This window comes from Moschus berezovskii, chromosome 9 (genome assembly GCF_049115385.1).
Source record: "Moschus berezovskii isolate FMDL1 chromosome 9, NW_MosBer_1.0, whole genome shotgun sequence".
Taxonomy (NCBI): Eukaryota; Metazoa; Chordata; class Mammalia; order Artiodactyla; family Moschidae; genus Moschus; species Moschus berezovskii.
The window spans coordinates 51,967,694-52,039,782 of NC_142468.1; the positions used below are offsets into that span (position 1 = coordinate 51,967,694).

The 72,089-nt window shown below is 41.4% G+C and overlaps 1 protein-coding gene across 1 annotated transcript; it reads left to right on the forward strand.

Annotated features, from left to right (window-relative positions):
- The first annotated feature begins 7,650 nt into the window (after positions 1–7,650).
- On the forward strand, positions 7,651–58,386 carry AQP9 (aquaporin 9). Its single transcript, XM_055436062.2, has 6 exons — positions 7,651–8,036; positions 40,532–40,658; positions 47,510–47,647; positions 49,241–49,359; positions 51,477–51,694; positions 57,123–58,386. The coding sequence occupies exons 1-6, from the start codon at positions 7,926–7,928 to the stop codon at positions 57,295–57,297; spliced, it is 888 nt and encodes a 295-aa protein (XP_055292037.1). The 5' UTR covers positions 7,651–7,925; the 3' UTR covers positions 57,298–58,386.
- Positions 58,387–72,089: the final 13,703 nt, after the last annotated feature.

A 72,089-nucleotide genomic window follows, 5' to 3' on the forward strand; every position in this document is an offset into this window, starting at 1 on the left:
CAAGTTTCTTAAGAGACAGGTCAGGTGGTCTGGTATTCCTATCTCTTGAAGAATTTTCCACAGTTTGTTGTGATCCACACAGTCAAAGGCTTTGGCATAGTCAATAAAGCAGAAATAGATGTTTTTCTGCAACTCTCTTGCTTTTTCGATGATCCAATGGATGTTGGCAATTGGACATCTATTTCTTCTGCCTTTTCTAAATCTAGCTTGAACATCTGGAAGTTCGCGGTTTACATACTGTTGAAGCCCAGCTTGGAGAATTTTGAGCATTACTTTACTAGCATGTGAGATGAGTACAACTGGTGGTAGTCTGAGCATTCTTTGGCATTGCCTGAACTTTTTCAGTCCTGTGGCCACTGCTGAGTTTTCTAAATTTGCTGGCATATTGAGTGCAGCACTTTAACAGCATCATCTTTTAGGATTTGAAATAGCTCAACTGGAATTCCATCATCTCCGCTGGCTTTGTTCGTAGTGATGCTTCCTAAGGCCCACTAGACTTCACATTCCAGGATGTCTGGCTCTAGGTCAGTGATCACACCATCGTGATTATCTGGGTCATGAAGATGGTTTTTGTATAGTTCTTCTGTTTATTCTTGCCACCTCTTCTTAATATCTTCTGCTTCTGTTAGGTCCATACCATTTCTGTCCTTTATTGTGCCCATCTTTGCATGAAATATTCCCTTGGTATCTCTAATTTTCTTGAAGATAGTCTTTCCCATTCTATGTTTTCCTCTATTTCTTTGCACTGATCACTGAGGAAGCTTTTCTTATCTATCTCTCCTTGCTATTCTTTGGAACCCTACATTCAGATGGGTATATCTTTCCTGTTCTACTTTGCTTTTTGCTTCTCTTCTTTCCACAGCTATTGGTAAGGCCTCCTCAGTCAGCCATTTTGCTTTTTTCATTTCTTTTTCTTAGGGATGGTCTTGATCCCTGCCTCCTGTAAAATGTCATGAACCTCTGTCCATAGTTCTTCAGGCACTCTTTCTAACAGATATAAACCCTTGAATCTATTTGTCACTTCCACTGTATAATCATAAAGGATTTGATTTAGGTCATACCTGAATGGTCTAGTGGTTTTCTCCACTTTCTTCAATTTCAGTCTGAATTTGGCAATAAGGAGTTCGTGATCTGAGCCACAGTCAACTCCCAGTATTGTTTTTGCTGACTGTATAGAGCTTCTCCATCTTTGGCTGCAAAGAATATAATCAATCTTATTTTGGTATTGACCATCTGGTGATGTCCATGTGTAGAGTCTTCTCTTGTGTTGTTGGAAGAGGGTGTTTGCTATGACCAGTGCGTTCTCTTGGCAAAACTCTATTAGCCTTTGCCCTGCTTCATTCTGTACTCCAAGGCCAAATTTGCCTGTTATTCCAGGTGTTTCTTGACTTCCTACTTTTGCATTCCAGTCTCCAAAAATGAAAAGGACATCTTTTTTGGGTGTTAGTTCTAGCACTTTTTGGGTGTTAGTTCCATCCAACCTTACAGTTAACCAAATAAATGCATATGAAAACAATTTTATTTTTTAACTGCTATAGTGGGAGCATTAGAAAGAATTTATATTCAGTTCAGTTCAGTCGCTCAGTCATGTCCAACTCTTTGCGACCCCATGAATCACAGCATGCCAGGCCTTTCTGTCCATCACCAACTCCCGGAGTTCACTCAAACCCATGTCCATCGAGTCGGTGATGCCATCCAGCCATCTCATTCTCTGTCGTCCCCTTCTCCTCCTGCCCCCAATCCCTCCCAGCATCAGAGTATTTTCCAGTGAGTCAACTCTTCACATGATATTAAAGAGAATGAAAGAAATAAATACATTTTCCCCCTTGGCTTCACTGTGAGGCATGTAGGATCCTACCTGACCAGAGATTGAACCCATGCCCCTGCACAGCAAGTGCAGGGTCTTAACCACTGGGCCACCAGGTTAAGTCCTGCAGAAGCAGGTACTTTTAAAAAACTTTATATATGCATATTCTTGGACCAGTAATTCAACGTCTAGACAGTTCTTCTAAGAGACAGACAGATAAGTATATATATATAAGGATATTCATTTAATGTGTGTGGGGGGAGGTGGCAACAACTAATTGTCTATTGAAAGGAAGTTGTTTAAATTATCACACATTTGTATAATTGAATATTATACAGTCATTAAAAAGATGAGTTATATATTGGCATAGAAAATGACAGAAAAATTTAAAACACATTAATCTAGTATGTATAATATAATCCCACTTTTAGGGGAAAAGGGGGAAATATTTATGTAGATCTACTGAAAAATTCTAGGGGGGAATATTTCAACCTGTTAATAGTGATAAACTACAAGGGCTGGGATTATGAGAGATTTTCATTTTAATTTAAGTACTTCTGAATTTTTTTCAATTTAGTATGATTTATTTTGCTCAAGGTAGAGTGGTTATTTTTTCCCACTAGAAATGAAAAAAGGCAGAGGATACAGATGAAATGGTTGGTATGAATTGAATGTTTGTGTCATCCCCAAATTCCTAGGTTGAGGCCCTAATTCCCAAATATGGTGTTTTGATTGCGGGGACTTTGAGAGGAAATTGGTTTTGAATGAAGTTAAGGGAGTGGAGTCTCCATGGTGGGACTGGTAGCTTTAAAAGAGGATCAAGACTTGAGCTCTCTTTCAGCCATGTGAGAATGCAACAAGAAGGTAGCTGTCCACACCAGGAAAGAAGCCCTCACCCTCTCCCAACCTTACTGGCATCCTAATCTCAGACTTCTAGCCTCCATAACTGTGAGAAAGAAATGACTGTTGCTTAAAACACCTACTCTATGGGATCTTGTTATAGTAGCCCAAGTGGATTAAGACTGTGAAATTTAAGGTGAAACACTTCTGAAGGAACATTTTGCAGGAGAATTAAGACCTGAACTTCTTTTTAAGACCCAGGAAAGAAGCCAATGGGGGAAAGAGATTGAGACAGTGAGGAAAATGTTAATTGGAAGGTTTCAGAGGGGCTGGAACAGTACACCAGCATCAGAGCTAACTTTAGAAAGAAAGGAAAGGAAAGGAGGACATTATAAATAAAATTAGGGCAACTTTTTGAAGAGAAGAGGTACAAAAGTATTATAGCTAATGAACCTGTTTGTTTTCTCAGTGGATTGGGATAAAAGATCATCAGCTGAGTAAGAGGACTGGAACAGGAAACTGGAGGAGCATGGCAGAGATATATTGCTGCCGCATAGAATGAAATAGTGTGTGGGATCTGAACTACCAGGAATACATGCAAGATTCCTGGGCTCCATCCCAGATCTACCAAATCATAGTTTCTGAAGTTGGGTGATATGAAAGCATCCTAAAGTCTGGAACCTTTGAAATAAAGGTTAACTAAAGATATGGGGCCATTGCTGATGCTAGATTACAGCTATCTTTAGGGTCAATCAGTACCTTTATATAATTTTTCAGCATTATTCAACATTGTGGGAGGAAAGTATTTGAGAGAAATCGATGGTTGAATTTACTCAGAGTTGGGCTTTGGCAACGTGGGTATGGAAGAAAGTCAAGGGGTCAATGGAACCAGAGACACTGGTAAGTGCATCATTAACTTGGGTGATAGTGAGGTAAGAGCTAGGTGGAGAGGGAGGAGTTGACAGACTGTAATCTATGAAGAGGATGTGAAGCAGAGTGGTGAAAGAGAGTGGGTGAAAGGTGGGAACTGGAAATTTTAGTCAGTGGGATGTAGTCTGGTATGAAAGATTTTGAGAGAGGAGATGGTGACACAATCCCAACAGTGACCATCAAAGGGGCTTCTGAACTAGAGTGGGGATTAAGTTGGCCAAAGTAGAAGAGGTTGGGGAAGTCAGGTCGGAGTAAGAGATGGTTCTCCTTAAGAACAACAGACTTGTTGAATCCCGTGATGGTGGCAAAAATGGTTTCTCTTCTTCAGGAAATAGCAGAGAAGACAATGTTGAGGTTAGGGAGGGACAGAGAAGGAAGGGGGGAAATAGAAGAGCTGGGTACAAAATTGTAAATCAACTATAATAAAATTTTTTAAAAATAAAAGATGAGGAAACTGAGGTAAATAAATAAATAAAAGGGCTAGGTAGGCTAGCTCCAAAGATTTAGCCTGGCACTGTGTCTAGGTATACACAATTTTAGGACTGTTGGTGGCAGAATGAGTCATTGTGTTGGCACTGCACAGTAGCCTCTAGGATGTCTATGTGGTGATAAGTGGAGTTTTGGTTTAGTATTTTGCACATGCTTCTGTCTTACCATATGATGTGTTACTTTGGAGACATTTGTCACTCGGACTGTATAAATTCTTAGAAGTAGAGATCTGTCTACCTTATTTTTGAATCCCTATTGCTTAATGCTGTGCGTGATGTATGATAAATAATAAAAAGTTTTTCTGGATGAGTAAATGAAAGAAATTAAGTAGCCCCATTAACCAACAGGACCTTTGGCATGAGGGTGCTTTGCAAAGGGGAGTGTGAGTGAATTAGGTTTGAGGATAAATTCATGGTGATGGAGATGAAAAGGGTAACTGTCCTCTGAAGGTAGAATGAAAGAAATTATAAAGATTTGAAATGTTTAGTACCACAAGCTCAACTTCTGCTTTCTATAAATGCTCCCCTAAGGTAACCTTATCTTTTTAAAAAATTTGATTCAATTTTATTTTAGGTATGGCATGCATGTTCAGTTGTGTCTGGTTCTTTGCGACCCTGTGGACTATAGCCTACTTACCAGGCTCCTCTGTCCATGAGATTCTCCAGGCAAGAGTACTGGAGTGAGTAGCCATTTCCTTCTCCAGGGAATCTTTCCCATTCAGAGACCGAACCTGTATTAGCAGGGAATTCTTTACCACTGTGACACCTGGGAAGCCTGTAACCTCATCTTTATTCAAGGCTTCAGTTATCACCTCAATCAGCACATAGACCTTTCTTCTGAATACAGATCATTTCCCACTTGACATCTCCTCTCAAAAGCACTACAGAGTCCCTGAAGCTCAACCTGCACAAGCAGAATTCACGACCTTCCCTTGCAGCCCTGGTCCTCTTCTAACGTTTCCTCTCTGGGTGCTTAGCCCCTCTTTCCCCAACAAGCCAGGAATATAGCCATTAAACTTGAGTTCCTTTTCCTCATCCTTCATATCCAATCCATAAAGCCTTTGCAATTTTAAGATATAAAGAACTTTTTCCATTTCTCTCCATTGTGAAAGCTACCACCTAGTCCTGGCATTCTGTAATATCCCCCAATGTCTACATATATCCACTTTAGGCCCTCTCCAATACCCCCTCCACCTCACAGCTAAGATGATCTTTTTAAAACTCAAATTTGGGGGCTTCCCTGGTGGTTCAGTGGTTAAGAATCCGCCTGCCAATGCAGGAGACATGGGTTTGATCCCTGGCCCAGGAAGATTCCACATGCCGTGAAGCAAATAAGTCCATGCACCACAACTATTAAGCCTGCATTCTAGAACCCACAAGCTGCAACTACTGAGCCCACATGCCTAGAGCCTGTGCTCCACAGAAAGAAAAGACCCCACACCTCAACAAAGAGTAGTCCCCATTTGCCACAACTAGAGAAAGCCCAAACGTAGCAGTGAAACCCAGTGCCGCCAAAAATAACAAATAATATTTTTTAAATACTCAAATCTAATGGTGTCCTGTTCCTACTTAAACCACTTCAGTGACTTATTATTGTTCTTATCTTGAACATGATTTACAAGGCTCAGTATGGTCTGTCCCCTGAATTAGGCTCATTTTGCTCTGTACTCCTTTGCTGCCTCTGAGAGCCAGTCATTTCTCTCATTCTTGGATAGGCATTATACTGTTCCCATCCATACCCCACAAGACATTCCCCACTTCATATGATTAAACTCTATCCTTCCTTCTGAGCTCAGACATGATATCCTTAGAGAAACTATCAGAGATCTCCAGCAAGGTGAAATTCCCTGCTTACATTTGCTCTAGAAATAAGTCCTCTACCTCCATAGCATACATCTCTGTTGTGATTTCATATTTCTGTGTGTACGATTATTTCACTCATGCTTGCTTCCCTCATGAGACTCTGAGCTCTGTAAGGGGCAAGAACCCCATGTGCTTGAGTTAAGGACAGTGCTTGGCACAGCACACAATGAGTACACCATAAATACTTGTTAGGTGAGGGAGTGGACAGACCAAAGAACACCCTTGTGTGGTATTAGTTGTAAACACAACAATAAAGTCCTGTTTCTCTGGTCTATCCACTGGTACTTGGGAATAGTGCGGTCATAAATAACTCTTCTAAACAATAGTACCCATAACTTAACCAGGAGTTAGTCAAATACTTCATTACTGTTTTGGCAACGGCATATTCTCGGGCAAGTTATAATGTCTTTAGACCTAAACTCTTGATTTCAATTATACACGAGCTATGTCTTCTGTCCTTGAAGTATCTGCAGCTCTTTTCTCCAGGCCCTTCCTTCTCTTCCAGTCTGCCTCCTTAACTGGGAATAACTGTGGGCCTCCTGCAAAGACAGGGGAGGGCCTGAAACAGAGCTGGCTTCTCTGTGGGAGAGTTGGGAAGAAGCACACTGCATGGGTACTAATTCCATGGGACTGTTTTGGGATTCAGAAACAACCACTGGATTCTACTTCAAACTAGTTTTGAAAAACAAGACTTGACTGTTTGATGTGATGAGAAGCTAGTCTTGAACACAGTTTGCTGTCTGTAGGGGTGTTATTCATCAAACTTAAAAAATATAACCCAGGAGCCTTGTTTAGGTATCTTTGCTCCCTTTCTTGTTTAATTGGGGTGACATATACTCAGGTTGAGCTCTTTCTGACTCAGTGATCTCTAAGCAGTATAGATTTTCAAGCTACTGTTGTTTACTTACTATGATATTGCCTAAGTATTTCATGGTAAATGAAGGAGAGCAACTTGGTTTTCAAACTAGAATGCTTCTTAAGAAGTTGGTTTCTCCGTCATTTTGATTCTTGATTCCAGGCTATCTTGGGTAGATGAATGCCAGCTACAGGATCCGACCAGGACATCCCATTCTGTTCTACAGACTTGCCATAATTGTCTCTCTGTATATTAATTTCTTCGGGTCTTCCCAGGTGTCTCAGTGGTAAAGAATCTGCCTGCTAATGTAGGAGATGCAGGTTGGATCCCTGGATCAAGAAGAGTCCCTGGAGAAGGAAATGGCAACCCACTCTGGTGTTCTTCCTGGGATAATCCCATGGACAGAGGAGCCTGGTGGGTTACAGTCCATGGGGTCACGAAGAGTGACTGACACTGAACACACCCATGGTAATCTCTTCATCTCTAGAACAAACACAGTGGGTCTCAACATTATCAGAGAGCCATAATTAAATCACCGAAATGTTACTGGAAGAAAAAAAGAGTTATTAATTTTGCAGAATAACACATCTATATTTTATTCATGTTCTATAATGTGCATGAAAGTGCCTTCAGAGAAGAATGTTTACACTGGATGTATATGTACCTGATTTGACAATTCCAAGTTACACTCCAACCAACCATTTCTGAATAGAAAAAATAAAAAGTCAGAAGCTTGCAATTGTGCAACATGTAAATCTCTCCTGGACTGGAGCCCATCGCTGTGGTTTGGCAACGACGCAACCAATACATCTCTTTTCTCATCTCTTGAAAAAAAAAAAAAAAACCAACAGAGAAAAAAAGTACCATGAAAATAAAGGTAATGATTAATCCATCAGGCACAAAAAGGGTTGTTTTCAGGATTTCAGGTTCTACCTCGCCATTTCAAATAAACAGCAGCAACCACGGAATGACAACTTCACCACCAGAGGAGTAAACCACAGGTTCTAATTGGGACGGGATAACCTAATCAGGCATTGCCAGGAAACTGTGAGCAGTTGTTAAAAACTTTTATGTGCCAGTGAAGTAGGGATCAGAAGAAGCAGGTGTTGGTGAAACGAGTTGTCTTTGAAGAAGCCCCAAGATGCAGCCTGAGATGGAACAAAAGAAAAAAAGCTTGAAGCAGAGATTGGTCTTGAAGAACACTTTAGCCAAGGAAACGCTCTCTGAGTTCTTGGGTACATTTATAATGATTGTGAGTATTTTCTGATTTCCTGAATTTTGATCCAAGGATGCCTCCCTTGTAACTTAGCTGATGACAAAAATTTTTCTTTGTTTTGAGTTCGTCATTAGACTCACTTCTTTCAGCAATCAACAAGTTACTTCGAGGCTGTTTGGCTACTCAGTGGCCAGCGTTTTAGGTTTCTGCTTACTCACTCCATTTAGCCACAAAAGTGGATGAGAGAGGAAGAGGGGCATGAAGTACTTTCTTCATTTTACAGATTTACTCAGGCTCTAAAATGACTTTGTGACTAAACTCAGCTGTTAGAAAATTTTTTCCTTTGCCTAACTGATTTATACCCTGCTTATTCCCCCAAAAATGTTAAGCTGATTTATCAATAATCAATAAATATGGATGCCAAGAGACAGCTTGTTATCACAAATGCTTGGCAAAGATTGTATTGTCAGGTCACTTGATTTTTACTAAGTTAAAAATGCACTAATTTATTAGATAGAAATAGTGTACTGTGCAATAGTCCAGCTGTAGTTTTATATTATTTCCCCCTCTATTTAACTCAAACTAATCTCTAAAGAGTTTCAATTAGACAGTTATAAAAAAATGTCAGATATAAAGGAAGGATGTATTCTAAGAACCTTTTGAGGATTTTGCCTAAAGATTTGCACAGCTATTAATAAAAGTTTGGAAAGTTTACTTAAGTGGCATGGGCTCTAGGTTTTCATCCTGTTGCACGTTCCATCATTCTCTGTATCCCGAATTTTTAGCTAGGCTCAAACCATTAGTGAGCAAAAGTTAAATGTGTGATTATTTTCATGAGTAGCTGCTACTGATTTTAACTTGCTTTAAAACAACAACAAAAATCTGCTCGAAGATTCCCTACTCCAATTACAAATAATTTCATTTTTAAGATTATAGAGGATTATCCATAAACTTTGTACATTAAAAGTTCTTGAGTGATATGCAGCATGGTGACTACAGTTAATAGTATTATATTACATATATGAAAACTGCTAAGATTATATCTTAAAAGTTCTTATCACAAGAAAAAAATGTATAACTATGTATAGAGATAGACATTAGTTAGATCTTAAAAGTTCTTATCACAAGAAAAAAATGTATAACTATGTATAGATGTAGACATTAGTTAGATTTATTGTGATGCTCATTTTACTATATAAACAAATATTGAATTAGTATATTGTAAACCTGAACTAACATATTGCTATATGCTAATTATACCTCATTTCTTTAAGTTCTTTGATTTGTGTAAATACATAATATTTCAGGAGACTAATCCAAGACTAAGAAATGAATATGGACTCAAAAAATCAAACTAGTGTAAAATGAGACAGAGCGATATGTTTTCTGGTTTCTGAAAACCTCTTTGTACATGATTCATTCAAGTATCTTCAAGGTATTAGGACAATTTCTTACACTCCTTCTTGACCATCCTCCCCTCTCATCTACGTGACTTAGACAGGGGCAGTGTTGGGGAGAAGGGCGTTGGAAGGAAAAGAGAGAGAAAATAAAAGTCCAAGATTCTTCTGATTCTAGTCACTCTTTACTGAAAAATTGCCCTCAGGGAGTCAGAAATCCTGTGGTTATGTTCCTTGACAATTTGGTCCCAAAGGGAAGAGTGGTGATTATCCCAGCCTAACTTCATCCTCAGGGTGATCTGTGATACAGAGAAGTGAATTCAGTAATAATTCTAAGTGCTCTGCGAATAAAATAGAGGAGGAAGTGAGCTAAACATCTGTGTATTTTATAACCAAAAAATGTTAAAACACTCTTTATTTCTTCATAAGAATCTATTTCATAATTTCATCCTGTCTAACTGAGTAAATGAAAGTGGCTTTTAACCATTCACTATTCTGCTTATCGGAGAAGGCAATGGCAAGCCACTCCAGTACTCTTGCCTAGAAAATCCCATGGACAGAGGAGCCTGGTGGGCTACAGTCCATGGGGTCGCTACTAGTTGGACACGACTGAGCAACTTCACTTTCACTTTTCACTTTCACGTATTGGAGAAGGAAATGGCAACCCACTCCAGTGTTCTTGCCTGGAGAATCCCAGGGACGGGGAAGCCTGGTGGGCTGCCATCTATGGGGTCACACAGAGTTGGACACGACTGAAGTGACTTAGTAGCAGCAGCAGCAGCATTCTGCTTATGCAAATAGTAATGTGTCTTCCCCTACAATTCAAGGTGGGAGCTACAGAAATAATATCTTGACACTGTATGCTTAAAAATTAAATTTTGTATCTTCTGGCTAAAGCCAATCATTTCCTGAAATGTTTGATTTCTATTTATACTGTTCTAAAATGAACCCTGATGAAATCTTTCTGATTATAATATTCAATCTTGTTGAGGCTTGTGGGGATGTATAAACAAGAAAATTCTGCAAACATGTATTTTTTCAATATATATGTAAATTAAAATTTTAGTTTTTAATAAATCTACATGGTCTTGCTCAAAGGTTATCCAAAGTAATTATTTCTGCTTTATTAGAAAATGTGCATTTTGCCTTACTTTCTCTAGTAAAAAGTTTACATGTTGATAAGGCATGGAGCAAAGGGAGCACTAAAAAATGGCAAAGTGTATATGTAGGATTCATTTCATTTGTAAAGATAATTTTCACCCAGACACTGGGAGTCTGATGCCATTTTCACCCCAATCTTGAAAAGTGTACTTAAGGGAAGCATCTCAAGCCCATTCACACTGTGGTATAAATGACTGATAAGGGCAACTGGTAGCATTAAAGGAAGAGAAGTTCCATGAAAAATTCTCTGTATATTAAAATAATTAAGTCATAAGCTAAAAGATTAGCTCTAATTTGGCCTTTTAGACATTGGGATGGATGGTGGTGGAGGTTTAGTCGCTAAGTAGTGTCTGACTCTTGTGACCCCATGGACTGTAGCCCACCAAGCTCCTCTGTCCATGGGATTTTTTCCCAGAAAGAATACTGGAGTAAGTTGCCATTTCCTTCTCCAGGGGGTCTTCCCAACCCAGGGATCAAACCCGCATCGTCTACATTACAGGCGGATTCTTTACTTCTGAGTCACCAGGGAAGTCCAGACATTGGGATAGACAAGCCTTTTTGCCTTTACTGGTGTGAGGAAGACAGGCTGCAATGCATCTTTCCTATCACAGAGAAGAGGTTTAGAAGCACTGAGCTGCAAATATAGGGAGTAAGTAATAAGTGTCTACTGTTTGTTAGCTTCTTTACCTACATTTATCATTCATAAACAGTTGGAGAAATGAGGGCACAAAGAGATGAAGTAACTGCCCAAAACCAGTGGGTTTTGCATTGAACTGGGGTTCTTTCTAATTATAGAGCCTATGCTTTCCGCATACTTCCACCCATTGCTGGAATTCCTTTGGTAGTGTCCTTGATAGATAGTGAATCAGACTCTGCTTTAATATTTCCATAGACTGGAGCCTTGAGTTAACACTGTGTGCATATGTGTTTAATTAATGAGCACCTGATGAGACCAGATTGTTAGTTGGGCCACCAAGAAGAAAAAACTACTCAATTCAGGTTCCGGTTATAAAGGTGAAGGCAGAGAACAGACTTCTCAGCCCCCTGCATGTGGGCCCATGACATATGGGTTTCAGGTTGCACATTAAATATACACTACATATAAAATTCCTGACATAGGAAGCTCATTACATGTTAGCTCCCTTTCCCCTTGATCCTTCTGCTTTTTTACTTGAGAGTCTTTGTAGTATTTAAAAAGAGCTGCTTTGTCCCCTCCTGGGCATCGTGCCCATACCTTTCCCTAGAATTGACTACAGAACTCTGCCTATACATAAAAGAAGCCCATCAATGTGTGTTGAATTAATAATTCCTTTAGGAGGCTGAACTTCCCAAGATCTCTCATCATTTCTCACAGGATCTATGTTCACTCCTCACTATTCTGTGTACCCTCCTCTCTCTCCAAACATTCCAGGATTCTTTGATACAGAGCCCATCCTATTGGAGAGGCCAAGGTGAACAGCCCAGCCAGCAGCCATATTTCCCCTTATGGTGGAAGGACATCCTTCCAGGGCTGGACTTAGGAGTGGATGGCATCTACTTGTATATTGGGAAAGACCCTACATTTTTTTCCTCACCCTGTCAAGCCTGTACATTAGACATCTACCTTTTGGCCTATCTAAGAATGAAATAATGCAAGTACTTTTGCTAAAAGTAATACCTTTGATCTATGCCCTAAAGGGAAATGGAAAGGGCAGAGGCTTGTTACAGAAATTATAGGGCTCTCAAATGATTATTCAAAGTGTGCTCAGATCTTGGAATAGGTCTGGTGTATATTAGGAAACTGTTGAAACTAAAGAATATAGGGATAGCGTTCAGTGTAAAATAGGAAAGTTCTTAAAATTAGCCAGTTCTTAAACTAAGGTTAAAGTCGCTCAGTCGTGTCAGACTCTTTGCGACCCCATGGACTGTAGCCTACCAGGCTCCTCCGTCCGAGGGATTCTCCAGGCAAGAGTACTGGAGTGGGTTGCCATTTTGCTTTGCAGAGTGTAATTTAGGGAAATCCTGGCCTACTACATTATCTGGAGTTCCTAGAGACTGGTAGGACAACTGAGAGGTAAGAGTGAGGTGGATGTCCTTTGCACAGGCTGATGCAATTATAGGTCCTAGGAATCAGCATGGAGCCCAGTTGTCCTGTCTTATACACATACCAGGCCTTGGGTTGCCACTCTGCTTTTCCTCTAAGAGGCATGGAGTGTTTTTTCATCTGGGCTGTTGCTTAGAGGGAGAGAAAGAGAAACATGAAGAACTCCATTTTGCCAGATGGGAAAACAGATGTAACACAATCAAGAGGTTCACCCAAGGTCATCCAGCCCATGAACATAAGAGCTAAGCTTAATATCTTGATTTCAGTCATTCCTAATATATTTGGTTGGCCAAAAATTTCATCTGGGTTTTTCTATTGCATCTCACAAAAACTTAAATGAAATTTTTGGCCAATCCAATACCAGTATTCAGTAAGAATTAACACCTTTCATGTGGAAGTCCAAGAGAACTTTGTTAATTTTATAGCCTAAAAATACATTAGACAGTAGACTGTCGAAAGATTATTATATAGGACAGACATGACCATGACATGAACATTTCATAGAAGATCTATTAGCATGAAGTTTTTAGACTTCTTAAATGGCAGCCCACTCCAGTATTCTTGCCTGAGAAATCCCATGGACAGAGGAGCCTGGTGGGCTACAGTCCATGGGGTTACAAAGAGTCAGATATGACTGAGCAACTGAGCACCCAGGACGACTACCTACAAACACATTCAAAACCCCTGTAACATCAGAACTCTAAGGTGGTTCAGCCATCTCTTCATGGCTCTAATAAACATGTTGGCCATGCATGGCACTCTGTTCTTCCCCTTATATTTCTATTTTCTAGATCCTCATCTGTGAGACTAATCTGTGGCTTAGAACAAAGGAACTAAAAGGAAGGGGACCTTAAGAGACTTCATAAATCTTTTGTCTTACCCTCTGGTTGGAAATTCCCCTGTCCTGTCTTCTCTCTGCTTGGTTCGCGTTTGGAGCTTTGCAAAGCTGTGCCGTACTCCAGGCCTACAACCTCCAGGACTGTGGATCCCACAGAGCTAGAGTTGTCAATGTGCTGGCCAATAATAGGCCAGGAGCCTCTGTTGATCTTGGATGGCTTGTTTCCCAGAGCCGTGGAAGGATCCTCATCCATAGTCCCTTACACTGGGATGAAGTTGTCTCTGTTGTCTGATCCCTGTGTCTTTCCAATGAGAAAACAGAGACCCATAGGCTCGCTCACAGAATTCTGTCATATGCTCTTTCTACCACAGCAGAACATGGGGAAGAACATCCACTGCCAACGCTATCTGCTTCTTTTATTTATTTACAGTGTATGTCTAGTACTCTGCCTTTCCTGGATCTGTACTTCTGCATGTGGGTGCTCTGTCACTTTAAGAAAGCCCAAGGTTCTAAATGTAAAGTGCGGAAGAGCCAGCCATGAGGTCTTATGTGGGTTCTTGCCCTGTGCCTTCAATGCGGGTGCAGAGGGGCCTGAAGTGGAAGATTCTCTCACTCCAGATACAGTTATGCAATGAAGTCAAAGGATAGCGAAGGGCATTAACACTCACTTTAATCCTGGAAAAATCTAGTGAGATAAGGAAACTGTTCTTATTTTACAGGTGGGAAAATGAAGGTTTAGTATATGGAACACCTTGCTCACAGGCAAATGTGTGGTGGAGCTGGATTTAGAATCAGACCTCTCTGGGTTCTCTTCATTCTTGCACGTGCTTTTGCACTTTACTATTGCCTCCCATGACAATCTATGTTACTATTTTGGATGTTTCATAAACTTATATGTGTGGCTTCATAGTTTTTATACCTTCTACCATTTGAGATTTTTTTCCCTCGAAGACATTTTTTGAGATTTATCTATTTGGCACCATGTTGACGTGGGTAATTCATTTTAACTGTTGTGCTGGACAGCGAATGTGTATATCCTTTCACGTCATGAACTGTTAACGTTGTTGGCTGCATGTCACTGTTACCAACTCTGCTGTTAAAGACATCCTGTTCAGGCCTCCTGGTACATGAGTTTCTCTTTTAGAAATGGGTTTTTTGGCCTTGGGTGTGTCGATCTTCACCTTTATGTGTATTTTAACATTTCTCTCCAAAGTGATTTCAAATTTATTCTATAGGTAGTAATATAAGAATTCCCATTTCCATACACTCCTCAACTCTTGATATGCTTCAACTTTCTATTTTTGTCCATTTGATATACAGGAAATAAAAGTTCACTAGAAATTTTAATGAATTTCTAGTGCAGTTGATTTCATGTTTACTGAACTTTGAGATTTTTCTCCTCTGGAAATTGCTTTATATCCTCTGCATATTTTTTCTTTGTTTTGTTTTTCTACTTTTTCTTACTGGCTATAGGATACTGATAATTAAAACCAGACATGAAAAATATTTTGTGTTTTTTAATTACAGCTTAATATTTTGCCTTTCACATTTAGGTGCTTAAATTATTAGAATTTTTTTAAAAAATTTATTGAAGTATAGTTGACTTACAATGTTGTGCTAGTTTCAGCACAGTGATTCAGTTATATACATATATATATATATATAATTTTTCAGATTCTTTTCCATTACAGGTTTTTATAAAATACTGAGTATAGTTCCCTGTATAGAATTTATTTTGGGGTAGAATGTAGGTGTCTCTTTATTTGGAAGGATCACCAGTTGTTCCAGGACCATTTTGACTAGTCTGTCCTATCTCTACTGGTTGTAATGCCATCTCTGTTATATACCAGTTCCCATATAAATGTGGTGTATATCTAGACTTTATTTAGTTCCATTGATCTCTCTGTCCAAACCCATACCACTGCCACATATTTTTGTTATAATTGCTTTCTAAGTAATTTTTGTTATCTGGTGTTTTTCTTCCTTGTTATTTTTTCAATATTGTCTTAGTTATTTTTAGCCTTTTAGTCTTCCACATGAATTTTAGGATCTGTTTATCAAGTTCCATGCATATCCTGTAGAGATTTTGACTAGAATTGCACTGAATTTACAGTATTCTGGACAGAACTGTCATTTTTGAAATAGTGAATCTGCTCACCCATAAATAATTCTTCATTCATAGGTCTGCTTTAATATTTCTTTCCAAAGTTTTATAATTTATTTGGTATTAGTCATACTTTTATTTTTGTTTGATATAGTTCTAGCTATCTTATGGTTATGATCACTACTGTGAATAGTACCTTTTAAATGATATTTACTAATCGGTTATTACCATGGATGGAGAAAACTGGGAGGCTACAGTCCATGGGGTCGCTAAGAGTCGGACACGACTGAGCGACTTCACTTTTTTACTTTCATGCATTGGAGAAGGAAACGGCAACCCACTCCAGTGTTCTTGCCTGGAGAAACCCAGGGACAGAGAAGCCTGGTAGGCTGCCGTCTATGCGGTCCACAGAGTCAGACACAATTGATGCAACTTAGCAGCAGCAGCAGTGTTTAGAAACAATACTGAGTGGTATATATTGATTTTGCATTCAGCAAACTTGGTCATTCTCTTATTAATTCAAATAAGTCTAAGATTGTCTTAGATATTCTGTATAGTTCAAGGCTGTCAAATTTGAGTGCCACTACCCATATGTGGCTACTTAAATTAAAATTAATCTTAAATAAAGTAAGAAATTTAGTTTCCACCCTTCCTAGTTCTATTTTCTGTGCTCAAGAACCATATATGACTATTGACTACCATATCGGACAGCAGGGATACAATAATAGAACTTTTCACTCATTGAAAAATGTTCTATTGGACTGTACTGACATAGATAATACCTTTTTCTCTAAGAATATTGGAGTTTTTAATTTTCTTTTTAGTCCTTAAATATTTAATTTCTTCTTATTATTGTAATCAAAACCTCTTGTTCTATGTTACTAGAAGTTATAATTTTGTCATTCTTGTTCTATCCCCAACTTTTAAAACTCTGCTTCTTATATTTTACCATTAACCAATAGTTTCTGTTGGTTTTGGGTAGACATTCTTGATTTGAGAAAGGAAATTCCTATCTCTTTCTCATTTACTAAAACTCCAGTTAGGAACAATTGTTGAATTTAAAAAAATATATATTTCTACATATATCGAGATAACCACATGGGTTTCTGTTCTTATCTGTTGATAAAGAAAATTACATTGATAAATATTTTTAGTGTTAAATCATCTTTACATTCCTGAGATTAATTCCCACTGAATCACAGCATTTAGTTTGCAATGTTTTATTAAGGATCTGGACTATAATTTCAATTATTATATTGTCCTGTCTACTTTTATTACCAGCAGCATATTCACTTCATGAAATATATTGTAATTTTTTCCCATTTTTTGTTTTCTGGAACACTTTGTATAAAATGAGTATTATCAGTTCATTAAAGATTACTTAGCATGTGAAATGAAAAAGAGAGATGTTTGAAAGTAGATCTCTCTAAAGCTATGTTTCATTTAGATTTTCTGTTATTAATTCTATTTTGGCAATTTATTTTTGTCCAGAGAACTGTGCTTCATTTCTGTTTTCAAATGTAGTTTTTAAAATTTTTTAATACTTTCAAAATTAATATAGTGAAAGCAGTAATTTTGAAATGATGATTCATAGTATTGGCTTCCAGCTTTTAAAAATCTCTGCTGTACCTATGGTGATGCCCTTTAATTTTTATTTATTTTTTATTGAAGTATTTTGATTTATAATGCACTAATCTCTGCTATACAGCAAAATTACTCAATTATACACATATATGCATTTTGTTCTTTAATTCTTAATGTGGTTTCTATATTTTCCACTTAGCTTCTGCTTTGACATTGCTTACATTCTCCCAATTCAATTTCTCCCATTGAGTTTCCCATCAGCTTTCTTCATTCCTCCCTTTTCTCCTCTGCTTACTCTTTCTATTCTTTAAGTATTTATCCTTATATTGAAAAAGAATGCATTATTGCACTAACAAACTTTAAAATGAATTAACAACTCTTTCCTTCTGAACAACACAAAAATGTTTTAAAAGCCTAATTGTAATCAACTACTCCAAATAGAGAAAAACAACAGAATAGGAAAGACAAGAGATCTCTTCAAGAAAATTAGAGATACCAAGGGAACATTTCATGCAAAGATGGGCTCAATAAAGGATAGAAATGGTAAGGACCTAATAGAAGCAGAAGATATTAAGAAGAGGTGGCAAGAATACACAGAAAAACTGTACAAAAAAGATCTTCATGACCAAGATAATCACGATGGTGTGATCACTGACCTAGAGCCAGACATCTTGGAATGTGAAGTCAAGTGGGCCTTAGAAAGCATCACTACGAACAAAGCTAGTGTAGGTGATGGAATTTCAGTTGAGCTATTTCAAATCCAAAAAATGATGCTGTGAAAGTGCTGCACTCAATATGCCAGCAAATGTGGAAAACTCAGCAGTGGCCACAGGACTGGAAAAGGTCAGTCTTCATTCCAATCCCAAAGAAAGGCAGTGCCAAAGAATGCTCAAACTACCACACAGCTGTACTCATCTCACACGCTAGGAAAGTCATGCTCTAAATTCTCCAAGTCAGGCTTTAGCAATACGTGAACCGTGAACTTCCAGATGTTCAAGCTGGTTTTAGAAAAGGCAGAGGAACCAGAGATCAAATTGCCAACATCCGCTGGATCATGGAGAAAGCAAGAGAGTTCCAGAAAAACATCTATTTCTGCTTCATTGACTATGCTAAAGCCTTTGACTGTGTGGATCACAAGAAACTGTGGAAGATTCTGAAAGAGATGGGAATACCAGACCACCTGACCTGCCTCTTGAGAAACCTATATGCAGGTCAGGAAGCAACAGTTAGAACTGGACATGGAACAACAGACTAGTTGCAAATAGGAAAAGGAGTACGTCAAGGTTGTATATTGTCACCCTGCTTATTTAACTTATATGCAGAGTACATCATGAGGAACGCTGGGCTAAAAGAAGCACAAGCTGGAATCAAGATTGCTGGGAGAAAATCAATAACCTCAGATATGCAGATGACACCATCTTTATGGCAGAAAGTGAAGAGGAACTAAAAAGCCTCTTGATGAAAGTGAAAGAGGAGAGTGAAAAAGTTGGCCTAAAGCTCAACATTCAGAAAACAAAGATCATGGCATCTGGTCCCATCACTTCATGGGAAATAGATGGGGAAACAGTGGAAACAGAGTCAGACTTTGTTTTTTTGGGCTCCAAAATCACTGCAGATGCTGATTGCAGCCAGGAAATTAAAAGACACTTACTCCTTGGAAGGAAAGTTATGACCAACCTAGACAGCATATTAAAAAGCAGAGACATTACTTTGCCAACCAAGGTCTGTCTAGTCAAGGCTATGGTTTTTCCCATGGTCATGTATGGATGTGAGAGTTGGACTGTGAAGAAAGCTGATCGCTGAAGAATTGATGCTTTTGAACTGTGGTGTTGAAGAAGACTCTTGAGAGTCCCTTGGACTGCAAGGAGATCCAACCAGTCCATCCTAAAGGAGATCAGTCCTGGGTGTTCATTGGAAGGACTGATGCTAAAGCTGAAACTCCAATACTTTGGCCACCTCATGCGACAAGTTGACTCTCTGGAAAAGAGTCTGATGCTTGGAGGGATTAGGGGTGAGAGGAGAAGTGGACGACGGAGAATGAGATGGCTGGATGGCATCACTGACTCGATGGACATGAGTTTGAGTGTACTCCGGGAGTTGGTGATGGACAGGGAGGCCTGGCGTGCTGTGATTCATGGGGTCGCAAAGAGTCGGACACGACTGAGTGACTGAACTGAACTCCATCTTATGGCATTATTATCTAATATTATATTCATTGTGCTTAATATTAGTGTTTTGAATAGTGCTTCTTTGTGCAGTAAAAAAAGAAATAAAAAAGCTTTCTTAAGGAAAATTTTCAGGAAGATTAATCTTTGTCTGACTATGTCTTTATTTCACTCTCAAGCTTCAATGATAAATTAGCTGATAAGTTTTAGGTTGATGATTGGTTTTGTTTAGCAATTTACAGGTATCATCTCAGGATCTTTATTATTGCTATTGACAAGTCTATTATTGGTCTAATTTTTGTCCTTAATAATCAGCATTTCTCTGACTACTATTACAAATTTCCCCTTTTCTCCTGAAACTTTACTATAATATGACTAGGAATGAATCTATTTTTTTTTGTAGTGCCCAGGATTCATTGTTAATCCTCAATTTAAAGATTTGCAGTGTTCACCAATTCTGGAAAATTCTCAGCTTTATCATCTTTTCTCTACCCCAGACTCTATTTTTTCTTTCAGAATTCCTATGCTTGATGCTCTCACCTTTTTCATTACCTCTCCCAAGCACTTTGACAAATCCATCTAAACCTCTCCATGATGAATTTTGTGTAGTGCTCTCAAATCTGTCTGCTGATTCACTAATTCCCTATTCAGTTATATATAGGCTTCTGTTTAATATGTTTATTAAGTCTTCAGTTTCCTTAATATATTTTCATTTCTAGAAATTCTATTTGGTTCTTGTACTTAATTGCTTTTATTTTCTCTCCTTATGTGTTTATATTTTTAATCTGTTTAATTGAAGTCTAACATATTTACAGTATTTTATGGTATTTTATTTCCATCATCTCAAGTATTAGAGTGGTAATCATCCTGCTTATTTTATCAATTGCTTCATTCACAAAGGATCATTTCCTTTAGTGTTTTGTGAATTTATATTGTAAGCCCTTTCAGTTCAGTTCAGTCACTCAGTAATGTCCGACGCTCCGCGACCCCATGAATCACAGCACGCCAGGCCTCCCTGTCCATCACCAACTCCCGGAGTACACTCAAACTCATGTCCACAGAGTCGGTGATGCCATCCAGCCAGCTCATTCTCTGTTGTCCCCGTCTCCTCCCACCCCCAATCCCTCCCAGCATCAGACTCTTTTCCAGTGAGTCAACTCGTCGCATGAGGTGGCCAAAGTATTGGAGTTTCAGCTTTAGCATCAGTCCTTCCAATGAACACCCAGGACTGATCTCCTTTAGAATGGACTGGTTGGATCTCCTTGCAGTCCAAGGGACTCTCAAGAGTCTTCTCCAGCACCACAGTTCAAAAGCATCAATACTTCAGCGATCAGCTTTCTTCACAGTCCAACTCTCACATCCATACATGACCACGGGAAAAACCATAGCCTTGACTAGACGGACCTTGGTTGGCAAAGTAATGTCTCTGCTTTTTAATATGCTATCTAGGTTGGTCATAACTTTCCTTCCAAGGAGTAAGCGTCTTTTAATTTCATGGCTACAATCAGCATCTGCAGTGATTTCGGAGCCCCAAAAAATAAAGTCTGACACTGTTTCCACTGTTTCCCCCTCTATTTCCCATGAAGTGATGGGACCAGATGCCATGATCTTTGTTTTCTGAATGTTGAGCTTCAAGTCAACCTTTTCACTCTCCTCTTTCACGTTCATCAAGAGGCTTTTTAGTTCCTCTTCACTTTCTGCCATAAGGGTGGTGTCATATGCATATCTGAGGTTATTGATACTTCTGCCGGCAATCTTGATTCCAGCTTGTGCTTCTTTTAGCCCAGCGTTCCTCATGATGTACTCTGCATATAAGTTAAATAAGCAGGGTGACAATATACAACCTTGACGTACTCCTTTTCCTATTTGGAACCAGTCTGTTGTTCCATGACCACTTCTGACTGTTGCTTCCTGACCTGCATACAGGTTTCTCAAGAGGCAGGTCAAGTGGTCTGGTATTCCCATCTCTTTCAGAATGTTCCACAGTTTCTTGTGATCCACACAGTCAAAGGCTTTAGCATAGTCAATGAAGCAGAAATAGATGTTTTTCTGGAACTCTCTTGCTTTTTCCATGATCCAGCAGATGTTGGCTATTTGATTTCTGGTTCCTCTGCCTTTTCTAAAACCTGCTTGAACATCTGGAAGTTCACGGTTCACATATTGCTGAAGCCTGGCTTGGAGAATTTTGAGCATGACTTTACTCTTGTGTGAGATGAGTGCAATTGTGCGGTAGTTTGAGCATTCTTTGGCATTGCCTTTCTTTGGGATTGGAATGAAGACTGATATTTTCCAGTCCTGTGGCCACTGCTGAGTTTTCCACATTTGCTGGCATATTGAGTGCAGCACTTTCACAGCATCATCTTTCAGGATTTGAAATAGCTCTATTGGAATTCCATTATCTCCACTAGCTTTGTTCGTAGTGATGCTCTCTAAGGCCAACTTGACTTCACATTCCAAGATGTCTGGTGGCAGGTCACGCCATCGTGATTATCTTCATTGTGAGGTTCTTTTTTGTACAGTTTTTCTGTGTATTCTTGCCACCTCTTCTTAATATCTTCTGCTTCTGTTAGGTCCATACCATTTCTGTCCTTTATCGAGCCATCTTTGCATGAAATGTTCCCTTGGTATCTCTAATTTTCTTAAAAAGATCTCTTGTTTTTCCTATTCTGTTGTTTTCCTCTATTTCTTTGCATTGATCGCTGAGGAAGGCTTTCTTATCTCTCCTTGCTATTCTTTGGAACTCTGCATTCAGATGCTTATATCTTTCCTTTTCTCCTTTGCTTTTCGCCTCTCTTCTTTTCACAGCTATTTGTAAGGCCTCCTCAGACAGCCATTTCGCTCTTTTGCATTTCTTTTCCATGGGGATGGTCTTGGTCCCTGTCTCCTGTACAATGTCACGAACCTCCGTCCAGAGTTCATCAGGCACTCTATCCAATCTAGGCCCTTAAATCTATTTCTCACTTCCACTGTATAATCATAAGGGATTTGATTTAGATCATATCTGAATGGTCTAGTGGTTTTCCCTACTTTCTTCAATTTAAGTCTGAATTTGGCAATAAGGAGTTCATGATCTGAGTCACAGTCAGCTCCTGGTCTTGTTTTTGCTAACTGTATAGAGCTTCTCCATCTTTGGCTGCAAAGAATATAATCAATCTGATTTCGGTGTTGACCATCTGGTGATGTCCATGTGTAGTGTCTTTTCTTGTGTTGTTGGAAGAGGGTGTTTGCTATGACCAGTGCGTTCTCTTGGCAAAACTCTATTAGTCTTTGCCCTGCTTCATTCCGTGCTCCAAGGCCAAATCTGCCTGTTACTCCAGGTGTTTCTTGACTTCCTACTTTTGCATTCCAGTCCCCTATAATGAAAAGGACATCATTTTTGGGTGTTAGTTCTAAAAGGTCTTGTAGGTCTTCATAGAACTGTTCAACTCCGGCTTCTTTAGCACTACTGGTTGGGGCACAGACTTGGATTACTGTAATATTGAATGGTTTGCCTTGGAAACGAACAGAGATCATTCTGTCGTTTCTGAGATTGCATCCAAGTACTGCATTTCAGTATGTACGGATGTGAGCGTTGGACTGTGAGGAAAGCTGATCGCCGAAGAATTGATGCTTTTGAACTGTGGTGCTGGAGAAGACTCTTGAGAGTCCCTTGGACTGCAAGGAGATCCAACCAGTCCATTCTAAAGGAGATCAATCCTGGGTGTTCATTGGAAGGACTGATGCTAAAGCTGAAACTCCAATACTTTGGCCACCTCATGCAACGAGTTGACTCACTGGAAAAGACTCTGATGCTGGGAAAGGTTGGGGGCGGGAGGAGAAGGGGACGACCGAGAATGAGATGGCTGGATGGCATCACCAACTCTGTGGACATGAGTTTGAGTGTACTCCGGGAGTTGGTGATGGACAGGGAGGCCTGGCGTGCTGTGATTCATGGGCTCGCGGAGAGTCGGACATGACTGAGCGACTGAACTGAACTGAACTGAACTGCATTTCAGACTCTTTTTTTGACCATGATGGCTACTCCATTTCTTCTAAGGCTTGTTCTTCAGTGTGGGAAATCTTTAGGGCCCAAATTGTGGTGTTCCTCTTCCAGAACAGGCATGCATTTGCTTCTGCTAGGTTGCCTAGGTATATCACCAACCAGAAATGATTACCATAAGATGGAAAACTGAAAAGGAGAAGGCTGATGAGTGTGGGTGCAGTGGTGAAGAGCTCTCTGCTCCCTTTTTCACACCTGTTATATGTGACCATGAGTGACTAGGAAACCCTATCAGTTCAGTTCAATTAATTCAGTCACTCAGTCATGTCTGACTCTTTGCAACCCCATGGACTGCAGCACATCAGATCTCCCTGTCCATCACCGTCTCCCGGAGTTTACTCAAACTCATGTCCATTGAGTCGGTGATGCCATCCATCCACCTCATTCTCTGTCGTCCCCTTCACCTCCTGTCTTCAATCTTGCCCAGAATGAGGGTCTTTTCAAATTAATCAGTTCTTCGCATCAGGTGGCCAAAGTATTGGAGTTTCAGCTTCAGCATCAGTCCTTCCAATGAATATTCAGGACTGATCTCCTTTAGGATGGACTAGTTGGATCTCCTTGCAGTCCAAGGGACTCTCAAGAGTCTTCTCCAACACCACTGTTCAAAAGCATCAATTCTTCAGCGCTCAGCTTTCTTTACAGTCCAACTCTCACATCCATACATGACTACGGGAAAAACCATAGTTTTGACTAGATGGACCTTTGTTGACAAAGTAATGTCTCTGATTTTTAATATGCTGTCTAGGTTGGTCATAGCTTTTCTTCCAAGAAGTAAGCGTCTTTTAATTTCATGGCTGCAGTCACCATCTGCAGTGATTTTGAAGCCCCCCAAAAATAAAGTCTGTCACTGTTTCCATTGTTTCCTCATCTATTTCCCATGAAGTGATAGGACCAGATGCCATGATCTTAGTTTTCTGAATGTTGAGTTTGAAGCCAAGTTTTTCATTCTCCTCTTTGACTTTCATCAAGAGGCTCCTTAGTTCTTCGCTTTCTGCCGTAAGGGTGGTGTCATCTACATATTCGAGGTTATTGATATTTCTCCCAGCAATCTTGACTACAGCTTGTGCTTCATCCAACCCAACATTTCTCATGATGTACTTGGCATATAAATTAAATAAGCAGGGTGACAATATATAGCCTTGACATACTCCTTTCCCTGTTTGGAACCAGTCTGTTGTTCCATGTCCAGTTCTAACTGTTTCTTCCTGAACTGCATACAGATATCTCAAGAGGCAGGTCAGGGGGAAACCCTATGCTTTCTCCAAATGAGGCTGAATCTCTTCAAATCCTGAGACTCTGAGTCAGTATCAGCTGAAGAAGGACTTCCCTTCAGTCTTCCCCTTATCAGCAGTGAACATGAAGGGCCAGACTAACTTGGGAAATTTCAGAGTTCCAAAGAACCTGGGGAGAAAAGTCTGTTCTGAGTCACTGATCTAAGGGCTGCAGACTCATTAAAACCACATTTGATTCTGCCAAAAATAAACTCTGTGATCCCTCAGTTTTAATTTTGTCCCAGAAAACTTGCTATTTTCATTACTTTTGAAAGGGAAGTATTTTCGTTTTTTTATTTTCCAGAAGTGTAGCTGCTCAGTTTTTAGTCACAAAGTTTGTTGCAACATGTTCTCATTACTTGACAAGAAAGGAAAATGTGGGATGAGAGCAGAAGCTGGCTCCTCCTTATTTATCAGCCTTGTTATGCAGAGGACTCATAATGTGAGGACTATGAGGGAGGGAAGCCTCATAGAAATGAGATCACAATCCATAGAATCAATCAAGATGTAAAAGCACCCAGCAGTGACTTTATGCATCTAGTGGGTACATTATTTCATGTCTGAGGTAGGATTGCTATGTTCACTGACTCTGCAAAGGAAAGCAAATGCTTTAAAAGTAAATATGCCAGCAAAGTGTGCACCCCACCCCCCTAGCCATCTTGATAGATGGGCTGATACACTCTAAGCTACACGACCGAGATAGTCAATCAAGACCAAAAAGGACCTAAGGGCTTAGTCCTCATCCTAGAATAAGTCTACATGGCTTAATCTCTTTCTTTGCAGGAAAACTCCCCCTAAATCCTATGCCTCTATCAACAGGTAGTTTAAAGAAATTGGAGTGTATTGCTGTAATGGACTCTTATGCAGCTGTTAAAGATAATGAGGCCAATATTCATATGCTGATATAGAAAGACTCACTAAGCTTTTAAAATGAAAAAGCAGGTAGAAAACATTCCCATTTGTCTAAAATGTACACACGTTTAACAGGATACACCAGAAAATATTGTTATTAGTTACCTGTAGAGAATAAAATATGAAATCTGGAGTAAAAAAGACACAAATTCTCATATTTTTATCATATGCCCTTTATAACTGAAAATTTTCTACATGTTTACGAATATTTTCTTCACTTCTCTACTCCCCATAAAAGAGCTCACTCAGCAGAATTTATCTCTTCCAAGTGATTTAGGGAGTTGCTCAAACTGTGTTCTGAAGAATACTAGTTCTGTAAAATGCACGCAAAAACTACGTGAAAGAAAATGCTGTCCTTCCCAAATACACTTTGGAAACACTGGCATAAACCAAGCTAAGCAGTTTTCTCAACTGTAGGAATTATCAGAGCCTTTAACCTTCACTGTAAATCTCTAAGAGGGGACTAGAATATACAGCTGTCCCCAGACTAACCTGGGGACAACCCCCATTTTGTGAGGAGCATCTCATGGAACTGATGATCCCTGGAACATATTTTAGGAACTGCAAGCTCTGGAATGAACCTAAGAAACAAATCAGGGCTCTAAACCCTTTCGTCTTCAAGGATCTTCCAGATTGAGAGTGACCTGAAATATACTCGACATTGTTGGACCACTCTGAATGAAGTGAGAATTGTCCTCAGCAACTTCCCATCCATACCCAGCACACTCAGCCCCATAGTTATCAGGATATGAACACACACACCCCTTAACAAATTATTCATTAGTTTCTTATTCTGACCCCTATTCTGGCATTATTTGGGGTGAGCTGAGGGAATGATGTGAGAGTTGGACTGTGAAGAAAGCTGATCGCCGAAGAATTGATGCTTTTGAACTGTGGTGCTGGAGAAGACTCTTGGGAGTCCCTTGGACTGCAAGGAGATCCAACCAGTCCATTCTAGAGGAGATCAATCCTGGGTATTCTTTGGAAGGACTGATGCTAAAGCTGAAACTCCAATACTTTGGCCACCTCATGCAACGAGTTGACTCACTGGAAAAGACTCTGATGCTGAGAGGGATTGGGGGTGGGAGGAGACGGGGACGACAGAGGATGAGATGGCTGGATGGCATCACCGACTCGATGGACATGAGTTTGAGTGAACCCCGGGAGTTGGTAATGGACAGGGAGGCCTGGCACGCTGTGATTCATGGGGTCGCAAAGAGTAGGACACGACTGAGTAACTGAAATGAACTGAACTGAGGGAATGAGTGACTGGGTGCAGATCAGAAAAGGAGCTCACTATTCTGTTCAGCTTAGTGAAAATAGTGGAGTTTAGCCACCTCTCATTTCTGAGATCTGTGTTGGTTCTGGGTACTCTTCTACTCAGAGAGCTTTAAGATTGGCCATTTGCCCATTTACTTGGTTCTCAAATCTCAGATTCCTCTCTTTTTATGAGCCTGCCTTAATATCATCTCTTTTGAAGTACAGCTGGTTCTTAGAGGTGATTGATCATGTTCTGATATTATCTCAGGTTACATGCCACCCAATACTTTATTTTTAACCAGTATGTCCATATTTCAGTCTAAGTTCTTTGTGACTATTTTTGTTATGAGTGAGAAAGTTTTATTTTCCAGTTGGGAATCTAATCAACTGGAAAGCCATGCATAAGGAGGCATTCTGTCCTAATAAAGAAACCAAGTAACCCCAACGAGATAGCAGCAGTTGTCACAGGAGAAACACAGGACTGGGAATCAGAGAAGTTGTCTCCAGATTCAGATTCTGCCACTTATTAGCAATAGGAATTTTTGTTAAGCCATCCAGTTTTTCACTTTTTAAATGGGGATATAATGTTGGGGAAAGTTATGACCAACCTAGATAGCATATTAAAAAGCAGAGACATTACTTTGCCAACCAAGGTCCGTCTAGTCAAGGCTATGGTTTTTCCCATGGTCATGTATGGATGTGAGAGCTGGACTGTGAAGAAAGCTGATCGCTGAAGAATTGATGCTTTTGAACTGTGGTGTTGGAGAAGACTCTTGAGAGTCCCTTGGACTGCAAGGAGATCCAACCAGTCCATTCTAAAGGAGATCAATCCTGGGTGTTCATTGGAAGGACTGATGCTAAAGCTGAAACTCCAATACTTTGGCCACCTCATGCGACGAGTTGACTCACTGGAAAAGAGTCTGATGCTGGGAGGGATTGGGGGTGGGAGGAGACGGGGACGACAGAGAATGAGCTAGCTGGATGGCATCACCGACTCGATGGACATGAGTTTGAGTGAACTCCGGGAGTTGGTGATGGACAGGGAGGCCTGGCGTGCTGTGATTCATGGGGTCGCAAAGAGTCAGACACGACTGAGCGACTGAACTGAACTGATAATGTTGGGAAGAATGTTGTTCAGTCACTAAGTTATGTCCAACTCTTTGCAACCCCATGGACTGTAGCATGCCAGGCTTCCCTGTCCTTCACTATCTCCCAGAGTTTGCTTAAACTCATGTCCATTGAGTCAGTGATGCTATCTAACCATCTCATCCTCTGCTGTTCCCTTCTCCTTTGACCTTCAATCTTTCCTGGCATCGGGATCTTTGCCAATGAATCAGTTCTTTGCATCAGGTGGCCAAAATATTGGAGCTTCTATTACAGAAGTAATAGAAGTGAGACACTTTGTCCATTGTATACATGCTGTAAATGCTTGCTCATTCACCCATCCAGTGGCCAAAATTAAGTACAATCAAACCTGGACCTTATCACTTGCTGCCTCTGTGAATGTGAGACATTCTCTTGACCTCTTAACCTCTCTAATCTTTGTTTCCTTGTATGTAAAGCGGAGACAATAAAAGGAGTTGGACTCATTGGGTCCTTGCGAGAATTAGTGGGCTAATATATGCCACTGCTGCTGCTAAGTCACTTCAGTCATGTCCGACTCTGTGTGACCCCATAGACGGAAGCCCACCAGGCTCCCCCATCCCTGGGATTCTCCAGGCAAGAACACTGGAGTGGGTTGTCATTTCCTTCTCCACTAATATATGTTATTATACTCAATAAGCAGTTATACTCAATAAGCAGTATTTGTTTCTGTTGTTGTTACTATTATTATTATATGTTCCAATAGACAAAGTCACATAAAATAAATAGGTATATTAATATATAGACAGATGGAGTAGGATGTGGGACTTCTGGTAACAGACACCTACAGCACACACTGGAGCACCAAGGTTTGCCGAGACCAGGGTCCTGACAGGTGGGGATTTATTCTTCTTCCTCTCCAGGGACAAAAGACAGAATGCTTACAGGGAGAGGAGACACTCTGGCAAGCCCTCAAAATGACTTTCTTCTCAAGAATGGGACTGTGTTTTTTGGTCTTTCTATTACTTAACCTACTTAGATAAAGTTTTACCCATAGTTAGTCCTTCATTTCGGAGAAGGCAATGGCAAGCCACTCCAGTACTCTTGCCTAGAAAATCCCATAGATGGAGGAGCCTGGTAGGCTGCAGTCTGTGGGGTCACTAAGGGTCGGACACGACTGAGCGACTTCACTTTCACTTTTCACTTTCACACATTGGAGAAGGAAATGGCAACCCACTCCAGTGTTCTTGCCTGGAGAATCCCAGGGACGGGGGAGCCTGGTGGGCTTCCGTCTATGGGGTCACACAGAGTCGGAAACGACTGAAGTGACTTAGCAGCAGCAGCAGTCCTTCATTTGAAGGTAGCCACAGATCCTTCCTCCAGGAAATGGGAGGCTGTCTTGCGTCTCAGGTCAGGTTTGCTAACACCATAGTGTCTGTGGGGTCAGAAAGTTACAAGCCCCCAAATGTAAGTGGGTTTATCTTCCTAGGATTTAAGATGGTACTCAATAGCCCCAGAGGTTTTTGAAACCAGACAGGTAAGATATCTGAATGAAGTGGGCCTGGTGGAGTTAGAGAGGAAGTGGGCAGTGTACTCCATGTCTTAGGGGGCATCTCGTTTGCCAATCAGACCATCTCCACTGTGTCTAAGCAGGAATGAGGTAAAGCTTCATCAAATATTAGAGTTTTGCAAGAATGATCAGAAATCCAGAGTTCTATGTGTAATTTTTCTATTTTTAAATACTGGCAGCAATTTCTAAAAATCACCATGTGGGCCAAACAAAACACATCTTTTGAGTCAATCCTACTTAAAGGCAGTCTTCATCCATGGCCCACTAGTTTGTGACTCTGCTCTGAAGGTGTCCTGAACCACATTCTACAAAGACAAAATATTCTTACCAGGAAAGCACAGATGGAGAGATTGTTGAGGGTCTAAGCCTGCTGTCTGATATTACCAGTTTATAAGAGGATTGGCTAATAGAGATCTAAGTCCTACATGCAAGACTGTGTTCCTTTTCTCTTCCACATCCTACCCCCTGGCAAAATTGGTTGAGGCAATAGTGTAAAAATCATTTTATTTCTGGCAATATCAGAAGATAAGTCTTGATCTTATATTATCATAGTCAAGTTCTTCATGAGACCAATCTGTTATATGCTCATGATATATTAATATATCTCAGATTTAATGTCAGGTGGCTCAATAATTTGGGGTAATAATCAAGTAATTAAAAAATTTGGGGAGACTTAAATGTCAAAATTTCTATCATCTAGTTAGGTTTACAAAACTACATCCCCATGTGCACTTTCCCTAGGCATAAATACTTACACCATTCATAAATAACAAGCCTGTAACATAAAAGGACAGTGCATCATTTCATACAGTTTTCATGATTCTTACCAGTTCCCAGCTCCTACCTCTCCTATGCTCTGTGAGCTTAGAGAGGCCCTGTGTCTGGTTTTTTTGCATCCCTCCTACACCAGTTAGCATGCATGGCACTTAGAATTTTTAAATGTACATGAACAGAGAGGACTGGATGAAGAAAAGTGAATACCAAATCCCAATGAGAGGTATTTGTAGATTCGGAGATCTTTGTTTCCTACAGCTTGATTTTTTTTTTATTTCTTTTTTTCTATTTTTTAATTTAAATATATATATTTATTTAAAGTTTTTACAATGCTGTGTTTATTTCTGCCATGCAGCAATGCAAATCAGCCATAATTATACGTACATCCCCTCCCTCTCTAACCTCCCTCTCCTCCCTGCTCCCATCCCTCCAGGTCATCACAGAGCACCAGGCGGGGCTCCCTGTGCTACACGGCAATTTGATTTTTTGAAAGACAGACTTGTGAAATACAAATCTGGACAAATGACTTATTTGGCTCAGGTACAGTTAAGGGCTGTTCACATCAACTTTGGACGGAAATGTTAATTTAGGGTTCAAAAAGATACTTTCACTAGCTGTAAGTCCTTGGGTAAACTACTTAATTTCTTTGGCCTAAGGTTTCAGTTTGTTTCCCCCTTAGGTTTTTACTGGGATTAAATGAGATTATTTATATCATATATATATATATATGAGGAATGTATGTATACATATCTGATAAAACATATAAACTCACCCACCTACACACAAATCAGTTTACTTAAATTATATGTTGCCACAGATATGTTCTTTTAATGCTAACTTCTGTTCTATGAATATTTATATCATTTTATGACAAATTAGCTACTGAAGAATATTTTTCATTCAAAATATATTCCTTACCTATTTCCAGGAAGACCTGCAGCAATGTAAGATGGACAGTCACGCAGGACTCCTGTTCTTGCATCACATTGCTGCTGCCCACAGTAGGCACAAACTGGCGCCACAGGGTTAAAGGAGGGTATTGGCTTCCTAGACCAGTTTTTAAAAGCACAATAAAACACCAGCCAGGTGTGCTCTGAAGGGACTAGAGCACTTTGGAATGGTCACCTGGCTTAGTTCTTCGGCTCTGATTTAGTCAAAGGTGTTAAAGGGGCACGTGGGGCCTGGACAGAGAGGTGGAATTGTTTGCCTTCTTGAGTCTTGCTGTTGTGATAGGTTTGAATGCTAAATAAGTGCCCTACATGTTGGCCAGCTCCATAAGAAATCCACGTGGCTCATGGGTGTGGCTTGTAAGTGTGGAGAAGGCCTGCTCCACCTTTCCCTCAGCCAGGAGTAGACAGGTTTGGTCAGCATCGGGGGAGGAGTGTGTCTTCAGCTGATGACTGCAAGACAGGGAGACACTGTGAGGAAAGGATCAAGCGAAAGAAAACAAGAGAGGGAAAGGTTTCACTCTGCCTTCAGGTCTAATTTTCCCTGGTGAGCACTTGATCGTCTAGTGGAAGCTTTCTCTGCAAGGGGAGTTAAACATCAAGCAAACAGGAATCAAAAAATTAGGTTGTGCACAAACTGAAAAAGTTGCACTTAATCACCAACATGTCTCATTGATCTCTGAGAAAGGAAGGGAAATGGGGCTGAAAAGGACTTTTCTCCAGGTCATGGGAAGCTTTATCAATGAAGTACAAGTGTTGGTGTTTTTCTGAACCAGAGTGACCACATATATTGTCACCAGAGAAACTACTTGTCCTGTCACAAAGAGAAGGCTCTATGAGAAGGCTTCTAAATGAGCTTCAACCTCAGCACTTTCTCCTCAGACTGGATCTGGTCTACCGGGAGGCCTTTAATACTGGGTGGTTTGATAATAGATGATGGCTGCCTCCAAACCCTTCCACATTCCCAGACAGTCTTTATTCTCAGTATGCAGATAGGAAAACTGGTATCCCCATCTTACCTCCTGTGGAAAACCCAGTGTCCTCCCTGAAACTTTCTGTGAATTCTTGGGCGCCTTGCTTGCTTCTGATGACCTTTTGCTCCGTCCCATATGTAATGGTTAGGAGCACAGTCCTCTGACTAAGACAGACCTGCAATCAAACCCTGGTTCTGTCTCCTTTCCTTTTATGATGTAACATTGGGAAAATTGCTTGGCCTTTCCCAACTTCAATTTCCTCATCTGTAAAATGGAGATAATAATACTTCCCTTTCAGAGGGATCGTAAGTTAATGGGATGATGATGAAATAATACTGTACCTGTATTACAGCACTTAGCATAGAATTGGCACAAAGCACACATCAAATAGATGGTAGCTGGTATTTGTATTCTTTACTCACATAACCCTAAACAGATGAGTACAGGCAGTCAATGTTTCATTCAGCCTTTACTACAAATTCTATGACAATGTTTCACAAGGAGTTTCTTTCAACTTTGAATATTTTCAGGAACTCTATAGGATAGAAACTGTTTTTCAGTATCCATTAATTCTGAAAATACTGAAACACAAGATTCCAGAAGGTATGACCTGGGTGACTGGGAATGACTGGGGTTACCTCACTTACCAATCAATCTTTTGTAGGAATTCTGCCTTTCAAATGTCTTTCTTCCTTTTCCACTGAAATCCTTTCTCCTACTCCTGCCCGGCAAAGACCCTGATAATAGTATTCACCCCTTCTCTTTTCTTCTTCTTTTTTTCTTTTTCTTTGTTGTTTTTTTTTTGTTTTTGTTCTTTTGGCCACTTCGTGCAGATTGCAGGATATAGTTCCCCGACCAGGGATTAAATCTGAGCCCCAGCAGAGAAAGCACCGAGTCCTAACCACCAGACATCCAAACACTAAAGCCTTGCCAACTGTGAAATGACCCATTTTTGGAGAGTAATCACAAATAGGCAAAACACCTTGAAGATACAAGACATGTTAATTTTTTCCTTCTTTGGACAATGTTGATGTGCACAGAGAATCACAGATCATTTGTGGTAACTACAAAATTCCCCAGTAATCCCTGGCCCCAGAGTACATGCATTTGCCAACATTTTACTCAGGAATCATCAACCTTCACTAACTGCTTTTCTGAGAGGGCTCAGCTTTTATATATCAAGCAAATATTTTGGGCGTCTGTTATACACTGGGTTTTCTGTGCTAGGAATATTTATGTTAGCACTTTGAAGGAAGTAGTAGATACAAAGGAGATTTGAGAAGGGTCACAAGAAATAAAATCTGTGGACTCCTGAATCTTTGTCCTCACCTCCAGCATTTCAGTCTGTGGTAAACCATCACTCAATCATGTGAGGTTTCACACTGTGTCCAGTATTCAGCCTGTCATAGGATTCATGGCTCAGTTGGGAACTTTCCAACAGTCTCAAGAGGTATGTCTCAGAAATTACACCTCCCATGTTTTACATTGTGCCCCCAAACTAACTTTTTCTCTTAAAAAGGCATTTTGGAGCTTCTCTGGTGGTCCAGTGGTTAAGGATATACCTTGCAATACAGGGGACTTGGGTTTGATCCCTGGTCAGGGAACTAAGATCCCACATGTCACAGAGTAACTAAGCTCATGCACCGCCAACTACTGAGCGTGCATGCTCTGGTGCCCACGTGCTGCAACTAGAGCAAACTTTTGCCACAGCAAAAGATCTTACATGGTAAAATGAAGACCCTACGTGCCGCAACTAAGACCCAACCCAGCCAAATAAATAAATATGTTAAAAAAGAAAGAAAAGATATTTTAGGCAGGATTTTTTCCACTTATGCTTAGATATTTTAATATCTTTTATAAATACTGTTTGAGCACAGAATATAAAGAAGCACATGTGACCTGGTGGGCATTATGGTCTTGATGGAGTGACACAAGGCAAGGTGGGAATAACATAAAATGACATTGTAAAGACATGATAAAATAAGCAAGCGATGTCTTTAGGAGCTTCAGTTGCCAGAGAAAGCCCTACGGAAAAGGTAGCATTTTAGCTCAGTGTTAAGAATAGACTGATATGGGCCGGGGAAAATGCAGAAAAGATATTGTGCTGGAAGGGATGGCATGAGCAAGTGTGCAAAGGTGGAAATGAGCGTCAAGTTCGAAGGACTCAAAGTGAATGGGTTGCCAGCCTGGCTGATGGGGAGATTTATTCCGGGGAGGGGAATCATGAGGCACGGCACCGGAGAGCCCTGAGAGCCAGGCTGAGGGGTAGGTGCTAGTACTTGCTGAGCAATGGGTGTGGGCCAGTGTGCAAGTTGTGCTTCATCTGGTGCAATATCTGAGTAGGGAGATACTGGAACTGGGGACACAGGTCAGAACCCACCGAAGGCTCCACAGAAGCCCACAGAAGAGATATGGAAATAATTGACCATGGGTGAAGAGAGAGAAGAGGAAAGAGTACCAAAAAAATTCCAAAACATGTGGCTTTGGTGACTGAGAATGACTGAGGGTACCTCACTCACCAGTCAATCTTTTGCAGCAATTCTGCATTTCAAATGTCTTTTTTCCTTTTCCAATGAAGTGCTTCCTCCCACACCTGCATGCACAGATCCTAACAGCTACAGTATTTAAACCCTCCTCTTTTCTAGTCTTGCTTTACTACCAAAAGCACTAAAATCTTGCCAGCTATGAAGTGACCTCACTTTGGAGAGTAGTCACAAGTACACAGAACACCTTGAAGTTCTTGCCATTTTCCCATTTCTCCTCTTTCCACAAATTTTGATCTCATGTTTGGAATGAAATAACAGCTATTTATAATTTCGGTCATAGATGTGTTTTCTCTCCCATTTTTATTGCCAGGCAGTGAGTTAGGGGTTAAGCCTATGAGTCCCTTTGCCTGAATGTATTCACCTTGAATTGGGATTTTGCTTTTGAGTTTGTACTAAAGGCAATAATATCCTTCACCTATTATTGTCCTTTGTTGTTTAAATAGTGCCTTCATTAAGGTTGCCCCATCTGAACCTTTGCTGAACAATCTTATGAAACAAGAGAAGCAGGTGTTATTTTTTAATAGATGAGCAAGCTGAGACTGAGAAGTACCATGTTCCATTTACACAGACACCAAGTGTCATAACTGGAAATAACACCTAGGATCTGGTTATTTAATTACCTCCAATATACTAGACGCTGTTACAAAGTCAAAGAAGTTCATCACATGATCCTGAGTCTTATAAAATTGGGAAAACCAGGCATTAATATGTGAATAGTTGAATTACATCCTGTGGTTAAGTGACCCACTAGATGGCAATAGAAGCAATGAACAGAAGGTATGTAATTAATTACCATGTCATAAATGATGGCATAATATGATATGATGTACAACAAGGGAGGATTGCCTACAAAATAGAAAATATTTGCAAACAATATACCTGATAGGGGGTTAATATCCCAAAGAGGCAAAGAACTCATACAACTTAACATCAAAAAACAAATGTGCATTAAGGTTTGACAGAAAACAACAAAATTCTGTAAAGCAATTATCCTTCTATAAAAAATAAACAAAAATTTTAAAATATGTATAGGACTTGAAGAGACATTTTTCTAAAGAAGCCATGGTCAGCAGACACATGAAAAGATATTCAACATCACTAATCATCAGGGAAATGAAAATCAAAACCACAGTGAGGTGTCACCTCACACCTGTGAGAATGGCTATCATCAAAAAGACAGCAAATAACAAGTGTTGGCAAGGATGTGGATAAAAGGGAACCTTCGTGCACTATTCATGGGAATGTAAATTGGTACAGCCACTATAGAAAACAGGATGGGGGTTTCCCAAAAAATTAAAAATAGAACTACCACATGATCCAGCAATTCCATTCCTGGGTATTTATCCAAAGAAAATAAACACTAATTTGAAAATTTATATGCAGTTCATTGCAGTACTAATTACAATAGCCAAAATATAGGAGCAGCCTAAGAGTGCACCAATAGATTAATGAATAAAGAAGATATGGTATGTCTATGCAATGGAATACTACACCACCATAAGAAAAGAATGAAATCATGCAATTTGTGGCAATATGGATGGACCTCAAGGGTATTCTGCTAGGTAAAATAAGTCAAACAGAGAATATAAAATCAAAACAAAACAAACATAACAAATAGAAACAGACTCAAAGATATAGAGAACAAACAAGTGGTTGCCAAAGGGGAGGGCAGTGGAGGGATAAGTGAAATAGGTGAGGGAAATTAAAGAGGTACAAAATTCACATTATAAAATGAATGAGTCACAGGAATGAAAAGTACAGCATGGGGAACATAGTCAGTAATATTATAATAAATTTGTATAGTGACAGATGGCAGTCAGACTTGCAGAGATCATTGTTATGTATGAAAATAATGAATCATAGTGCTGTATACCTGGAACTGACATTGTAGGTCAGTTGTTGTTGTTGACAGTGTTGTAGGTCATTTATACTTAAATAAATAAATATTTTTTAAATTACTGGGGAGAAACAAGCCAAAGTTTTATAATGTCTGTTCATAGATAAAGGCATTGTGATTGTTTTTTTCTTTATATTTTTATATATTCCTTATATTCTCTCTAAGAGAAAATTTAGAGAATTAGAGAATTCTCTAAGAGAATCTGTACAGGATTTTAGTCTTAAATAAAAAACATTTTTAAAGGCTCCAAAAAAATAAGGGAGGACTGTGCCCATTCGTGGGCTCTGTGTTTTAAGAGAGGTGCTAACAACCTTGAGCTTATCCAGGCGAGACTCATTGGCATCTGAGGAGCCCTAAGGATCCAAGATGAAGGGACAAACATTCAGCAGAAAAAAATTCAGGGAGGACTTTTCGCTCCCTCCACTTAGTGGAAGGCCAGGTGTGTAAAAGATGCTTCTTCTCTGAGGTCCCAAGACTAAGCCAGGAGCTAATGAACAGAAGTTATAGGATAAAAGACAACAACTTCATGTAAGGAAGGGCTCCCCAACCACTGGAACACCAAAAATATATAGAACAAGCTGCCTGATGTGGTAATAAGCTCCCTGTCGCTAAAGGCAACCAACATGGGCCAGGTCAATGGTTATTTAGGATGTTGTAGTTTGTGTGCTATCGGATTCAGAAGCAACACAGTCATGGCTGAGAAGTTGCATAATGCAGGGTTTAAGAAGGCAGGCTCTGGAGGCTGGACTGTGCTCACCCCCTGGAACCCAGCTAAGCCACACAGAGGCTGTGTGTAGGTGTGTTGGCCACCATCCCAGGTGAGGCATCAGTTGCCTGCCGACATCAACCTCTAGGCATGTGACTAGGTGAGCCTTCAGATAATTCCAGTCCTTCAAGTTTTGAATCATCACATTTGATACCAACTGGAGCAGAGATAAGGTGCTCTACCAAACTTTGCCCAAATGACAAACTCACAAGCAAAATAAATGTTGCCATTTTAAACCACTAAGTTTGGGAATAGTTACATATCACTGAATAACTGGAAGGCAATGTTTATGTGATGTTCTGAATTGCCATTGATCTTCAAGGCCATTTAACAGGTGCTGAGTCAAGTAAAAGGAGGTATTGTCTTCAGAAAAGGAATTGGGTGCCTTGGGCTAATGATAGAAGAAAAGGTTTGGTGAAACAATTGGGAGAATATGAAAGAGGATTTTGGGCAGCACAGTGAAGACTAGATCCCTGACTTTGTAATACCCTCCCTCCCCTACATGGTTTTGTGATTTCCTAAGTCTTCTGGAGAAAGTAGGTGCTGGATCCTGGCATGAAGGTAAAAGAGACATTGGATGGCAGGCACAGGAGTGGTGGTAGACTTGGGAAACACACCACCCAAGGAAACAGAACAGACTAGCATACTATCGCCTGTTGGTATGCAAAGGAATCTAAGAGATTGTTTTCTAGATAAGGAAATCAGGATAGGGCACTTGGAAAACAATGAAGTACAAATTGTTCAGTAGGGACAGTACAGATGAATTACAGAGAGAAAAGATAGGTTTAGTGAGAAGACCATGAAAGAGTGATGAATCCAAAGAAGATTTCTTGATAGAGAAGACCAAAAAAATTGAGACAGCATGGCTCTTTCTGGGTCTAAGAAGGGGAGCAATAAGGCAGTTCTTAATGGTCAGAGCATGGAATCATGTTGGAAATTCTATCAGCAATACTATAAATGACAGTTCTCTCATTTTTTTAAAGAAGAAAATTACAGTGGGCACACAGAAGAAGGAAACAAGGGTGAGTGACCAATTCCCTAGTGATCAGAGTATGATAACGTCAGGATATCCAAGGTCTACTTCCCTGTGAATGCAGGAGACAGGAAGCAGGCAAGAAAAGATACTAGCAGGCAATTACTTTTCTGCATCATTAATTTTCAGGCTATCATAAGAGTATTTAAAAATTAGAAAGAAATGATGTCACCATGGGCTGAAATCTTCTGAATAGCAATTTCCGACTGGGCAAACTGAAGTCCTTACCTTGTTTATTTCTCCTGCTCATCTCCTGCAGTGCACAGCATCAGTTCAGTTTTGTTCAGCTGCTCAGTCGTGTCTGACTCTCTGTGACCCCATGGACTGCACCACACCAGGCTTCCCTGTCCATCACCAACTCCTGGAGCTTGCTCAGACTCACGTCCATTGAGTTCGTGATGCCATCAGTTATCCTCCCTAGAAAAGAACAAAAAAGCAATTTCAGCATCTAGGGTGGAAGAGGACAGTATTAATCACAATGAAGTTTGACAGAACAGAAGCCTCCCCAGGTCCACTTAGACCTTTTAAAGCTTTTACGCCCCCTGCAGAATATCACAAGTCCATGAATATCACACCATAAAAGAGGGAAGAAGCTTATTTGGAAAGTAGTAATAGCTCAGGACTGGCCCGTGTCTGAATGTGTCTTTCCTTACCCCTGGTTGTCTAAATCAGGTCTTCTAAGCTGTCAGGAATGTTTTGTTTTGTTTTTTTCTCTTTTTCAGAAGAGGCTGCCAAAATGACAGTTAGCTTGGAAGTTGTACTTGGGGCATTTAATTGGTCTTAAAAAGAAAGACAGCAGTGTAGTTTTAATTCTGACATTTATTGTAACAGAAAAGGATTCTAGAAAAAATAATGTCAAGTCTAGGTGAAGTTGGTAGGCTGTGAGACAGACTCAGGAGAATTTTTCATTTCATAAAAAGGGAAAGGGAACCATGTTCCTGCTGCAACTTAACTTGGCTCTCAGTATAGGGTCTGGAGCCAAATCTGTGATTAACATCAAAGACAGCCCCATGCCTGTGATGTGCAGTCCTGGTGCATCCCTCCAGATGTCAGGTCCTCCCTCTCCCTCCTGTCTAGCAGTTAGAGTTAAGTCGATATATCTTAGAATCAGGGACTGGAGGGGGTGTTAAAAGATCATCTAGGTAATTTCTCTGCCGTCAGGGAGGAGTAAAACAAAACCATGCTACATGTGTTAAACATCCCTTGTTTGTAAATCATATTTCTTTAAAGGACTTCACAAATGAGCCCCAAGGGAGCTATTTAGAATTAATTCATCACTATCAAGAAATGGTTGCTGTGCATCCTCTCTTATTTCAGGTTCAGATTTCCCTTCTCATCTTTTTGTGAAGAGACACCGCAGTTGGTTATTATCATCCGGATAAGAAGCCTTCCTATTCTTCGTCTCTTGTTCCTTGAATACATTTGTTTCTGAAAACTTTCTTCACAGACCCTCAAACCATATCCATTACTGATGCCGAGTCCTCCCTCCAGTTGGTGCTCTTCTTTAGTTAAGAAACCCAAACTGGGATCTGTATTCCAGAAAAAGTTTGGCTACTTGACATCTAGGAGCAATGATCTAATGATCCTCCGGCCCCAGACATTCCTTCAGGACCACACTGGGTCTTTAAACCACAGCATGAGGATGGCCGATGGTCATGTGTTGTCCTGTTGTTTTCCTACCGAACTTTATGCAACTGTTTCATCTTTCCCAATAACCCTCCCTCACCAAATGTTCCTTTCTTCCCCCACCTTCTACCCTCCCTTCCTCTCGCCCTTTCTTTTTGAAGTATAATTGACATACAACATTATGTTAATAGTTTCAGTTTTATAACATAATGATTAGATATTTATGTATAATTAAATGATTACCAAATTACCCAATTTATAGATTCATTACAAATTTTAACACTGTGAAGGACTAACAAAACTCATCCATAATCCAGATGCAGCCTCAGGACCAGCATTTTGCTACCTGTGCACAGTTGGAAGATTATAAGCTGATTTATACGAGGCCTGTGGCAGCCTGGTTTGTGAATGTGCTTGAAAAATGCTTCTTGTTACTGTGACTTCCCATCGTCTTTGATGGTGGCCATCTTCACTCACTTGCTGAGTTTCCTCTCATTCTAGGTCCTTGGATGTGGTTCTGTTGCCCAAGCTGTTCTCAGTCGAGGACACTTTGGAGGAATCGTCACTATCAATACTGGATTTTCAATGGCAGTTGTGATGGCCATTTATGTGAGTGCAGGTGTCTCTGGTAAGTACCAGAAACAATGACAACTGCTACTAACTCAGCCATCCCCGTGTACTATCACTGTTGTGGGTGCTTCACATACCTTAACTGTTTTAGATCTCAGCAGTCCTGCAAGACTATGTCTTTGATTCTATTTTTATAAACTATCAGTTTTAAATGACCAGTAAATAAATGCTAAGTGACTTGCTGCTTTGGCAACCTGTAGCAAGAGACAGAGATGAGGGTTGGAACTCAGAACTGACTGATTCCGATATCCAGCCACTGAATCGTATTCTTCGCCCTTTTACAAGCTCCATCTCACGCTTGAAAACCACTTCCCAGATATTCTGTGAGTGGCCCCATGAAGATCACTCCAACAGAGGCAATTCCCTAGACCTTTAATCAGAGAAATTACAGAGAGCCCTGGGCCATTTGCAAAGTAGCTGGTGCTTTCATGGAGGTGCAGGGCTAGTCAGGAGGTCTTGGTCCAGCCCTGCCCTGAGTGGTAGACTAATTAAAAGCGATTCTCGAGGTTCTGAGAAACAAAATGAAATGATACTTAATGCAGCCTGGGACCTTAGGAAGGAACTGTGAAAATGATCCACTTCTCAATGGGTTGCAGAATCTTTAGTAGCCTTGTCTTGGGGACTCAGAACGCTAAGGTAAGACTGTTGGTAATAAGGGAAGATGGGAACCCCAGTGTGCTGGGCACCGTACGGGGTGCTGTATACAATTTATCTCCTCTCTCTTCTACAGCAGCACTCTGAGGCACGTATTACTGTCCATTCTACAGAGCAAACTGGAGACCTGAAGATTTTTGCTTTTGCTTTGGGTTTGTGCTCAGTCAGGTCTTTGCGACTCCATGGACTATATATAGCCCACCAGGCTCCTCTGTCCATGGAATTCCCCAGGCAAGAATACTGGAATGGGTTGCCATTTCCTTCTCCAGGTGATCTTCTTGACCCAGGGATCGAACCTGTGTCTCTTGTGTGTCCTGCAATGGCAGGCGGATTCTTTACCACTGTGTCATCTGGGAAGCCCCCAAGGGGTTACATTAATTGCCAGACATTCCACAGCTGGTAAAAAGGCAAATCAAAGATTTGGCCCAGGTCCATGAGACAGCAAAGCGCAGGTCCCCATTACTAAACAACACTTCCAATGATCTATCATGGGAAAGGCAGTTTAGACAGGGCTGTACAGGTCTAGAACAGGGCAAGACAGTCCAGGGGAGGATCCTGCAGGTGAGTTGGCTGGACTGGTGACAAACACTGCCATTGTAGCACCGAAGAATGACTGCCCAGACCCCCTCAGAGCCTCCAGGGACTAGGTGCTCGGAACAGTCATTTGCTGGCTGGCAGCCTTTCCATATCATAGGGACACTCAGATCCTGAGGCAGTCCAAGTTACAGATTCCCATCTATGTGGTTTGTTAGGTAGGAGCAGTGTTTCTGTTCAAACTCTTGCTGAGCCTTTGCTGTGATCCCAGCACTCTACTGCCTACCCAAGATGCAAAAATAACCAGGGGGCCACCCTGAATGGGCCAAGGCTTGATGACAGTGCAGGCCTTGACACCAGAGACAGAATACCTTCTTGGCTTCAAACAAGCATGCAGAATGCTCCATTGCCTCCCCCGCCACCCTCCCAACTACATTCAGACAAGTGTGGTTTCCACAAACCATGCAATATAAATGTAGGCATATTTTCAGCTACTTTTTTAAGGTGGAGATGTGGTTTTGCAGTATTTCACCTACATAACTCCCTGAATTGAATATAATCAAATATTTACTTAGGATAAATTGGTCCCAGACCTTACCAGTGCAGCTAACACTTCACCACCACCACTTTTAATGTCTGTTTGCATACACTGATATATTTGGAGTTATCATGGGAGGAAAAGGGGCAGAGACCAGCAGGAAGGAGAAGAGGGAGTGAAAGATGGTGTGAGATCTTCCCATCTGGCCTTTAGCCTGGGGTTGGTTAAACCCCTGCGCTCAGAGGAGTAAGGGGACTGTTTTCACGAAGCACTGTTTCTGAGCAAGGCTTGGGAGCTGTCCAAATTGTTTCAGAGAGACTGTGAGATCCCCAAATGCAAGGAGAACAGTTTATGAGCCTGGCTAATAGAAGGCAGCTATTGCTGTTGCTTAGTCGCTAGGTCATGTCCAACTCTTTGCAGCTCGATGGACTATAGCCTGCCAGACTCCTCTGTCCTTGGAATTCTCCAGGCAAGAATATGGAGTGGGTTGCCATTTCCTTCTCCAGGGGATCTTCCTGACCCAGGGATTGAACCCACGTCTTCTGCATTGGCAGGCAGATTCTTTGCCACTGAGCCACCTGGAATGGCAGTGTTGAGCTGGGGAAAGGGAACTTATTTCCCATCTCTGTTTGGAACTAAGCACTATTCAGGCTCCCAGGGAATTGGGGGAAATAGGCACAAATAACACCCTGGCCCAATGATGACATCAGTGCAGACTCAGTATTGGCTTTAACAGCCCAGGAATAGGAGAGGAAGATGGGGGGTGGAGGGAGGGGAGGTGATTCTCTCATAGTGGCTGCAACTAACATCCTGGTTTGTGGACACTTGTGAGGCCCTCTTTGGAATTCCAAAAATAACCAATGTATATTAGGCATAAACATAAATGGGACCCTACTTTGTGGTCCAGACTGGGAAGGTCAGCTGACCTCTGGTTTTAGAACATAAAGTGTTACTTCTCTGCACAGGAGTCACCTACCCTGCTCCCTTGTGAGCTTGCCAGGAGTCTGGCAATCCAGTCTGGCCAATCAGAACTCGCAATGCCTTGATTATGCACCACCCCACACTCAACGTTTGCTCTGCTGACTTGTACCTAGACTAGGGCAGCTGTTTCTGATGCAGCATTTTATAGGCAATAAAAATCTCCAGAAAAAAGCAAGATTGCTTAATGAGAGCTAAAATAGTAGGATTATCTCCATCATAGAGTTGTCTGTGGGTGGCAGGGAGAAGGGGACTCGTCTAGGACAGAACCCTGAACCAGATCACCTTGCTCACGTAAGACTTTCATCTCAGGCCTCCTCCTGGGCTTCAGCTCCACCCACCCGGGTCTTTATGTGAATAATCTGATCATCACAAGCACTTCGACAGGGCCAAGATATGAGCGTGGCCCTCTCCAACTCTAACACTCCTGTTTCTTCTGCAATGCTGCTCTGTTTTGTCTTTCAGGTGAGGGTGAGCCGAGTGAGCAAGCATCTCTGCAAAGAGAAACTCTCCTCATTGCTTTGCAAAGCGCCCTCCCATACACACCCTCTCTGACCCTCAAACAGCTTTCCCTCTGTAGGTCTTTGTAGCCTGAGCTATCTCAATAAAGACCTCTGGCTATTTGAATCTCCACCTTTCATATCTTGAACACCTACTAAGTGCCTTTTGGTATGTGAAGGTCAAGGTGAATAATAGTTCTGGCCTCAGAGTGCTTTTGAGAGACTAAAAGCATAAATCTTTTATGCTTTAAACCTACAGCAAGTTTTATTTTGGAAGAGGAGCTTGCTAAATAATAACTCTGCCATTGGTGGACTCATCTGAGGGGAGATATTTTTGACTGGAGGTGATTTCTTATGTCCCCGGGTCCTTTCACACTGGGTCCCTCCAGGCTGGCTGGGTGGCGGTGACCCTCCAACTAGCCTCTGGAAGAAGAGAAACAGGGCTGCCTCCAGGAACTTTTCCCCTGCCCTATGTAGTCCCCTCTTCTAAGCCCTGTTTCCAGCTTCCTAGTAAGCTGTACTCTTGCCAGTATCCAGAATTACGACTCTCTTAGATTTAAAAGCAAAACAAAACAGGTGATGCATGTGTAAGTCTTCAGGAAGTCACCTGTGCTTTGATGTATTGACATTTTCTTGTTCATATGAGCCTCTGAGGGGCAGAGTCAGGTGAAGACAGGGCCCTCATAGTTTAGCCAGCAGTCAGAATCCCTCCCCACTGCAGGCCCACCTTGGCTTAGAGATTCAGGAGAAGCACAACTTTCTTCCTGGAGGCAATGAGAGGAGGGAGGCTTCCAAAAACAAGCTTATCAATAGGTTCTGTGTGGAGTCAAATGGCAAAGTGTCATCTTCATTATCATCATCATCATCATCATCACTGCTTTGTTTACAGCTATTTCCATAACCCGGAGGTCCACATTTCAGTATGGCTACACTGACAGTCACTCTAATTCCCCCAACACACACACTAAATGTCTTCTGTACTCTTCACATGTGTGTCCTTCATCCCTAGGAATCAAGCCCATATATTCAAAGATGACTTTTGAAATTTTTTCACCTGCCTTCTAAGGCAGAGAAAACCTTTATAAACTTGGTAAAGAAAACCTAGAAAAGTCAAAACATAGAACATAGGCCCTAGAGTTCAAAGAAGCTTGGATTTGAATCCGAGACCTACCACTTATTAGCCATGTGACCATAAACTGTTACTTGACTTCTCAGTTTCCCCACCAGTTAACTAGGGTAGGACCCATCTCACTGGTTTCTTAGGAGGATCAAGTGCGTGTAATTACCCATATGACAGCATCTGGCAAGTGTTCAATATGTGTGGTTGTTGCTGCTACAGCAAAGTCAGCTGGGGATAGCAGGAGCCTACCCCCAGAACAAGCCCTCTGCCTGAACTTGCAAATGGATAAGAATCAAAGAGGATGATTTCTTGAGTCAGAGTTTAGGTTGGAGTGAAGGAAATGTTATTCCATTTCTATGCAGAGAAACTACAGAGAATCCATTCAGATGTTGTGACCACCCAAAATAAACTGAGTCCCTTACCTCAGTGAGAGGCACAGCCCACCAAGGGAGGGCCATTAAAGACATGTCTCTTTTTCAGTCCTAATATTATTTCTATATCCTCTGGACATGGACTTAGGAATTCCTGCTGCTGCTGCTAAGTCACTTCAGTCATGTCCGACTCTGTGTGACCCCATAGACGGAAGCCCACCAGGCTCCCCTGTCCCTGGGATTCTCCAGGCAAGAACACTGGAGTGGGTTGCCATCCTTCTCCAATGTGTGAAAGTGAAAAGTGAAAGTGAAGTCGCTCAGTCGTGTCCGACTCTTAGCGACCCCACGTACTGCAGCCTACCAGGCTCCTCCATCCATGGGATTTTCTAGGCAAGAGTAGTGGAGTGGCTTGCTATTGCCTTCTCTGTAGGAATTCCTAGATATAGAAATAAATCTGCTAAGTATATTGTATAAATATATTGATTTTAAAATATACTGAAGCTAACAGTTTACATCAATCTCTTTGGGGTTATTGATTTATAGATAGGCAAAGCCCAGTAGGGGCTTCCCTGGTGGCTCAGAGGTTAAAGCGTCTGCCTCCAATGTGGGAGACCCGGGTTCAATCCCTGGGCTGGGAAGATCCCGTGGAGAAGAAGGAAATGGTAACCCACTCCAGTATTCTTGCCTGGAGAATCCCATGGACGGAGAAGCCTGGTAGGCTACAGTCCACGGGGTCGCAAAGAGTCGGACACGACTGAGCAACTGAACGGAAAGGAAAGGAAGAGAAAGCCCAGTAGAACAAACTGTGGAAAATTCTTAAAGAGATGGGAATACCAGACCACTTGACCTGCCTCCTGAGAAGTCTGTATGCAGGTCAAGAAGCAACAGTTAGAACCAGACATGGAAAAGAAGACTGGTTCCAAATTGAGAAAGGAATATGTCAAGGCTGTATATTGTCACCCTGCTTATTTAACTTATATGCAGAGTACATCATGCGAAATGCCAAGCTGGATGAAGCACAAGCTGGAATTAAGATTGCCAGGAGAAATATCAATAACCTCAGACATGCAGATGACACACCACCCTTATGGCAGAAAGCAAAGAAGAACTAAAGAGCCTGTAGATGAAAGTGAAAGAGGAGAGTGAAAAAGTTGGCTTAAAACTCAACATTCAAAAAAAGAAGATCATGGCCCCTCCGGTCCCGTCCCTTTATGGCAAATAGATGGGGAAACAATGGAAACAATGACAGACTTCATTTTCTTGAGCTCCAAAATCACTACAGATAGTGACTGCAGCCATGAAATTAAGACGCTTGGGAGAAAAGCTATGACCAATCTAGACAGTATATTAAAAAGCAGAGACATTACTTTGACAACAAAGGTCCATCTAGTCAAAGCTATGATTTTCCCAGTAGTCATGTATGGATGTGAGAGTTGGACTATAAAGAAAGCTGAGCACCGAAGAATTGATGCTTTTGAGGTGTGGTGCTGGAGAAGACTCTTGAGAGTGACAACCAGGAGATCCAACCGGCTCATCCTGAAGGAAATCAGTCCTGAATATTCATTGGAAGGACTGATGCTGAAGCTGAAACTCCAATACTTTGGCCACCTGATGTGAAAAGCTGACTCACTGGAAAAGACCCTGATGCTGGGAAAGATTGACGGCGGGAGGAGAAGGGGACGACAGAGGATGAGATGGTTGGATGGCATCACTGACTCGATGGACATGAGTTTGAGCAAGCTCTGGGAGTTGCTGATGGACAGGGAGGCTTGGTGTGCTGCAGTCCATGGGGTTGCAAAGAGTCGGACACAACTGAGTGACTAAACTGAACTGAAAGCCCATTAGAGAGAGATGATAGATAGAATGATAGACATAGAAATAGACAAAGATGGAAAATAAGCCACTTGAGTACAAATTGCTTTATAAAATTGACTTTGAGAAAGCTAAACTTCCTGAAAAGTATCTAATGATGCCATGAGGATTAATAGTCCTCTCTTCCTCCCCACCCTCACACACACACCCCTCTGTGTCCTCACTTATGGATCCTTACCTAGAAGACCAAGTTCTGCCTGCAGTCCCTAGATAAGCTTTTCTTCACAATAGTTCTCCCTGGCCTGCCCTCTGACTTTCTTAATCACCTTGTCTTCTTTGCAGGTGGCCACATCAACCCAGCTGTTTCTTTTGCAATGTGTCTTTTTGGACGGATGAAATGGTTCAAATTCCCCTTTTATGTGGGGGCCCAGTTCTTGGGAGCCTTTGTAGGGGCTGCAACCCTCTTCGGCATTTACTATGGTGAGTAGGGCCCCTGAGTCCAGAGATTAGAGAGAGATGGGTGTAAGCTGAAATTCAGGACTACTTGGCAGGAAGAGGTGAGATAAGAAAGAACAGGACACAGTCGTCATACACTTGACAGGCAGTTCTAAATGTCCTGAATGAAAGTGAAAGTGTTGGGTGCTCAGTTGTGTCCAACTCTTTGAGACTCCATGGACCGTAGCCTACCAGGCTCCCCTGTCCATGGAATTCTCCAGGCAAGAATATTGGAGTGGGTTGCCATTCCTTTCTCCAGGGGATCTTCCCAGCCCAGGGATTGTACCTGGGTTTCCTGCATTACAGGTGGATTCTTTGCCATCTGAGCCACCAGGGAAGCCCTTCTAAGGGTCCTAAGTTCTAATTAACGGGGCCAACATTATTCTCAGGGCACATTCATGAAGCCTCTTAATGAAAATGATCACAACTTAAATGAAGGGGAGAACATAAAGGGATTCTATCTTTAGACCCAACCAGTACTACAGTGTAAACAATACCAAAGCAAGCAACAGACCACTGGCTTCTCCATAGCTTTCTCTGAATTGGCTGGGAGAAAAGCCATTGACTAGTGGCAAAGGGAATGATGAGTAAATATTTAGAGAAGGAATTTGGAGCAAACCTTTTGAGGGAAGGAACACAGCAGAGAAATGGGGTGGGTAGGGAACCCCATCTCCCTTTTGTCCAATAGCCAGGGCTTCCATTTGGCAGCAGTCCAAGGGGAATCAAAGTTCTGATGATGGAAAACCCAGACTTTAGTTCCATATGAACTAAGTAAGTAGCTGTGTGGCTTCAATAAGTCATCTGACCTTATTGGTCTCAGGTGCCTCCTCTGGAAAACGAGGGAATGAACTAGATGACTTCGGAACACTTTCAAACTAAAAAATCTTGGGGTTCCATAAAATCAACTGTTAAAGTAGTTCCTTCTATCTAACCCAAAGTAAATCTCAGTACCTTATAACTCTCAAGCTGGAACACTTAGGAAACTACAATTTATGAGCCAAGCCCAATAGAGGTACCTGTGGAAAGGCACCTCTTCCCGCAGACTATCCTAAGAATTAGAGATCAGACCAGAAACCTGGAGAGTCAGCTGCTGGGTCAGGAGAGGCCTGGGAGTCTGGGACAACCTAGCCCACACTGGCTGTGTCAGGGTCTGCTGGGTCTCTTGCTCTAAGGGCGCCTTCACTGTACTTGATGCCCTCAAATGCTGGACGGGGATTAGGGGTTACTGAGAACCCTCTGGGAAACATGGATTCTGCCTAGCTTCACTTTGGCTTTTAGTCAGTCTTGAAAATTCCAACAATTCCCCTCAGAGAAAACTGGTTCCCAAGACCCACTGAATAAGGACTGGCTCAAGTGTGGAGAGAACCATCCAGGGCTTTCCCTCTCTGACCCGTCACCCTGGGAGCTCTCTGGGCATCTCTCAAACTACCATACTATGAGACAAAGAGAGGCAAATGATATGGATCTGCCAAACTGAACCTGGCTATTTGTCTGCACTTGCTCAGCACAAGACCTGGCATAGGTCTCCCTCTCTTCTGCCCAGAGGACACTAACGTGCCAGAGCTCTGTCTTCCATAGATGCATTTATGTCTTTTGCTGGTGGAAAACTGCTCATCGTGGGAGAAAATGCAACAGCACACATTTTCGCAACATACCCAGCTCCGTATCTGTCTCTGGTGAATGCATTTGCAGAACAAGTAAGTGTACATGCAACAAAGACCCAACTTCAGTGAAAAGACATAATCTAATAAGGAGGGTGCCTAGGAACATTACAGGCCTATCAGAAAGGAAAGTCCGTGTTTCCAAAGTTGGAGGTCCCTAAGCATAACCCTAGCTTTGCTGACAAATTCTTGTGCTGGCCAAAGTTGAACCACTAAGAGATTCCTGCTTCCTCTTTAAAAAGTACACTTGTTTCACATCAGTTGAAGTTCAGAAAAAAAGTGGAGGAGTGGACATTTCAAGCCCTGTAGGGGCAAACGGGGTTTGCTTTGCGAAATTGTCTCATTTGTTCACATCATGTAAATGTAGAGATCTGGAGAAAAGACGTTTTGTTCTCAGTTCAAGACCTGTGAAGTGTGGTAGGCGAGCTGAGGGCCCTTGGTGTCTCCCCATATGTATAGGTTTATCTAGACTCTCCAGGCAACTAGAAGTGTCTCTCCTTTTTGACATTTAAACAAGGGGCATCCAAGCATTTGTCATGTAGCCAATAGCACGACTATTCTGGTCTTAAATCAGTTGCCTAAGTCTCATCCTGATTGTTCTGCTTAGGAACTCTATGCCCTTGGGCAAGTTTCTTAACCTCTTTCAATCCTCATTTCCTCTTCTGTAAATTGTGAATAAATAGGATTTATCTCACAGATTAGTGTGAGGTTCTAATGAGAAAAAGCAATGAAGTACCTGGCACATAATAAGTATCTGGTAAATGTGGCTGTCATTTAGTTGTTAAAGTAAAATAGTAATGCAATTTCCAAATAATAGTTTAGAAATATTAGAAAGCAGAGACTGGGGGAAACACCCATTTTACCACACCACTTCAAGATACCTGCTATCATTGTTTGTATAATCCCTTACAACTTGTCTTTTATGTTATTTTCAAGTATAAAATGTGATGCACATGTAATTTTTTACCTAATGTCACAAGTATTTTTCAATTTTACCACGTGTGTGCTTACTTGCTCAGTCGTGTCTGACTTTTGTGACCCCATAGACTGTCCACGGGGGTTCTCCAGGCAAGGATACTGGAGTGGGTTATCATTTCCTTCTCCAGGGGATCTTCATGACCCAGGAATCAAACCCGGGTCTCCTGCATTGCAGGCGGATTCTTTGCCAACTGAGCCAAGAGGGAAGCCTCCAATTTTTTTTTTAATGTTATCACATAGTTTTTGTTTTCTAATATTTTTTTCTGAAAACATACCTGTTCATTTTCATGTTAACCAGGAAAAATATTTCATGTTAACTGAGGTAAATATTTAATCATCACATTGTACACACAGATTTTATATTTATTGTTTTTAGTGGCTGTATAATAGACCATAGAATGGGCACTACCCAATTGCTTTTGCCCTGTTGATGTGGAATCCAGTTTTCCAGTACTATAAATAATGCTTAATTATGTATTTGCATATTCATTTTATGATTTTTCCATATTTTAGATGATTTCCAAGGTGTAGTTCTCAAATATCCAACTGGATGCAATTGAGTACACACGTTTATGGGCTTTTTAAAATACGTATTGCTAAATCATTGCTAAATTGCCTTTCAAAAGTATAAAATGTAATTAATTCAACCAGGAAAGCCTGAGAGAACTGATATCATTTCCCTAACATGTGGTATTGCTTGCATTTTTTTCATTACAAATCAGTTTTCCTCACTTATTTGCTTCCCAAATCTATTTTTCTTTTATGAACTGTCTTTTCATTTCCTTTGCCCATGTATCCATTGCTGTCTCACATCGTTTTTCTCACCAATTTGAATGAGCCCCTTCGTTCATTTCCCAGCCTGAAGCTTGCCCTCTATTTATCTGGTAGCAGTTAACAGGTCAGTGTGGTTGAGACACAGTCTCTAGAGTTAACCTCTCTGCATCCACACCTGATTGCCCCTGACTGTGTCACCTCGGTCAAGTAACTAGTCTGTAAGGGAGAGATGCTAGCACCCCTGTCTAGGACTGCTGATAAGAAGAAAAGGCTCTGACACAGTGCTCAGGCAGTGTATGCTGCTTACTACTAGGCTTGTTGTTAACAATAGTGGGTGCGTTTTGAGGTGGGCCAGTGGGAAGAACATAAGCTGAACCCCTCGCACATTTCTCCTTACCCAGGTTGTGGCCACCATGTTCCTCCTCATTGTCATCTTTGCTATTTTTGATTCGAGAAACTTGGGAGTCCCCAGAGGCCTAGAGCCTGTTGTCATTGGCTTCCTGATCGTTGCCATCGCCTCCTCTCTGGGAATGAACAGTGGCTCTGCCATGAACCCAGCTCGAGACCTGAGTCCCAGACTTTTCACTGCTTTGGCAGGTTGGGGGTTTGAGGTGTTCAGGTAAGTAACAAAACGATCGGGGAAGAGGGAGGAAGATTCATGCTGCGCCTCAATGGGGAGGGCTGGGCTTCGACCTGGAGATCCAAGAGAGTGCCGATGGGAGGGTGAGGGTAAGAGCACTCTCATCATAAGTGTGGAACGTACCACTGGTGATTTATGATGTGGGGTGTGTGTGTAAGACAGAGAGAGAGGAGGGGGAGGGAGACGAAGAGGCAGACAGCGAGGAGTCACGGACGCTATGCTAATCGCCACCACTGGCAGCATTGGAGCCGCTGCAGAGGAAGCGCTGTGAGAGCAGGGACCTTAACCGTGTTCCCACTGCTTTGTCTGCAGTGACTGAAATAGGGTCTAGCACCTAGAAATCCTCAATGAAAGCTATTGAATGAAAACGGATAAATGCTCTATGCCACATATGTCCTAGGAGATGGAGGATACAAAAAGAACCAAGCACCATTCCCCGTGTTCCCTGTCTTTTCTGCTTCTTTCTTTGGTTGTGTCGGGCCTTAGTTGTGGCACACCAGATTTTCACCACGTCGTGCAGAATCTTCTGTTGCAGCGCACAGACTCTCCAGTTGTGGTACGCAGGCTTAGTTGCTCCATGGCATTTGGGATCTTAGTTCCCTGACCAGTGATTCAACACATGTCCCCTGCATCACCAGGCAGATTTTTAACCACTGGACCACTGGGAAAGTCCCCAACATACCCTATATTTAAGGAACAGACAATACAATGAATTTTCTAGAGCAGTGGTTCTCAGCCAGTGGCAATTTTGCCCCCAAGGATGTTTGGCAATGCATGGTGACACTTTGGGTTGTCACAGCTGGGCATGGTGGGGGCAGAACTTGTCACTAGTATCTAGTGGGTAGAGTCCAACGGGGGATACTGCTAAGCATCTTACAGTACCCAGGACAGATCCCCACAAACAAAAATGCTAAAAGCGCCACAGTTGAGGAGCTCTGTTCCACAATGACCATACTAGAACATGAAAAGGTAGAACAAAATGTTCACAGCTAGGATGGATCTTTTGTATTCTTCCAATGGACCATTGAGAACATGTGAAAGGTCTCCTTGTTTCCAAAGCCCAGAATTAACCCATGAGTTTCCTTTAATTTCAATTTCCTGAGGTTCACTCCAGGAGACCACTGTCCTCACCTCACCACCAAGACACCTCTGTGAGCTTCACACAGACCCCTAAAACAAAGACGCGCCAGAGTGATCTGGCCTCGCTTTGAGCCTTGCTTGGTGATTCACCCAAAGCTCTAAGAGTGACGGTGGTTCTAAAACAGGTCTTGCCTGTTCTCTTTGCTTTGTTGAGTATATGGCAGCAGCCCACATCTGTGATGCTGAAAGCACCTAATGCCAAACTGAGCACCGCATCCCTTATTAGGATCAGGATTTTCCCTCATGCATGCGTTCATTCACCCATGCCACCTCCTAATCCCTTATTCAAGGCCCAGCGCTAAAGATGCCCTTCACTGCTGTGTTTACGTTCTGTTTCAGAGGGTGAGCATAGGCTCTTACACAGGTTGAAGCTGTCAAATGACTAACCCCAGGAGTTGAGAGAAGATTTGCAGCTCAAAATTTAGGAACTATGGGGCATTTTATAGTATTTGGACATGTTCAATCAGGGACAGAGAGGCTATTTCAAGCAGAGAGGCATCTGTATCTAAAGACAGTATATTAAAATGACACATGACCTGGTCTAGTTGGAAGGCTGTATGAAGAGACTTGGAAGGGCAATTGTTTCAGATCATAGAGGACTAGATTTCTAGAACAAGACTCTGGGACTTTTGTTGCTCTCTTTTCTATAGATTATAGGGAGCAGCAAAGGATTTAGGGCAAAAGTTTGATGTGTTTAGAACTTCAATTTACCAAAAATTAATCTGACATCATTATATAAAATAAATTTAAAAGGGCAGATACCAGTTATGAAATAGCTAGGCTGGCTGATAATCCTCTACCAAAAGTTCAAAAGAAAACCTTTGAGAGGTAACAGGACTCCAAAGGGTCCCTAGAGTTCCATCCTTTCAGGGTTTTCCACCCAAAACAAGCATCTCAGGAGGTTTTCTAGTTTGAATCCACATCCAGGATCTCAGATGAAACCTAGACTGCCTTATTCTCAGACCCTCATTTGCCCCTGTATGGCAAGAAGTGAGGATGACAGGGGAGTAAGTTCCTAAGGGTCTGACAAGGGCAAGACATACCCTAGCTGACTCTTGCTTTCCCTTAAGTATGAGGATGTAAAAGGGCTTCTCTGATGGCTCTGACGGTAAAGAATCTGCCTGCAATGAGGGAGACCAGGGTTCCATCCCTGGGTCAGGAAGATCCTCTAGAGAAAGGAATGGCTACCCACTCCAGTATTCTTGAGCTTCCCTGGTGGCTTAGATGGTAAAGAATCTCCTGTATTGCAGAATTCTCCTGCAATACAGGAGACCTGGGTTTGATCCCTGGGTCAGAAGGATACCCTGGAGAAGGAAATGGGAACACACTCCAGTATTCTTGCCTGGAGAATCCCATGGACAGAAGAGCCTAGTGGGCTACAGTCCATGGGGTTGCAAAGAGTCAGACATGACTGAGCAACTAACACACACACACACACACACACAATAGGATGTAAGCAAGTAGTCTTCACTAATTCACATTAAAGTGTTAATAGCTTAATAGATGAAGGATCTCAGGGCTGTTGTTAATTTTTAAAAGAACTTATAGAAAGAAATGAACCCTTGATGACAGTACCCTATCCAACTGACACAGTTTTATGGTATCCCCCCAAATCATAGCACACCAATCACCTTGTTTACCTGTAAGGCCAGGCAGGAAGCCACATCAAATCTCCTCCATTTAAGCCTTGTGACCTTAGCACAAAGTATGCAGTTCAAGAGGATCCAGACAGTCAAAGGAGGACATGAATGCTGGCAGGTATCTTGGCCCCTAATCTGTTAAACATGACAGTGAGAGATTCACCACAAATCAGTGCTGGAAAAAAAGGAAGTGATGGACCAAATAAGGTGGTTAAACTCACTTCATGTGCTGAAGAGGGTCCCCAGCGGCTCAGTGGTAAAGAATCCCCCTGCCAAGCAGGAGATGTGAGTTCAATCCCTGGGTCAGGAAGATCCCCTGGAAAAGGTAATTGCAACCCACTCCAGTATTCTTGCCTGGGAAATCCCATGGACAGAGGAGGCTGGTGGGCTACAGCCCAGGGGGGTCGCAGAGTTGGACACGACTGATTAAACAGCAGCAGCATATGCTGAAGAGAAGGTGCCTCTCACAGAAAATTCTTTTCATAGAAAATTTGGAGGCATGGGATAAGGTTCTGTGAGAAGAGTGGAGTGCAACGTCCTCTTTCCTACACAGTAAGAGTGCCATCTGGTGGCCACTGTGCTCAATCTTAGTGCTCTTTCCAGAGCCTGCATTTATGATCTAAGACTCAGGATCTGAGAGGGTGCTTGCATGAAAGGACCACGGTATAGATGGAAGTATGAAGCTCAGAGACGGGGAGACGTGCTCAAAGACCTTCTGTAGTCCTGAGAGCCCAGGTGGCTCAGGTAAAGAACCTGTCTGCCAATGCAGGAGACATGGGAGACTTGGTTTCGATGCTTAGGTTAGGAAGATCCTCTGGAGGAGGAAATGGCAGCCCACTCCATTGGAGTAGAGAATCCCATGGACAGAGGAGCCTGGCGGCTACAGTCTGTAAAGTCATAAAGAGTCGGACACAACTGAGCGCGCACACACACACACACACACACAGAGCAATGTGCCAAGTGCTCTAAACCCAGGACACTCCTGAGATTAGAACTAGGTCTTGTGGATTCTAGAATAGGCCCCCTTTATTATTTTTTGAATAATTTTATTAAAAGTATTATATTAAATAATGTAATATTTCCTTTATTATTATTTCTAATAAAAGTTCAATACAAATAGTTCCATGGAAATATGTATAGTTATTAAAAATAAAATTGTAAATAGCAGCCATGAATATGTCCCCCAAATAAAACACTGTGAAATTTCTCTGCAGAGTTGTGTTCCTTTTGTTTCCTTTGCCTCCTCTGCATTACCCTGAACTTTTGTTCATAATTATCCTTCTTTTAAAAAGTTTTATCTCAAATGCACATATCCTTAAACAACTACACAACTGTACTGTATAGTTTTACTTGCTTCAGAGCACTCATGGTCCTTTCTACTGAATTATCTAAATGGATTTTCTGTCCCCAGAAGAGATGGTGACAATTCACAGAGACACCTGATTTCTCACCGAACTAGACCTCCAATATAATGTATCAACACTGACAGCTTCTGGAGGGGAGAGGGAATCCTTATCAGAAAATACATTTGAGTAAGCTGTGACCTCAAAATATAAGTATGGAATTAAATTATATTTAGTATTTAATCCGTATATCTACCTTTAAGTTTTTAATTCATTCACCGACAAATGTTTCCTGATTGTTTATCTTGTGATTGCCCTCATCCACCAATCATGTCCAGGAATCTCTCCACATCTCCCTTCTGTTCACGATCCCCAGGACTCGCCACTTCAGTATGAGGGAAAGGCAACTCCTGAATAATTGACCTGAACTTGCCCTGGATGCCCTCAACTGTTGCCATGGGTTCAGGGACTGTGTTTTCTGAAAGGGAAATAAATGGGACATTTCTCTCACAGGTACTAATAGAACAATGGAATTTGTCAACTGAAATCAGTATCCTACAAAATAGTTCAGTTCAGTTCAGTGGCTCAGTCGTGTCCAACTCTCCGCGACCCCATGAATCACAGCACGCCAGGCCTCCCTGTCCATCACCAACTCCCGGAGCTCACTCAAACTCATGTCCACAGAGTCGGTGATGCCATCCAGCCATCTCATTCTCTGTCGTCCCCTTCTCCTCCCGCCCCCAACCTTTCCCAGCATCAGAGTCTTTTCCAGTGAGTCAACTCGTCGCATGAGGTAGCCAAAGTATTGCAGTTTCAGCTTTAGCATCAGTCTTTCCAATGAACACCCAGGATTGATCTCCTTTAGAATGGACTGGTTGGATCTCCTTGCAGTATAAGGAACTCTCAAGAGTCTTCTCCAACACCACAGTTCAAAAGCATCGATTCTTCAGCGATCAGCTTTCTTCACAGTACCTTTAAGCAATTAACACAGACATTTTTCTGGCATCCCCTCAATCATAGGATGCAAATGACCTTGATTACCAGTAAGGCCAGGCAGGGAACCTGCTCCTCCCTTTAAGCCTGGCACAGCACATCCAACTCAAGAGGGTCCAGCCAGTGAGAGGATACTGGTTACCAAGCTACAATGAGTGCCACTCTACTTAGCTCTTGCCGATTTTAAAAGAGCCATGAGTAGGAGAACAACTAACTGCTTAGTGAGTAACTAGCAGTGATACTGGAAGGAAGGCCAAGCGATGTATCACTAATTTCTTTGTTTGCTTCCAGAGCTGGGAATAACTTCTGGTGGATTCCTGTAGTGGGCCCTTTGGTTGGTGCTGCTGTTGGAGGCCTCATCTATTTTCTTCTCATTGAGATCCACCACCCAGATCCGAACCCAGACTTGGAGGCAGAACAACCGGAGGACAAACCAGAGAAATATGAACTGAATGCAATCATGTAATAGCGTGCTCAGGTCTGGGTTTACAGTTGGCTACCTACTGGGCTTTACCTTTCACAAAGCATCTTCACACGCATTATCTAATTGAATCCTCCTAGTGAACATCTGGGGTAAATATCAAGCTGCTCATCTTTCAAATAAGAAAACAAAACCTTAGGGAAGTTGAGTTGCCTAAGGTCCCATGGAAAGTTGAACATCATTGAATGCATCCTATACATATCAGATTAATAACTTCACAAAAAGTTTGACCAGCTCCTCCTGGCTCACCAGAAGCGGGATTGGCAGCTGCCAGAATTTGTACACAGCCTGGGCAACATTCTTCTGGATCCTAAGTTATAAAGACTGCCATTATTTGATTTTAATCCCAGAAACACTGCAAAGGGAAGAGGTAGCCCATATTTTTCATCTGCTGACGAACATTATCAGAGGTGACTAAGGGTGACCCTTCCTAGGCCACCAGGCCACCCTTAGTCTTGCTAAGTCTTGATCTTCCTGACCATCCCACCATTGTACATTCCAGGAATTTCCTCTTGGTCAGGCTCCTTCCTGTCACTTTAGTTAAGAGTCAGTGAATTAGGGAACTCTGCTCAACGTTATGAGGCAGTCTGGATGAGAGGGGAGCTTGGGGGAGAATGGATACATGTGTATGTATGGCTGAGTCCCTTTTCTGACCACCTGAAATGAAACTATCACTGCACTGTCAATCGACCATACTCCAATATAAAATTAAAAGTGTAAAAAAAGACTGTCTGTGAATTACAAGCAAGAGAAATCATTCTACATCAAGTGATGCACTTTAGTCAAACTGTTACAAAGCTCAGAATTCCCAGACTATCCAGTTTCTCAACTGTTTTGTAATGATAACAGAACAACAAAAAGCACATGTGAAATGTCTCCAGGGGCCTTTAATAGACAGTAATAGACTGACATATGGAATTTCTTCTTTCTCTGAAACTACTGGCATTTCCTATTTGAAATAAGTTTGGAGTGACATGTTTGTTTGGAGTTTTTATGAGGAATAAGATTGCTAAGTACACTTAGTTCAGAGGTTGTCTGTCCTATCTACAAATTAAGATCTCTGGGGAACTTCTAAAAAAAAAAACTTGGTAAACATCTTGGTGATTCTAAATGGGTGTAGCCAGTGCTGAGAACATTGACTTGGTTAAAGTACATGGGTTTCCTTGAGAAATGTGTCTAGTGGTGACCAATTAATTCCTGGTAGGATTCTCAGACTTGGGGTCCTCAAAGCTTAGAGGGAAGTGGCTCTCAGAAGGGGACAGTTTACTCCTTCCCCCTCTCACCTATCAACCCTGCAAGGGGACATTTGGCCATGTCTGGGGAGTTTTGGTTGTCACAGCTGGGGTAGGAGTGTTATTGGCATCTAGTGGGTAGAAGTCAGAGATGCTGCTGAACTTCCTACCACGCACAGGATAACCCTCCCCTGCAGTACCCATTCATACCTAGATGTCTTCAGTGCAAAGGTTAAGAGACAATAGATTCAAGAACAGACAGACACGTAAGAGAAGACCCTGAAGTCCTGTGCGTTGATCCCAGTTCTGTCAAAAACAGATGTCAGATGAGTCAGAACCAGACCCCGTGGGTACATTATACTTCTTATCCCAAATCAAGAGGTAACCCCAAATTTGAGTTTTCAGGCTGGACAGTGGAATCTGTGATCCCCACAGGTGCTCATTAAACACTGCTTGGTGATTAATAACTGGAATTATGAAGAGGAAATGTGCATTTATGGAAATCAACCGCAGAAAGGTTTTTGTTTTTTTTTTTAATTTATGGAAAAAAGAAGCTCTTTTCCAGGTGCGTGCACTCAAATCCTCTGTCTTTCCCAGTTTACAAATGGGTTTGCCTAGGTCAGGTTCTTATCCAAGAGAACATCCATGTTTCAGAAGTCAGTAAGAGCCAAACACCTATCTTTAAAAAACAGACTCTGGCTGTCCAGTGGATAAGACTTTGCCCTCCAATGTAGGGGTTCCATCCCTGATCCCACCTAAGATCCCACACGCCTCTTGGCCAAAAAAAACAAAAACACGAAAACATAAAACAGAAGCAATATTGTGACAAACTCAATAAAGACTTTAAAAATGATCCACATCAAAAAAATCTTTTAAAAAGTAATTATTTAGGAACTAGAATTGCATCATTTCCCCTTCTCTCTTCCTTGTCAATCGCAAAACTTAGTAGACATGTTTATTATCAAAGATAGAATTTCTGTATGAGTCCCTAACTAGTTGAGGTCTCAGAGCATGCCAAAGATTGTAGGACTTTTCTAACCATCAACAGCCAGAGTTAATACTCAGCAGTTGAAAGGAATAAGTGGAGTAAATGCATCACATTTAAAAACCCAGTCTTTAAGATATAAAGTATTATTACTTTTAAATTGATTACACACACGCACTTGCCTTTCTTAAAAGTATGTCAGTGCTCAAAAATGTTGTCATGGATAAAGAATTACAGCTTCCTGTTATAGAGAATGGTTCACAAGTTTTGTTTAGCCACAGGACATGTTGTTCAAATAAAATCTTGATGTGGTATCCAAAAGTCAACCAGAGCTGCTATAAATAGAAAGAGGTCCGGGAAGAGGAAGTAAGTTTCATCCTGCCTGTGATATCATCTTACTCCTCTAGTGCAGCCACTGAGGGGTGTCTGGAAAGAAACCCTGTCTATGCCGCGGGGATCTTCAGAACATAAGTTGAAAATCATTGATAAGGGTTTGGGATAAGTTGTTGCTAAACATTTATAAAAGTTTCCAGTATAGAATCTAGCAAAGGCCATGTTAATTCAATCTCAGGCAATTTGTCAAAGACGTCTTAATAAATGAACTTAAGTTAAACGGAATTAACCTACTAAACATCACCCACAAAAAGATGTTGTAGGTCAAGTTGTATATAATTTCTCAAACTGAGAATTTAAGTTTTCTGAGAAAACATGTTTATTTATCACAGTGTGTGGAGAGAAACCATGGTATTCCTGGTCAGGCTTACTGGCTCTCTAAGTCTCTATAAAACTAAATAGGTATATAATTGATGATAGATAAATTATATATAAACAGATAGGAAGACAAGTAGATAGGTAAGTAGATAGACTGATCCACCAAGCCTCAATCTCTTTCTTGTTGCTGGAAACAGAGTAGATCTTATTAAGAGAAGTAGTCTCGAGGCTAATAAAAGAAGGCCCCCATAAAACTGAACATGAATCAGTGAACTGAATTAGATGAGAGAATACACGGAACTGTGTGAGGATGCACATGGTGTCCAAGCAGAGTCTGACGCCCTATGGATACATTATGTCTTTTGGGGACTTTAGGAATGCTTGCTTTTGTGGGCAGAAATTTATTTGCTTAAATAGTGTTTCATGATAGCACTGGTAGCAAACGTTGTCATGTCATGTTCAGTTCAGTTCAGTTCAGTCGCTCAGTCGTGTCCAACTCTTTGAGACCCCATGAATCACAGCACGCCAGGCCTCCCTGTCCTGCACCAATTCCCGGAGTTCACTCAAACCCACCTCCATCGAGTCGGTGATGCCATCCAGCCAGCTCATACTCTGTTGTCCCCTTCTCCTCCCGCCCCCAATCACTCCCAGCATCAGTCTTTTCCAGTGAGTCAACTCGTTGCATGAGGTGGCCAAAGTATTGCAGTTTCAGCTTTAGCATCAGTCCTTCCAATGAACACCCAGGATTGATCTCCTTTAGAATGGACTGGTTGGATCTCCTTGCAGTCCAAGGGACTCTCAAGAGTCTTCTCCAACACCACAGTTCAAAAGCATCAATTCTTCGGCGATTAGCTTTCTTCACAGTCCAACTCTCACATCCATACATGACCATGGGAAAAACCATAGCCTTGACTAGACGGACCTTGGTTGGCAAAGTAATGTCTCTGCTTTTCAATATACTATCTAGGTTGGTCATAACTTTCCTTCCAAGGAGTAAGCGTCTTTTAATTTCCTGGCTGCAATCAGCATCCACAGTGATTTTGGAGCCAAAAAAAATAAAGTCTGACACTGTTTCCACTGTTTTTCCATCTATTTCCCATGAAGTGATGGGACCAGATGCCATGATCTTTGTTTTCTGAATGTTGAGCTTCAAGCCAACGTTTTCACTCTCCTCTTTCACTTTCATCAAGAGGCCTTTGAGTTCCTCTTCACTTTCTGCCATAAGGGTGGTGTCATCTGCATATCTGAGGTTATTGATATTTCTCCCGGCAATCTTGATTCCAGCTTGTGCTTCTTCCAGCCCAGCGTTCCTCATGATGTACTCTGCATTTAAGTTAAATAAGCAGGGTGACAATATACAACCTTTACGTACTCTTGTTCCTATTTGGAACCAGTCTATTGTTCCATGACCAGTTCTAACTGTTGCTTCCTGACCTGCATACAGGTTGCTCAAGAGGCAGGTCAGGCGGTCTGGTAGTCCCATCTCTTTCAGAACTTTCCACAGTTTATTGTGATCCATAAAATCAAAGGCATTGGCATAGTCAATGAAGCAGAACTAGATATTTTTCTGGAACTCTCTTGCTTTTTTGATGATCCAATGGATGTTGGCAATTTGATCTCTGGTTCCTCTGCCTTTTCTAAAACCATCTTGAACATCTGGAAGTTCATGGTTCACATATTGCTGAAGCCTGGCTTGGAGAATTTTGAATATGACTTTACTAGCGTGTGAGATGAGTGCAATTGTGTGGTAGTTTGAGCATTATTTGGCATTGACTTTCTTTAGGCTTGGAATGAAGACTGACCTTTTCCAGTCCTGTGGCCACTGCTGAGTTTTCCAAATTTGCTGGTATATTGAGTGCAGCACTTTCACAGCGTCATCTTTCAGGATTTGAAATAGCTCAGCTGGCATTCCATCACCTCCACTAGCTTTGTTCGTAGTGATGCTTTCTAAGGCCCACTTGACTTCACATTCCAAGATGTCTTCTAACATGTCAAGACACTAAAACATTTTCCTAGGTTACTAAAAGCATCCTGGGCTCTAGCATGCCCCCTGGTGCCTCAGAGCCTGGACATACTGCAGCCTCTTCTGCTTGGGTGCTAAGTCGCTTCAGTCCTGTTCAGCTCTTTGCAACCCCATGGACTATAGCCCGCCAGGCTCCTCTATCCTTGGAATTCTCCAGGGAAGAATAATGGGGTGGGTTGCCATTTTCTTTTCCAGGGGATCTTCCTGACCCAGAGATCGAACCCACATCTCTTATGTCTCCTACACTGGCTGGTGATTTCTTTACCACTAACACCACATGGGAAGCACTTAAAATGTGTTTAGTCGTGTCCAACTCTCTGAGGCTTCATGGACCATAGCCCACCAGGTAAATTTTCTTGCCTGGATAATTTTATTTTTTGAAGTAAATCCCAGACATGAAATATAATGGTATTCATGGATATTTAATATGTAGTCTAAAAGATAAGGATTCTTCTAAAAAAACAAAATACTGTTATCACTCAAGAATAATTATCAATAATTTATTAATATCATCAAATATCCATTCATACTTCACATTTCTAGTGAGACTGTCCTTCAACTCCAGTTAATAACAATGTGGAATCTGTGAAGACTGAAAACAAGGGATTTTCTCTGATATCTCAGAGAGACATGGGGATTTTGTAGAACAAGTTTATCTCAGTTCTGTACCCTTATAACAGATCCTTCTTTAAACTTTTCACAAAATATTTACATTTTTATACCAAAAGGAAAATGCATTTGTCTACTATTATTAAAAGTTGCCATCTGCCAGGAGTGAAATTATTTTTAGAAAGAGAAGTCTTGAATTTACCCGGATTTTAGAAAAGATCTTTAGTGACTATTGTTACACCAAAAAATACATACTCCATAGAACGCTTACATTTTGAAAGCTGAAACACACTGTGCAAAGACACCCAAATATTTACCATCTGTGCAGCCCTACGCGAGGGAATCACTGCAACGGTCTAAGGTAGGTGAAAACCTAAAACTTCCTAAGCGGCTCCACGTGGGTAGTGGTGGGTGTTTGATGCTTCCTGTTGTTTGTTCATTTGTTTATACTTTTTGCCCAATGACTTCAGACCCTTGAAGATAAAAGCTAATAAAAAAGTGGCACAATACTTCCCAACTTTTGCGTAAAAGAACTTACCTGTACCAAAGGAGATTTTCATGGCCCTCAGCTGGCAGATCTCATCTGGTGATACACTGAGAATTGGATTCTATTTTAATAGATGATGGACTTCTCTTGTGGCTCAGCTGGTAAAGAATCCGCCTGCAATGTGGGAGACCTAGGTTTGATCCCTGGGTTGGGAAGATCCCCTGGAGAAGGGAACGACTACCCACTCTAGTAGCCTGGCCTGGAGAATTCCACAGTCTGTATAGTCCATGGGGTCGCAAAGAGTTGGACTAAGTGACTTTCACTCACTTAATAGATGATATAATTATAGCCAAAAAGACCTCTGTGGATCAAGGAAAAAGAGGACCATGCACTGTAGAAGACCACCTAGGAGCCTGTTCTTAGCCTGGAGTCAAAAGCAGGGAGCAGAGTTTCTGTGACTGAACCACTGAGCTTTGGAACAATACCATGAAGGGAGTCTGTGCAATCACAGGCTGGTGACTAGTTCTCAAGAGGCCAGGCTCTACAGACAACCAGATTGAATTCCACTGCAGAACAGCTACGTGACCCTCTAAAGCTCAGCCTCTTTGTCCATAAAATAGGAATGATACTAGCGGTTGCTTTCTATGTACTGTTGAAAGCATTAAGAAAATGCCTGTGAAACATTTTAACATAGAGCCTAGAATTTACTTTCTTCTTCATAAGTGTCAGCTAATTCTATTATTATTTCACATTTACAAATTCAGCTGTATATCTGCTTCCTTAAGTTGCTTCAGTTGTGTCTGACTTTTGCAACCCTATGGAGTGTAGCCTGCCAGGCTCCTCTGTCCATGGGATTCTCCAGGCAAGAGCACTGGAGTGGGTTGCCATGTCCTTCTCCAGAGGATTTTACCAACCCAGGGATCCAACCTATGTCTCTTATGTCTCCTGCATTGGCAGGCAGGATTTTTACCACTAGTGCCACCTAGGAAGTCCCATTAAAAAATCTGATGAAGAAAAATCTCCAGGAGTATAAATTTTCTGACAAATAATCCAAGTCATGTGACTAACTTAGATATGACAATTCTTTTCGTATACTCGGGTGGAAGCAACTTGCACAAGGCCATGCTTAGTTCATGAATTACAGAGTCTAGATTCAATTAAGAATCTAACCAAATCACTTAGTTGCCTAATAGAGCTACCAAATTTATAAGAAAATCTATCAAAATAAAAATGATTTACATATTTAATGTGATTCCCATCAAAGTTTCAGCATGTTTTTTGGTAGAAACTGACAAGCTGGTTCTAAAAGATATATGCAAAAGTAAAGGAACTAAAAGAGCCAAAGCAAACTTGAAAAAGGAACAAAGTTAGAGGATTTATACTAGATAATTTTAAGACTTTCTATAAAGCTGTGGTAATCAAGAGAGTATGCTATTGGCATAAGGAGGGACAAGTAGATAAATGGAACAGAATAGAGAATTCAGACTTTGACCCACGCTTATGCAGTAAATTGATTTTCAATAAAGAACATGCAGTCCCATAGAAAAAGGAAACTGTTTTTAGCAAATGGTACTGAACAACTAGGAAAAAAGGAAACCTTGACTCCTACATCAAGGTAACCCAATGCATAAAAAAATAATTCAAGATGGATCACAGGCTTCAGAATAAAAGCTAAAACTATAAACCTTCTAGAGAAAAACATGGGAGGATATATTGTCATTTTAATTGAAGTAGAAAAATCATTTGACAAAAATTCAAAACACTTTTATTAGAAAACCACTCAATAAAGTCGTAATAGAAGGGAAATTCTTTAGTGGGATAAAAGGCATCTATAAGAAAAAAAACAACAACCCACAAAGCAATATGACATTTAATGGTGAAAGACTAAAATCTCCCTCCCTCCCCCCACCCAAAGATCAGGAACAAGACAAGGATGTCCACTCTGGTATATCTATTCATTTTATTGGGGGTCATAGCATTTAGACAAGAAAAAGAAATAAAAGACATGTACATTGTTAAACACAAAATAAAACTACTTCTATTTCAAGATGTTATGATATTTCATGTAGGAAATTCTAAAGATTTCACAAAAACGTCATTAGATATAGTAAGAGAGTTCAACCAGGTTGCAAGATGGATTAAGAAAACAAAAATCAATTTTATTTCTATGCATTAGCAACAGACCATCTGAGAACAAAACTATAAAAACAATTCCATTTACAATCAGTTCAGTTCAGTTCAGTCGCTCAGTCGTGTCCGACTCTTTGCGACCCCATGAATCACAGCACGCCAGGCCTCCCTGTCCATCACCAACTCCCGGAGTTCACTCAAACTCATGTCCATCGAGTTGGTGATGCCATCCAGCAATCTCATTCTCTGTCGTCCCCGTCTCCTCCCGCCCCCAATCCTTCCCAGCATCAGAGTCTTTTCCAGTGAGTCAACTCGTCGCATGAGGTGGCCAAAGTATTGGAGTTTCAGTTTTAGCATCAGTCCTTCCAATGAACACCCAGGATTGATCTCCTCTAGAATGGACTGGTTGGATCTCCTTGCAGTCCAAGGGACTCTCAAGAGTCTTCTCCAGCACCACAGTTCAAAAGCATCAGTTCCTCGGTGATCAGCTTTCTTCATAGTCCAACTCTCACATCCATACATGACCATGGGAAATGGTACCCAAAATAAATGTAACAAAAGAAGCACAAGCCTTGTATTCTGAAAACAAGAAAACGTCATTGAGGGAGGGAGGTAAGCCACCTACTTTGCTGGCTTTAGTAAAAAGGGGCTAATAATAACAACTATTGGTGAGGATGTACATAAAATAGACCATTCATATAATGCTAGTAGAAACATGGAATGGTACAGCTGCTTTGGGACAGTTCTCAGTAACTAAGCAAAGTTAATAAAAGACCCAGGAATTCACTCCCAAGTCCATATTCAAGAGAACTGAAAATGTATGGCCACATAAAATCTTATAATACATATTCAAAGGAAGCATAATCCTTAAGGCCAGAAAACAACCCAAATGTCCATCATCTGATGAATAGACAAATTAAATGTGATATCTCCATACAATAGAATATTATTCAGCAATGCAAAAGGAATGAAATACTGATAGATGTTACAACATGGATGAACCTTGGAAACAATTTGCTAAGTGAGAGAAACTAGACACAAAAGGCCACATGTAGAATGATTCCATTTGTGTGCAATGTCCAGAGTAGGCAAATCTATAAAGGCAGAAATTAGACTTTTCAGCCCACAGTTGACAGGGGCTGGGAGGAGAGGAAATGGGGAGTGACTGCTAATAGTTACCAGGTTTCTTTTGCAGGAACGGAAACTGTTTTGGAATCAGATGTACCACTCTGTGAATAATCTAAAAACCACTGAATTATACCCCATGAAAGAGTGAATGTAATGGAATGCAAATCATTCCTCAATAAAACAGAATGTTATGACCATTTGAAGAACAATCTGGAAGTACTTAGTGATACTAAATATGTGTATCCCTATGATTCAGCAATCTCACTCCTGTCTAAATACTTCTGATAATCAGATGCATAGGGGTATATACATGGAGATGTTTATTGTGTTGTTTTTGGCAGCAGGATGTTAGAAACAATTTGAAGGTCCATCACTAGGGAAATAGATAAATAAAATGGGGTGAATGTATACTATCAAACATCATGCAGCTGTAAGCAGCAATGAGCCAGATGGACATTTGCACTATAAATAGATCATACAAACAGTGGATAATAAAAAGAAACAGAACCAGACCTATAGCAAACACCATTTATGTAAATTGAAAATACATAAATACAATATATTCTTCGATGATGCCTGCAAATGCAAGAATATAGCATTTTCAGAATGGCCACTAGTGGTAGGAGGGGCCAGTGAGAGTAACGATTCAGGAGAAAGGGGGGAGATAATAAAACAGAAGCAAAGCCAAGGACATGCTAATGCTGATAATGGGCCATGACCAAAAAGTATAAATAACTCTCTGCCCTTGAGGTCCAAAGACAGAAAGAGAAAGAGGACGATAAGAAAGGGGGTGGATGAAGGGCACAGGCGGGCAGAAAGAAACTAGATCAGGTGCCCTCCAAATTCTAACAGATTTTCTCCAAAAGGTAGGATTGTGATGGGGTTTACTTCTCCATTTCTTAAAAAAAATTTAAAATATTTTTTAGTTTTAAAAGTGCACTGGGATGACCCAGAGGGATGGGATGGGGAGGGAGGTGGGAGGGGGGGTTCAGGATGGGGGACACATGTACACCCATGGCAGATTCACGTCAATGTATGGCAAAACCAATATAATATTGTAAAGTAATTAGACTCCATTAAAATAAATACATTTACATTTAAAAAATAAATAAAATTAAAATTCTGACCTAAAAAAAAATAAAAGATTTAAAAATGGCAGAAGTCTTAGATGGCTTCTGAGTGACATTTAAGGGCACCTTGATGGTACAGACAACCATAGAATTACAACCAGTACCATTCCCTTGGGTCATTAAAGTGGATTAAAAATGATTGCCCTGTGAAGTGTAACCTATCACTGCCTCTGTCCAATCTTATCAGATCTGTCCTAGCCTTGAATTGACATTTTGAGTACTTAGACAGTCATCAGTGACCTGGATCCCACCCAGTTGTAGTTAAATACTGTCATTCTGCTGAAAGAAAGGCATCTAATAGATTTCTGACTGACCTCGCAATAAGGTCATCTCACAAAAGGCTCAGAAATGAGTAAGAAGAAGGACCAGCTGGGAGAACCAAATGGGGTGGCAAGCATCAGGAATCTTGGAAATTCTCTTGGAGGATATCTTAGTACCTTGCCTGGCTCTCTGCCCAGTAACCCACCACTGCTGAGCCACCTGACTGTAGAATCAACTCAAACCCAAGATCTGGTACCAGAAAATTAGAGGTGGGTTTGTATTTCCTGGTGTCTCACCATGTTGGCCTGGTGCCTGGTTCTACTACTTGGTAACCAGATCCTTGTTACTATTATCCTGTTTCATTTCCCTTCCTGGTGCTCTAGTTTCCCCATGACTAAGATACTCCCCAGTTTCTCCCAAATCCTGCTCCCTAACCCTAGATCGCATGATTTCTTGCTATTGACTGGTTTTCTACTCCATTCTGGAAGACCTAAATGATCTCAAGGTCTGGTCTTAGAGGTGATGACAGACCTCTGCAGGAAAGCAGGAACAAAGGATGGCCCAAACGGGTCTGTGTGACAGCAGACGGAACCCCAAAAGAGTTGAGCCTTGAGAAACATGCTGAGGCTGAAAAAGGTTCAAGTTGGGCAAAGGGATGGGGCGACATTTTAATCAATGTTTTGAGCAAGAAGAACAAAGAAAGGGATAGGCCCACAGCTTTGGGCAGATGGTTCAAGTTAACAGATGGCAGATAGAAAGCAGCACTATCTTTATTTTTATTATATTCTTCAACACAGTGCCATAAGACTAGGGATAGGCACATGTTATTCAAATTTTCAGAAAACAGAAAGAGGTCAGTTTTAGAAACTACAGATTGAGTCACTTATCATTACAACTAAAAAAAAAACTAACAATCATGAAACTCAACATGTGTTGACTTAGTACATGCCAGGCATAATGTTGTCTGCTTTTGACAAATGAAATAACCACAGCAAACCATGAAGAAAGTATTCTTATTCTCAGATGAGGAAACTGAGGCTCAGAGGTGAGTAACTTGCTTTGCTTGTGTGTGCTTATGCTTAGTCACTCAGTTGTGTCTGACTCTTTTGACCCTGTGGACTGGAACTTGCCAGGCTCCTCTATCCATGGGATATTTTTCAGGTGAGCATACTGGACTGGGTTGCCATTTTCTCTTTCAGGGGATCTTCCCAACCCATGGATTGAACCCAAGTCTCTGGTGTCTCCTGCATTGCAGGCAGGTTCTTTACCCGCTGAGCCATCAGGGAAGCCCTAACTTGCCTTAGTTCACAGCAAAAATAGCCAGGATTTCAAACCAGGTGTTTGACAACAAAACTTGTGCTCTTCAAATTCTAAAAGAGATTGCTCATGACATGGAGGAAATAAAGTGGTGTCCATTAGAAGCCCACATGAGTTGATTAACAGCAGCCAGTAATGCCAGACTAAATTGGAAAGTTTTACCCAGAAAATTCAGGAAAAGCCTAGAGGCCAGATATCCCTTGACTTAATAAGGCACAGGGTCTGCAATGTTATTGTGAAACGAAAGAAGAAAAGCAGCTTGGTGGACAACAGATTAGACAGACTTGTAGCTGGATTGATTATTTCCTAAAAATGCTCCTCAATCAACAGAGCAAACCTACTGAGCAAGAGGACATTAGTGCCCTGCCAAGGGACCTCGAGTTTGCCCCATCCTAGTCAACCATTTTATCAATGATTTGCCTAAAATATGTATGGCATGTGTTAACTTGCAGAGGACACTAGGGATAATTATTACACTGGATGACTGATTTGAAGAGATTTTTTAGCTGAAATGTCCATTTCCTAAAAGTGTTGTTCAATTAATGTATATGAATCTATCAGAAGAACTTTGGTGCCTTGAAAATTGATTGATATTGCCTGGACCTATGCATCGATTTATCAATAATTTTTATAAAATATGTATGACATGTTTGTCAAATTGCAGAGGACACAAGGGATAATTATTGTAATAGATGACAGAACTAAAATTTGTTCTACAACCCAAACAAAAAGTGGGCAAAAGACTCAAAAAGTAGACAGAAGACCCAAACAGACATTTCTCTAAAGAAAACATACAGATGGCTAATAAACACATGAAAAGATGCTCAACTTCACTCATTATTCAGTTCAGTTCAGTTCAGCTCAGTCGTTTCTGACTCTTTGAGACCCCATGAATCACAGCACGCCAGGCCTCCCTGTCCATCACCAGGAGTTCACTCAAACTCATGTCTATCGAGTCGGTGATGCCATCCAGCCATCTCATTCTCTGTCATCCCCTTCTCCTCCTGCCCCCAATAACTCCCAGAATCAGAGTCTTTTCCGGTGAGTCAACTTGTCTCATGAGGTGGCCAAAGTATTATTCCGTTCCGTGGCTCAGTCGTGTCCAACTCTATGCGACCCTGTGGACTGTAGCCTACCAGGCTTCTCCGTCCATGGGATTCTCCAGGCAAGAACACTGGAGTGGGTTACCGTTTCCTTCTCCAGGGGATCTTCCCGACCCAGGGATCGAACCGGGGTCTCCCGCATTGAAAGCAGACGCTTTAACCTCTGAGCCACCAGGGAAGTTAGAGAAATGCAAATCAAAGCCACAATGAGCTAACATCTCATGCCAGTCAGACTGGCCATCATCAAAAAATCCACAAACAATAGAGGCTGGAGAGGGTGTGGGGGAAAGGGAAACCCTCTTACACTGTTGGTGGGAATGCAAACTGGTACAGCCACCATAGAGAACAGAACGGAGATTCTTTAAAAAACTGGAAATAGAACTGCCATATGACCCAGCAATTCCACTGCTGGGTATACACCCCCAGGAAACCAGAGTTGAAAGAGACACATGTACCCCAATGTTCACTGCAACACTGTTTACAATAACTAAGACATGGAAAAACCTAGATGTCCAGATGAATGGATAAGAAATTTGCAGTACATACACAATGGACTATTTCTCAAGTATAAAAAGGAACACATTTGAGTCAGTTCTAATGAGGTGGATGAACCTGGAGCCTATCATACAGAGTAAAATAAGTCAGAAAGAGAAAGACAAATACTGTATATCAATACATATATATGAAATTTAGAAAGATGGTACCAATGAGCTTACATACAGGGCAGCAAAGGAAACTCAGATGTTAAGAACAGACTTTTGGACTTAGTGGGAGCAGGCGACGCTGGTAAGCTTTGAGAGAATAGTATTGAAACATGTACATTCAGTTTAGTTCAGTTCAGTTCAGTCGCTCAGTCATGTCCAACTCTCCGCAACCCCATGAATCACAGCACGCCAGGCCTCCCTGTCCATCACCAACTCCCGGAGTTCACCCAAACTCATGTCCACAGAGTCGGTGATGCCATCCAGCCATCTCATTCTCGGTCATCCCCTTCTCCTCCCGCCCTCAACCTTTCACCGCATCAAAGTCTTTTCCAGTGAGTCAACTCGTTGCATGAGGTGGCCAAAGTATTGGAGTTTCAGCTTTAGCATCAGTCCTTCCAATGAACACCCAGGACTGATCTCCTTTAGAATGGACTGGTTGGATCTCCTTGCAGTCCAAGGGACTCTCAAGAGTCTTCTCCAACACCACAGTTCAAAAGCATCGATTCTTTGGCGATCAGCTTTCTTCACAGTCCAACTCTCACATCCATACATGACCATGGGAAAAACCATAGCCTTGACTAGACGGACCTTTGTTGGCAAAGGAATGTCTCTGCTTTTTAATATACTATCAAGGTTGGTCATAACTTTCCTTCCAAGGAGTAAGCGTCTTTTAATTTCATGGCTGCAATCAGCATCTGCAGTGATTTTGGAGCCCAAAAAAATAAAGTCTGACACTGTTTCCACTGTTTTTCCATCTATTTCCCATGAAGTGATGGGACCAGATGCCATGATCTTTGTTTTCTGAATGTTGAGCTTCAAGCCAACCTTTTCACTCTCCTCTTTCACTTTCATCAAGAGGCTTTTGAGTTCCTCTTCACTTTCTGCCATAAAGGCAGTGTCATCTGCATATCTAAGGTTATTGATATTTCTTCCAGCAATCTTGATTCCAGCTTGTGC

Excerpts from the sequence above, each read along its gene's own strand:
- AQP9 (XM_055436062.2), top strand. The coding sequence starts at position 7,926 with ATGCAGCCTGAGATGGAACAAAAGAAAAAAAGCTTGAAGCAGAGATTG. Across the intron at positions 40,659-47,509 it reads TGTGAGTGCAGGTGTCTCTG|GTGGCCACATCAACCCAGCT; the intron begins GTAAGTACCAGA and ends TCTTCTTTGCAG. Across the intron at positions 47,648-49,240 it reads CCTCTTCGGCATTTACTATG|ATGCATTTATGTCTTTTGCT; the intron begins GTGAGTAGGGCC and ends TGTCTTCCATAG.